Source organism: Durio zibethinus, chromosome 7, assembly GCF_047325235.1.
Source record: "Durio zibethinus cultivar Kanyao isolate XHJ-2024 chromosome 7, ASM4732523v1, whole genome shotgun sequence".
In the NCBI taxonomy this organism is placed as follows: Eukaryota; Viridiplantae; Streptophyta; class Magnoliopsida; order Malvales; family Malvaceae; genus Durio; species Durio zibethinus.
In genome coordinates, this window is record NC_143168.1 from 13,931,853 (window position 1) to 13,984,932 (window position 53,080).

The 53,080-nt window shown below is 30.5% G+C and overlaps 5 protein-coding genes across 14 annotated transcripts; 2 read left to right on the forward strand and 3 right to left on the reverse strand.

Annotated features, from left to right (window-relative positions):
- The first annotated feature begins 9,254 nt into the window (after nt 1-9,254).
- On the forward strand, nt 9,255-11,835 carry LOC111276784 (YCF20-like protein (DUF565)). 2 transcript variants are annotated; one of them, XR_016343487.1, is made up of 4 exons: nt 9,302-9,468; nt 9,608-9,818; nt 9,948-11,514; nt 11,611-11,835. XR_016343487.1 is itself a non-coding variant. In XM_022862609.2 (3 exons), exons 1-3 carry the CDS (start codon nt 9,447-9,449, stop codon nt 10,411-10,413), a joined length of 699 nt encoding a protein of 232 aa, XP_022718344.1. In that variant the 5' UTR covers nt 9,255-9,446; the 3' UTR covers nt 10,414-11,568. The 2 variants fall into 2 exon arrangements, 1 of the variants encoding a protein (XP_022718344.1); XM_022862609.2 differs by lacking the exon at nt 11,611-11,835 and having other exon boundaries at nt 9,255-9,468; nt 9,948-11,568.
- Nucleotides 11,836-11,900: 65 nt separating this feature from the next.
- LOC111276785 (nitroreductase family protein) lies at nt 11,901-15,054 on the reverse strand. 2 transcript variants are annotated; one of them, XM_022862611.2, is made up of 4 exons: nt 13,990-15,002; nt 13,310-13,884; nt 12,800-12,989; nt 11,901-12,396 (listed from the first exon to the last, which is right to left on the reverse strand). In XM_022862611.2, exons 1-4 carry the CDS (start codon nt 14,903-14,905, stop codon nt 12,269-12,271), a joined length of 1,809 nt encoding a protein of 602 aa, XP_022718346.2. In that variant the 5' UTR covers nt 14,906-15,002; the 3' UTR covers nt 11,901-12,268. The 2 variants fall into 2 exon arrangements, with proteins under 2 accessions (XP_022718346.2, XP_022718345.2); XM_022862610.2 differs by having other exon boundaries at nt 13,310-15,054.
- Nucleotides 15,055-15,934: 880 nt separating this feature from the next.
- LOC111276787 (arginase 1, mitochondrial) lies at nt 15,935-18,818 on the forward strand. Its single transcript, XM_022862612.2, has 6 exons — nt 15,935-16,289; nt 16,398-16,557; nt 16,637-16,770; nt 17,368-17,577; nt 18,041-18,151; nt 18,355-18,818. The coding sequence occupies exons 1-6, from the start codon at nt 16,137-16,139 to the stop codon at nt 18,613-18,615; spliced, it is 1,029 nt and encodes a 342-aa protein (XP_022718347.2). The 5' UTR covers nt 15,935-16,136; the 3' UTR covers nt 18,616-18,818.
- A 661-nt stretch (nt 18,819-19,479) lies between these two features.
- On the reverse strand, nt 19,480-27,849 carry LOC111276788 (S-adenosyl-L-methionine-dependent methyltransferases superfamily protein). Of its 3 annotated transcripts, none has more exons than XM_022862613.2 (12): nt 27,651-27,849; nt 27,263-27,474; nt 27,104-27,184; nt 26,692-26,770; nt 25,053-25,194; nt 24,901-24,970; nt 24,078-24,142; nt 23,896-23,974; nt 22,716-22,803; nt 21,987-22,051; nt 21,773-21,862; nt 19,480-19,921 (listed from the first exon to the last, which is right to left on the reverse strand). In XM_022862613.2, exons 2-12 carry the CDS (start codon nt 27,443-27,445, stop codon nt 19,808-19,810), a joined length of 1,056 nt encoding a protein of 351 aa, XP_022718348.2. In that variant the 5' UTR covers nt 27,446-27,474; nt 27,651-27,849; the 3' UTR covers nt 19,480-19,807. The 3 variants fall into 3 exon arrangements, with proteins under 3 accessions (XP_022718348.2, XP_089619692.1, XP_089619691.1); XM_089763566.1 differs by having other exon boundaries at nt 27,263-27,536; nt 27,618-27,812; XM_089763565.1 differs by having other exon boundaries at nt 27,263-27,769.
- A 2,658-nt stretch (nt 27,850-30,507) lies between these two features.
- AMK2 (adenosine monophosphate kinase) lies at nt 30,508-35,677 on the reverse strand. Of its 6 annotated transcripts, none has more exons than XM_089763568.1 (7): nt 35,344-35,676; nt 35,159-35,254; nt 33,988-34,116; nt 33,783-33,917; nt 33,453-33,603; nt 33,202-33,276; nt 30,508-30,810 (listed from the first exon to the last, which is right to left on the reverse strand). In XM_089763568.1, exons 1-6 carry the CDS (start codon nt 35,575-35,577, stop codon nt 33,218-33,220), a joined length of 804 nt encoding a protein of 267 aa, XP_089619694.1. In that variant the 5' UTR covers nt 35,578-35,676; the 3' UTR covers nt 30,508-30,810; nt 33,202-33,217. The 6 variants fall into 6 exon arrangements, with proteins under 6 accessions (XP_089619694.1, XP_022719810.2, XP_089619696.1 ...); XM_022864075.2 differs by having other exon boundaries at nt 33,457-33,603; nt 35,344-35,675; XM_089763570.1 differs by having other exon boundaries at nt 30,723-30,843; nt 35,344-35,677.
- Between the last annotated feature and the right edge of the window lie 17,403 nt (nt 35,678-53,080).

Sequence of the window (53,080 nt, forward strand, 5' to 3'; positions counted from 1 at the left end):
ATGACATTTAGACTTGAAATAAAGAATAGAAAATAAGAACTTATATCTTGGCCAGCACTCAAAGAAACTGCTTATTAGCACTTGCATATTGGATTTTCCTTTCCCTCTCAGTTGTGAATGCCTCACTTTGATTTAGCTTTGTCATATGATGTTCATTGAATACTTAAATGACATAATTGTGAAACAATAGTATCTGAGACCAACATCGGTAAAAGACACTAAACCATCAAAGTTTAATATCAAATGAGAGATAAAAAATGTTAAGTTAGTTGCATTTTGTAGCTTAATGTCCAACATACAATTAAGTTGCAATACATGCTATTGGGAGGTTAGCACCTTAAAATTGATGATTATTAAAATGTGTTCAGCTTGATCATATATAATGTAAACATTAACAGGGAGAGGGTTAAAAGAAAGCATAATACCTTATCATCCAAGTCATCTTCTTCTATTTTAGATTTATTTCATACCATATCATCAAGTCATCATCTTTTATTTTAGATCTATTTCATTTAGATTCATCTTTAGATCAATTCCATCCTAACCTTACAACAGAAGTGAATAATCTAGTTAGATTAAAAACATGTACAAAAATGCTTTATAAGAGTGCAAAATAGAAGAATAAATGCAATTAATTTGAAATTGAATTTATTTGATTATTTAGGGTTTAGCATGTGAAACTGTAACCCAATATGGTATAATGTTGTATTATCTAATAGATAGTTTCTTTTTTGTATCTTTTTTTGCTGTTTAAGTAGCTTGAAACAAGTTGATTCTTTCTCTTAGAGTTTCATTAAAAGGTTTGGCAAGTGAACACTGTAAAGAAAGGTAAAAACATGAATATTTGTTATTGAAATATCTTTTTGACAAGGTGAAAGTATATTCATTTCATTTCTACAACATTTAAATGAGAAAAGAAAAAGCAATGAAGGTTGGAAATTCTAAGAAATAGGCAACTATCATTATAGCAATTATTGATTAATGCCATAAAAATGGTAATTATATAGTGTGAGACTACTATAATAAGTATGCATTACAACCTTCCTTCAACAAGCAATTCGATTGTTACAAAATTATGCTACACAAACCTTGTCTGGTTAGTTTCTAATTCAAAGTGGATGCTAAAAAGTTCATATAATTCATTGAATTAGTACCAATATCTTATTGTCACAGTTATGACCTGCTTTATAGGTGAACAAATAGCTTCTTATGGGTAAGTTTTTTCTTTTTTTTTTTTGGTAAATTATAACTAGTTTCACACTATTATATTTCATGAATAAAAGATAATAAATGCTATAACCAATAATAAACAACCACACATGAATAATGTTATATTTGATTTTTGCTAAGATCTTGGGAAGTAAATTTTTATCTTATATTGGCATACACTTAGTTCAACTTTTTTAGTGCTACCTCTAAGAAAAAATGTCTATTCTCTTTCCTTCTTATTTTTTAGTTTAGTATGTAGCGGTATTACCACATCAACCATGCTTACTCTATTAAACATATGCATAAATAAACATTTAAATAGTTATGCACTCAATAGAAAAAAAAAACACAAAAATAAGATAACAAATTGAATAAATTATATCATTTAAAAGTTTTAGAACTCTCTTCATTTTTATTCCTGATAAAGACAGCACAGAAACATGTAGAAGAGCCCATTACTAATTCATCAAATAGCTAGTAAACTGAACTGAATCAAACTATCAAAAAAGAAAATTATTTTAAGGCAATATAAATAGACACAAAAACTATAACAACATTCAAGTAAATTTCAATAAGCACCTCAATATGGTCTATTGGCAATTCTAGTTTCATAAAAAAAAATTAAAATTGAAAAAGATATGTCTACCTTCACAACCGACCATCATCACTCTGCCTGTAATATAAGCATGAAAATCAACTTAGAAAACCAATAACCATAAGAAAATTGAAAGATAAAGGTGGCATATGTCCAAGTTAAAGAAACTTATTCTTATTAAATCATATGAAAACATAACCTTCATGTAGAAAATAAACAAAAGATAATGATCTTTGCAACCATAAATGCATATTAATTAGTTTTTTCTTTTCATTCTTGCATTAAAAAATCTAATTTTTTTTAAAAAATCAAATAAAAAAGTTAATGAAAAAAAACCCATATGAAAATTCAAAGCATTTGGCTAGTCTACAAATTAAAAGAAATTACATTGTTGCTTTAATGAAAATTTATTACATCTTAAAACTCTAAAATGTAAAATAAGATAAAGTAGTTACTAACTAAAGCCATAAATAATAGAATGATTGAATTTGTTCCTTACTATATAATCCACATCTACATATCACACTATCTAGCTTTCTTTATTAATTTTTGTGGGGTTGTTAACAAAAAAAAATTAAATATCAATAGAATCAAACAACAAAGGTTTTGAGAATTAGGACTAAGTAATGTGTCAATAAAAGATAGTGATATGAAAGATTACTTGAGAGGATGAAAATATATGGTGACACTTTCTTAATGATGGACAATAATAATAACAACAAACTTTGGTAGATGAAGGTTATGAGAAATTTGGCTACAAGGAGGATACCCAAAAATAAATCTCTTGCCTATGTAAGAATGGGCTACAGGAGGTAAATATGATAAAAGTATTAGGGCTTTTTCATATGCCAAAAAGAAAGAAAAAGAATGAAAGCAATCGTAGTCTTTGTAAGAGGGTTGTCAGAGAATGATTAATAATTGTTTTACCAAATATCAATAGATTACCATTTTTTTCCACATAAGCTTTTATATCTCTCACTTTTTTTTCAATTTTAAATTGCCTCCACTTTCTTAATTAATGAGATAAAAAATTTTAAAACTCAATCAAGAGTTGAAAAATGAGATGAAATTGGTTGCCTTGATAAATAGTAATTGAACAATACAAAATTGAGAAACTACTATTATATACAAAGTGTAGAAAGCACTCGCATCAATCCAGTAAGTAAACTGAGACACGTGTTGAGCAACAATAATTTTTGTAGGCTTTGTCTCGGGTTCTACTAGAGTTCTGCTTTCTAGAAGCAAAATTACATTAGGTTGGATTTGCCTTTCACAATAACTTTTTGCACCTTCAAATCTACTTCATATGATTTCACACCTGACAAGTATTTTATGACAAAATATAGATATTAGTTATTAAATCAAAGTATAAAAAAAAATTGAATATGGATGATGGCATGTTTAGTAAAAAGCGAGAACATAGACTTCAAGTATATTTTCTTACTTAAATGTAAAAAAGAAGCTTTAACCTTAACTAATTTACTAAAAAAAAAGGGAAAATATCTAAAATTATTATTCTAAAGAAAATAAAGATGATGAATGCAAAGTTTTAGCTAATATTGAGTACTAAAAGTTAATCATAAGAAAAGAACAGAGGTTAAAAAGTAAGGGTTATAACACACCTTCCATTTTTCTTAAAACTCTATTCATAGTTAAAACACTACCATAGCATGATATACCAACCTTGAGAACGACAGTCTACAAGCAACTAAAATGAATCCATGGCTAATGCCATCAAAGAAAATTTGTAAAACTATGTTTAACAACCAAGAACTACAATAAAGCTAGGAGAAAACAAAGGATTGGATATTCTTCAAAATTTGAAATAGTTTATTCAAACCATTCATAGAAAGCCTATCATGCCAAAAAACTGTTAACTTGAATGCATGAATATAAAAAGCTTGGGCAAACATCTATCCATTCAGTAGTTTAAGATTTCAAATACATAAACACAAGATTATGTGATTAGAATTGAAAAATGTGTTTGTATGGCTTCCATGAAAAAATAAAAAATGAGGAAATATGACCTATAAATAATAGAATCAACATTACTACTATCAAATAACATGATTTGTACAGGCTATCAATAACAAACTATAAAAGAATTAAATTTTAGAATAGCTTATAAACAATTGATATTACTATTAAACAACAAAAGATTATTATGATATTATTATGATTTAAATTTTATGTATTTTTTTGTGCTAAAAAACATCAATTTGAATAAAGAAACATAAAAAGCTAGGACAAGCATCTATCCACACAATGGTTCAAAAGCTCAAATAGATAAACACAAGGTTAGGTGGTTGTAATTGAAGAATGCATTTCTATAGCTTCTATGAGAAAACAAAAGTGGGAAAATTTTGCCAACAAATAATAAAAACATTACTACTATCAAGCAACACAATTTGCACAGGTCATCAATAATAAACTATAAAATAATTAAATTTTAGGATAGCTTACAAACAATTGAAAATTCAACTAAATATGTATAATTCTACAAGGTACTATACTTTTTCATTCTTGAGAACAGAATTAAAAAAGTTATTCTCGTATGTACCCATACTACAGGGAATAGGTAAAATCAACTAAGAATAGCAACAACTACTTGGGTATTGTAAGTTATGGTTTTCTTAAGTCACCAACCTAGACAGCTTCTTAATGCAGTTAATAGAATTGTTTTACCACAGCTTGATGGATCGAGTATCACTAACATTTTCTTAGGTTGAACCATTCTAGTGATCTTATTTAAGATCACTTTCTCTCTTAAACTTAAATTCTTTTCAAAGAAATTACATATTTTTTCAAACTTAATTGTATAGACAACATCAACAAATTGTAAACCAATCAAGAGCTCATTAAAATGCCTATTATTTCCTTGTTAACATAGATATTTAATGGATTTTCCTTTGTTTTTCTATCCTATTTTAGTAATTAAAATAATCCATAATCAAAATCAAATAGCAAAATAAAAATAATGCATATATATAAAGTCTCCAATTTTTAATATTTTATTCAATGAAACACTTGTAAAATAATATGCACACCTTTAAAATAACAATGTGATTTGTACTCTTAAAGATAACAATGGCTTTTGACTAATCTGTAGCCTTCGATTGAGCTTCAATGTCCAGTTTTTCTATCATTATTACCAATTCAATGAATACAACCAAAGCCTGTCACTCTATAAAAGAGCAAAAGATTAAAAAAGAAAAAAAAAACTTTATATTTTTTTCTCTCTTTCTTAATTCCCAATTACAAATTAATCAACTACTATCATGAAAGTTAAAAAAAAAAAAAAGAAAAAGAAAAGAGAAGAAATTATAGACCTTGACCTTTGGTAGGAAGAAAAGCAATAGCATTTGCATCGATTATAATACATCCTATTATCTGTAAGTCCTTTTCGAGCTATTTTGAATCAAATTTTCAATTTTTTTTATTTGTTTGTTTGTTAAGATTTCATTAAATAAAAAATAATTAAAGAGAAATTAAAAAAAGAAAAAGAGTATTATCATATATTAATGTAATTAAAAGTTTGAAACTTACACTTCTGGCTATTATTAAAAGTTGTTTTCCATCAAGTTACAAACACAAATCTTGAAACTTAACTAAATCTAACTCTTAATAATTTTTACAAACTCAAACAGATTATAGTGACTAGTTTAAAGTTTGCACTCTAAGGCAATTATAAAACTTTGTTTTCCATCAAGTCATAAAAGCCAGTGCATCAATGCTTGGAACTTATATTTACATTGATTGCAAAACCAAGTTGAAAAAAAAAAAAAAGGAAGTTGAAATTAAAGAATTAGAGAAAAAATTCAAAGCACAAAACAATAGCAATTAATAGAAAAACATAAATAAGGTAAAAATAAAAAATAAAAATCTGATCACTTAAGAATAACATAATTGAATCAAACATAAACCACTGTCATGAAACTCAGTAACAAAATTAAGAACAAAGATACAAAAATAAAATAACAACTCTATCAATTCAAACACTATACCTACAAAACAAAGATAAAATTAAAAACTAAACACCAATTCTGTCAATTCGCAACCCACTCTCCAAAACTTCACCCAACAAACAAAGAGCATTCCCGACCATAAAAAAAAATAGCATTGAGCACTCTCGAAAAAAGAAGCACCATGCATAAAAAATAAACTAGCCCAAAGATAAAAGCAAAGACTTAGAAAAACAACCTTTAACGTATCTAAATGAAAAACTACATTAATGCATGCAAAGAAACCAATGCATAAAATCAAAAATCATAAATGAAAATAATACATCTAGAATACGGCATATCCTACATGCCCATAAGATCCAAATTCTCCAACTTAAAAAAAATTAAAGTTACTGAAAAACCCAAAAAAAAAAAAAACATCATCCATAATCTCAAATAGGAACAAAAAAGAAATTGAATAACTCACCTAAACCAAGAATAGAAAAGATACAGTAATAAATAACTACAAAAAAGATGAAAAACCAAAAGTTGTAATCAGCATTGGTCTAACAATGCAGCATAAAAAAAAAAAAGATAACACACATGGAGTTTCGAGAAAGAAAAGAAAGAAGGCAAAAAAAAAAAAAATTAAAGCAAAAGAAACCAAAAACAAGAAATATGTTTGCAAAAAAATACTCTGATCTTCATAAATAAATTTGTCTTAACACTTTTCACGTCATTTTTTTTTTACATTGATGAGGTGTGTAATCAATAAATGAAATGGGATAGTTTTAATTATAAGTTATAAATTTTTTTCAAAATTATCTCTTAATATATATATATATATATATATTGCGTTGCTTACCTATCCCTACAACACATATTAAGGATAACTTTTATAGTAAGTTATAGATGTAACATAATTCTATATTAACAAATGAATTTTAACTCACTTATTTTACTCTTTTTTAAAATTTATATAATTAATTACTTTTTCAAGTGATTTATTTTATGTAATTGAAAGTCAAAATTGAATGTATGTAACGTTGTAATCTTAAATAATTTCATTGCAAATGATAAATTTAGAAATTAACAAATTGAATCTAAATGACCTAAATGTTAAATTTGAAATGATCCAAACTTAAATGATCTAAAGGTCAAAACCCAAATAACTTGAAAACCAAAATGGTTTGAGACCAAAATTATATAAATTCAAATTGACCCAAATTCAAATTGATCTTAATCTCAAATGACCAAAATGAATTGACTCGAATTTCCCTTAACACAAAATTATCCAACCCAAACCTAATTAGATCCACATATTTGCCACCTCTAGATGCAACTATTAGATAAATTTAGAGTGAATTTGAATCAAGGTAAAAATGGTTAAAATTATTAACTCAAATTTTAATTATGGTTGTTTAGAATTATCTTGTTAAAAATTTACTTGGTAAATAATTTTTAGATTTTTTTTTGAATGTTTATGTGAATATATTTAGGATTAAGGATGTGCATTCTTTTAAAAGTTGCAAGACACCCTAAGAGAGTATGAGAGAAAGTTTTTAGCTATAATGGATTTTGGGTATATGAGATTGTAAAAGTGATTGAAAAAAATTGATAATTGTAATACTGAAATTTGTTGTCCAAAATTGCATAATCTTTCTCAGAAGAAAAATTTATGTACTCTTAATTTTTTTTTTTGTTGTTTGCTTTTACATGATTAGCTATTTGGCATAACAATTTTAGCTCAACTTAATTAAAAGAAAAAATCATCTCATATACTAATAGTGAAAGTTTTAGACTTCATAAACAAAATCAAATGATTGTTACATATATATATATAATATTAATATAAGAAAAAAATATTCATAATAATTTTTTAACATTATGAAATTTTAAAAAGTCTAAAAAATATAGAAAATAAAACTATAGATTAAAAATGATTAAATATTCATTTGACCCCTGTATTATAGTGTTTTTGTTAGATTAATACCTAAAGAATAAAAATTCACAATTAAGTATTTTAACTTGCATTCCATTGAGCACTTTCGTCTTTGGGACTAACACCATTAATCACCTAGTTGATATTGCTAAAATATCCAATAAAATTATAACATGTGTAAAAAATGTCAAGTCATTATTATATCATTCATTGCTTTTTCAGCATAAAAAATAAGGTAATTAAAAAATAATTTTTTTATAAAAAATTTCTAAAAAATAAAAAGTTTTAAAAAATATATGAAAACATTTATAAAATTCCAAAAAATTCAAAACAAAAAAAATTAAAATTATAAGTAATTAAACAAAGTTCAAATTTGAAAAAAAAAATACAAAAAATAAAAAAATGAATTGGGAAAGAATAAAAAATACCAATTTAAATTTTGATTTTTGAAAAAGATAAAAAAATGAAATAGAGAAAGGAAATAATGAAGAGAGAGACTAGAAAATAAGAAAAGAAAAAGGAAGAGAGAGAAAGAATGGAAAGGCAAAAAGGTAAGGGAGGGAAAAAAAGATTTGGATTGACATCAGTGTCTAATTAGTTGGCTCAAGGCAAATCAACGATTATTTGTCCATTTCAAAGCTAGATGAGCTCTATTTGCATATGAGCGATCTCAATGCTAGCACCATTTACCACCTTTTCCTTATCTCATTGCTTTCATTTTATTTTCTTTCTCTAGTTCTTTTCCACTTTTTTTTTTTTTTAATTTTGAATTAAAAATATGATTTTAATTTTTAAAAAAGTTATCAAAATTTTAGATATTTTAGAAAATTTTCAAATTTTATAAGATCAATTTTGAATTTTTATAAAAATCATGTTTTCAATTTTTTTTTGTATTTTTAACTTTCAATAAAATACTTCTAGATTTTAAATTTTTTAAAAGTTTTTATATTTTTATTTTTTAAAAAACCCACAATTTTCATATTTTAATTTTGAATTTTCTAGTAAATTTTTTTACATTTCTCAATTTTTTAATATATTGAAATTTTAAAAATTTTCATTTTTTTGTATGAACACACTAATGATGTGACATTTATTACTACATAAAATAATTTTGTTAGGTATTTATTTTACATCAATAATTTAACCAACCATGTTCATTCAAAATATCAATATGTATGATAAAATGAAAATTCAAATACTTAAATATAAAATTTTTATATCAAATTGACAAAAAAAAAATACTCCCTTTGTCTAAAATTTTTATCAATTTTTTTTGAAATGTCTCAAAATTATTTTTTTAAACATTTAAAATTATTTTTTAATATTTTAAAATTATTTTTATGACTTTTTTATTTTTTAAAATTTAAATTAAGAAATTTTAATTTTATAAAAAAAATTTAATTTTAATATTTAATATATTAAAATCAAAATTTTATTTTTTAAGTTTCGTAAAAACCAATGCAATTCAAATATTTTGGTATGGAGTATGCTACGATACCATTAAGAAAATTATTGAATTGACTTGGATTTGGTACTTAAATTATCAATCTCCCGTATTTCCATTGGTAAAAGGCAAAGACAAGAAAAAGGAGAACCCTTTGGTCATTTATTGACCTTCAGATTACCAACGACAAGCCCAAATCTCTGGCTAACACTTATACGGCATCGCACATCCCTTGAATAGCGCAGCGCCGTCGTTATTCCCATCTCCTATCTCTCCCCTCTGCAATTTCTTCAGTACGGCACTCAGTCTCCCTCAATGGAATTGGAAGCTGTTGTTTGTATGTTCTCTGTCTGTCTGTCTCCGCATCTTGATTTCTAGAAGCTTTGTTGTATTCTTCTTTTAATTTATTGTTTAAGAATTCGAACATCTTCTTTTTGTCTGATGCTGTTGGCTAATGAATGAATTTTGTTTTGCAGGTTCCTGGGCAGCAATGGCGACAACATCGAAATTGCCTAACCGACCAAGGAGTTCCAATTTTCCCATTTCTAAGCTTCCCAATTCAGGTGATGCGGTGTTGGACCTTGGAGCGTGCTCTCGAAAACATGTTTGCTCCTTCGGACGGAAACGCCATTCTCAGCCCCGTTTCATTCATGTAGCTCAACCGCTTTTCATCGATTATAATTTCAGGTGTGTAACTCTGACCTTTTTTTTTTTTTACTTTAGCTTAAATGTGTTGGCACAGTTTTTTTCAGCATATATGTTGAAAGCACTGGAAGCAGTACCCATGGTGTAATTAAACAGGGGGTTTTTCTGCAGGAGAATGGCATGGTCTATTAGAAGCAATGTGGATGCCAGTGGATTTGATCCTTCTTCCAGCAATAATGGCAGGCCCAGATTGATTAGGGCTATCCAAGCTATTCGAAGTAAACTAGGTGTGAGAATTCAGGAGCTGAGGAAAAATCTTCCTATGAAGATATTCTTTTTCTTGGTTGGATTTTATTGTGCAACTGCATTTGCAACTGTTATTGGGCAGACAGGTGACTGGGATATTCTATCTGCAGCCTTGGCAGTCGTTGTTGTGGAGGGGATAGGTGCCCTGATGTATAGGGCCTCTCTTCCTGTACTCAACAATGTTAGGAGTCTGATCACCATGTTTAACTATTGGAAAGCTGGGCTTTCCCTCGGCCTCTTCTTGGATTCATTTAAGTACGAATTGGATAAGGTTACTGGCTTTAGCAATCCTTTGAGTTTCGAAATAGATGTGTTCCCTTTATTCTTGTAGCATGCTGCTGTTCCTGTATGCTTTTATGGTATGTATCATGCATTCATCATGAGAAAGGTATTGGCACAAGTGAGTCAGGACTTGAATGCATGGGTGGATCCGAAAGCTCTGGTTGCCAATGATGGCCTTTGATGGACAATAATGGTGGCACTAAGAAGAAAGCAATCTAGTTGTAAAGTTCTTAAAGAGAAAAGATGTTCAGTTCATGTGGAAAAATTTTATTCTTAGCTGGGAATTACAGGTACATTTTCCTGGCCATAGTTTTTCCAATACTGCGGGGGCATCATTGATCATTTGGATACAAGGTAGGCGAGAAGATTTTTCATGCTTCAGGTTTGCTCAAATGTTATATCTGACTGCCTGCCTGGAACGATAGAGACTTTCTTCAGATAAAAAGAAGTACAGCCTGACTTTTGGTATAAAACTCGGGCTGAAGGTGTCTGGTTTGTCATTTAGAAGCACTTCCCATGGTTTCTAAATAAGAAAAGTTCACTTTTCTTCTCAATTGTATATATCAGGTTATTTGTTATGGTCTACGATATTGGCCCTGCACGTTAGTTTGAACCCTTTCTGAAGTAATTGTTGAGTCTACCAACTCTTCAAAATTTTTCCATTTTCTGGAATGCAAAGTGCTATGCCATGGATCATTCTTTGTATGTCACAGCCCAAACAGTTTTATTCTGATGTTTTATGGAATAAGGTTTGCCATCTGGTTTTGGACATTATGATAACTGATATGATTGGTTTTTCTCGTTTGGGTGGAAATGATAACTGATAGAATTGCCCAAGCAATGAATCTTTTGCTCAACACAAATTGAGAGGCAAGGCTCAGAACCTGCCGAAGTGCACATATCTACAGGATTTGGACTGAGAGAAATGGTAGAATATAGGGGAAGAGACAAAAGAACAATGGATGAGCTTGTCAACTACATTAGAGCGACTATCAGGCTGATACTTGCAGGTGTCACGAGGATCTCTTGAGACTCAGTCAATAGGGACCTTTGCTTTGGTGAAAGGATATTTGGAATGTAATATTTTCTCCTTTTTGTTCCTTTGATTGCTGCAACAGTTGATCTGCCTCCCTGACCCTGTCTTCTTCGGGTAATACAAAATTTTCGATTATAAATAATAACTGGTTTGCTTTGATTGTTTTCACTTATGGAGTCTGCTCGGATTGTTTTCATTTATGGAATCCAGATGGATAGAAATAAGAAGCAAACTGGTAGTATTGCAATTATCTTGCAATCAAGGATGGCTTCACAAAATTCAGCATTTAGTTGGTAATTCTCTTAAGCGATCTTTTTGTAATAATTGCAATCTTGATGAATAATTACAGTCTTGATGAGTCAATGTTTAATTAACTTATCTCATTATTATTATTATTATTATTATTATGACTGTATAATCTAAATGCATTTAACCACAAGATTACTGTAGTCATCGGCACAAGCTTAAACTGTCTTAATTGCATTCCTCTGAATAACGAATAAACAATAAAACATAATTTGCATTAAAAAAACCTTCCAATGTTCAATGTTCAATATTCAATTCTAGAACAGCAGAACGCAATAGTTTAAAGATGGTTGTCAAATGATAATGATCATTTACCCTATACAAAATTATCGCACCATAAAACCTCAATGCCTTGATTTTAATTTACATTGGTTGGAGGAAAAAAAAAACTTTATTTACCGTATATTGCAGATTGAAGCCAGTTAATTATCGCCACAAACTTCTATTAACCTACCAAATTACAAACATACCGGGGACTATTAGATATATAGACTGTTTGATAAGCCTTTAATAGTGTAGGCTCCAATGCTGATGACTCGTGCTAAACAATAGCTTCCTGTAATCATGCATCAATGCTAGGGCCCGGATATGCTGGCAGGCTCATAATCCGCTTGTCCAACACAGGGCCTCCGACAGTGAAATGATATAGACTCTGAAACTTTGATCCTCTAAACCCAAGAAGTTCATGCACTGCAAAAGTACAGCAAAATGAAAATCAGACATCATTCATGTTTAATCTTTGGGCAATGATGGGTCCCACCTTGTACTTATAAGGGTGAGCTGGGGCAAGGGCAAGGGCAAGCTTTGGATTCTTAGGTTATGAAAATGGAAGGGGTATGTTCTTTGAGGGTAGTATTACCTCATTTCACTACAATATCTCAATTGAAAGTGCAAATTGTAATGGCACAGGCTTAAACACCCTGACCAAGGATGAGACCACCTAATGCAACTACTGACAAGAATGCAGTATAATTTAGATGAGATGTGTAACCTATCTTTGATGTAGAACTTCATAACAAGACTAGGTACCATATATAATCACTGTCGATTTGGAATACTAGGTCCGGATAAAGGTGAAAATGAGTAGACATACCAGGATCATCAAAGAAGCAACCAATTCCAGTTGCAGATACGCCGACAGCATGTGCTTCGAGGTATAACACTTGGCCAAGAACTCCAGTTTCCCAAAACAATCGAGGATACATCCATGCGCCCATCTCACTTAAGGTAGGTTCAAAATGAGCCACCATTCCAAGGCTGAAGCAGCCATCGCTAGCAATGTCCTGTGTGTAAGTTGAGCATTTCAGTTATATTTAAAAACTATGCTTTGCAGGTTTGCACTCTGCAACAAAACAGCCTTCTGCAGGAAACATGGTCATTCAAAACATAGTATTCTCAAACATTTTGCCAAAAACTTTTTCTCCACCTCTAGAATTCATATTTAACTAATAGTATTTACACTTTTAAACTTCATGCATTGATGAACTAGGGATATTGTTAATGAACCTGTTTCCATTTCCCAAATCAAGCACTTCTCTGATGATTTGTTTTGCCAGTGAATATAAAATCACAAAGAACAAATAATATGAAAAATGTTACACACCTGATGGCAAGAAAGCCGTTTCGCGAGCTCTTGATAGTCACCAGTGACAAGTTCATATAAAGGTAGACCATCGGGGCATCCCTCTGGTTTCTCCCACTTAAACTCGGACCTGGTAGCTGTCTTAAGCTCCTCTAAATGACCCTCATTTCTAACCAAGAAATACAATCCCTTGGGCAAACCTACCACTCTATGAACAAACATAGCAGCATGAACCTCGGCATCCCAAGAGAGAGCCCGAAATGGCAATGCTAATTGTCTTCTATGCTTCTCTCCTTTCCCTGAAGGAAGGCAATGCAACAAAATCTGATAAAATGTTTGTCTTTCCATTACAGTTACTCCATCCATATCAACCGCGCTCCTTCTTTTCTTAACAACTTCCCTGATTGTAAAACCTTTATAAGAGTTTTCACTACAAATTCCACTGCTTTGAAATTGATCAACTGAAAATTTTCCCTTTTGAACCGTTAATGGCTTTTTAACTGCCTCAGCTGTCCTATAAATTATGCCCCAACAAACATGTTCCTTGCTAAGCGAATTTGGCCTCCCTTTCCACTCCAAATTCGAAAATTCATTTACTGCAGAACTCAATTCCTTATAATTCACATCGAATTGATTACTCCCATTAGGAAAAACAAGAATCAAACAATCTGGGTGCTCAAATTCAATGTCAGGAAACTTGCCTTTGATTGGTCTTGATGGGATTTTGAAGTCCGGGAAAATCTGAAGCCCCATTAGCTTCTCCAAATCCTTATATCCAAACCCATCCAGAAGCTTGACGTCCCAGCCAAGCGTTGCCGCAGCCATTGCAATAGCTCCGATTGCATGGCCCACATCGTGGTTGCAGTACCGAAACGCCCGTTCTCCATATTTCCATGCTTCCCGCCAGAAAATAGAAGAAATCCCAATGAGAAATGAATTATCCGGAAAGAATTTGGGGAAAAACCCAGATGGGATTGCGGCTCGTAGCTCGAGCGAGTGTTGTTTCGGGGCATAATGAGCAATAAAAGGTGAATCAGAGAGAGATTGAATAGGCGGAGCAATAAGGTAAGCCTCAGTGGGGTGCAAATTGCCGCTGCTGGGGTTAACCCGAAGGGACCAAGTGGAAAACCCAGTTGTTTTCCAAGCTGAAAGAGCCAGAGAATCGTACAAGAGTTGGGAGATTGTGGAATGGGAGATGGGTTTAGGAGGAGGAAGAGAATGGAATAGGGAAGAATACAAAGGAGCATCAGCAACTGGACTTGTTTGTTTTTCAGTGGGAAAGTGCTGGAGAGGAATTAGAGGAGCAGAGATGTAACGGCGAAAAGGGTTGGGTTGATTGGCCCAATCAAGGCCACGTGGTCCTCTTGCGTAGTTGGTGAAACTGTGTTTGGTTTGATGATGGTATTTGAGGGCCTGAGCTACCTTTTCTTGTTCTTCATCTTCTTCTTTTTGGGAGTTTTTTACAGATGACGACGCTGAAGAAGAAGAGGAGGACATGGTTGGGATCATTCTTTCCTTTGGGAGTAGTAACAAAGACAAAGAGGTTGAAGGAAGCGTATGGAAATGTGAAGGGTTGAGCGGCAAAGAAATTCTTGAAGGAAGGTAATGCAATAACATTTCTATTTGCCGCTTGTGCTTTGCTTTTCTTCTTTAGGATTCATCTTCAACTTCAAAATCAAGATTTTTCTATATTCAATGGGCTTTCCTGTAAGGATTTTGATTGTTCCAGGACTAATCCAGGATCCCTGGTGTTGCTCCTGGAGAATAATTACTCTAATCGATTTAGATTATTTTAAAAGCGAAAGTGGCCTAAACTCGGCCCAATTAGTTTCCAAGGAAAGCCCAATTTTTAGTATGGAATATGGGCTGGGGGGCTATATCTTGAAGTGCATATTTTGGGGTGTGCATGCAGGGGTCAGGAGTCAGGACTCATGGGTGCATGCAGGGAGGTGCGTCAGTGATGCGCCACTGTCTGTCTGGGCACCACACTGCACATTGGACGGCGTGACGTTGGCATTGCACTCCTCACTCTACTACAGCCCCGGGATTTGACAATTTATGAGTTGGGGTTGTGGCTCTGCCGTCTGTTAGATGTGATGTGACTCGGCAAATCACAAAAACTCTATTTTTTACTTGACATTGAAATCGAAATCAAAAGTGGACAGCAATCCTAAACGAGGGCTGTACCCTTTCTTGGACATTGGGCTGGGCAATATACCCTTCGGCTTCGCAATTTTCAAATTTTTTTTAATGCGCAGGAAGTAACCAAATCAATCGAGTTAATATAATTAAAATTTTAAATTTGAGTTAAATTTAAAATTTAATTTGAATTTAAATTTTTAAATTTCAGTTTAATTTAAAATAAAAATTGTGGTTCAATTAAATTCATTTAATAAAATTAATTTAATTTTTATATTTAATTTTAATTTTAATTATATATTCAAATTTAACTTTAACCAAAAATTAATATATATAAATAATATAATAATTTAAAATAATAAAATATATTAAAATTTAAAATTTTAATTAAATTTACGAAATTACTCTAATTAAATATTAAAATATATTTAATAATTAACCTCTCATTTACAGCCGTTACAGGGAGTGAGGGTGCCCATTTAAAAGCAAGTAAGAGAGCAATCAAGCAAGGGTTTAAATAAATAGGTATTACACCTCATCATCTTTAATCAAATTGGCAGTAGGAAAAGCTAAAGCAAAGCGCCATTAATGACAATAAAAAATCATATTTTGAGTTGAGTGGAGAGAGCCCTCTGAATTGCATCATCATCTGTGTTAAGTTTATTCTTCATTTAATCTCTTCCTCTTCAAGGTACATGTTTTTGCAGACATGTCAGGCTCAGGCACAGCGATAGGGCGGAGAGGACTTCATTACTTGCAGAAACTAAAAGCCGCAAATATACCTTCTGATTTGTTGGAGAAGGGCCAAAATCGTGTAATAGATGCTTCTCTTACCCTTATTCGCGAGAGGGCAAAGCTCAAGGTAGGTTTATAATATACATGATATGATGCTACTTTCATTGCTTCTTTGAGTCCTTTGAGCATCAAAGCTCAGGCTGACAAGCATGCATGTGAAATTTATGATCACTAGGGACAACTTTTGCGTGCTTTAGGGGGTGCTGTGGCATCCACATCTCTGCTTGGAGTTCCTTTAGGACATAACTCATCATTTCTTCAAGGACCAGCATTTGCTCCTCCTCGAATTAGGGAGGCAATCTGGTGTGGCAGCACTAACTCAACCACTGAACAAGGTAGCTAATCCTTCAACATGATGCTATATCCATGGGATAAGGAATAGTGTTTTTGATTGTTGCCTTGTTGGTCCTGCAGGGAAGCAACTAAACGATCCACGGGTGCTAACTGACGTTGGTGATGTCCCTGTGCAAGAAATCCGTGATTGTGGCGTGGATGATGATAGATTGATGAATGTCATCAGTGAGTCTGTCAAGCTAGTAATGGAGGAGGTGAGTGTTGTTTGGCTTCTTTCTTCAGAATCACTATGACTACTTTTGATGATTATTTTGGTGTTTGGACGACTTAGATAAATAGATTTTGAATTTATACATAATTTGAACTACTGAACTTTGTCCCTGGAAGCAAACCTGTGATCATCTATGTGGTTTAAATTTAGGGGGGGATCTATGCTTTGGGACACCCAAAAAATTAAAAAATAAGAAAATTTGAAAGGAAATATTTCCTTGGACACTCGCAAAATTTTCCTTTGTAGATCCTTTCTATCAACAAAATTGGTAAATCTGTTGATAATTTTTTATATATACTATAAGTTGACATGCCCAAAAAAATGGTGGATCCGCTTATGTTTAAATTTGGTTGAAATCAGTTCAACTTATTTGTTTTCTTCCTTCTTTTGGTCTTCCTTTTGGAAGTGTTTGATTTATTGTTAAATATTTCTCACCAAAGCCTTTTGTCTAGAGGGAAGATCAGAAGTGTTCAGGGAGCCTCTATATAGATGCTGGTTGCAATCGATGCAAGATTATCTTCCTGGTACCTCCTGGTTCAAATAGATGACTCTCAACTCTTTCAATGTCTGTGTTTTTCAGGATCCATTACGCCCATTAGTTTTAGGTGGTGACCACTCAATATCTTTTCCTGTTGTTAGAGCTGTCTCTGAGAAGCTTGCTGGACCTGTGGATATACTTCATTTAGATGCCCATCCTGATATTTATGATGCCTTTGAGGGAAATAAGTATTCACATGCATCTTCTTTTGCTCGAATTATGGAAGGTGGTTATGCTAGGCGCCTTTTGCAGGTAACTTTTTCTTCAATATACTGTATCGGTGGCTTTTATAATTTCCAATTCAACATATGGTTCTTGGATCAATAATGACTCCAACTGGGAATATAACAAATTTCAGTTTTCTGGTAGTGACTTTGCAATTTGCTATATTTTTTTGGTCATCTGCGTATTTTCTTAACCTTTGTCAAAAGTTATGTTTATAGTTGGTTCAGTTGGTTCATGTAGCCACCCTTAAGAGGTGGCACTCAGTAGGTCTAGGTTCAAATCTTAGCACTTGTAACCCTTTTCCTATCCGTAGATAGGGAACGACAAGTTTTCTTTTAAGTTGTTTTAGTTGTTTCATCATTGTGTTTATAGTCCCTCTCTCCACTATTGTTTTAACCATGAGAGTGGTCAAATACACCTCATCACCAAATGCACGAGGGGGATGTATATCTTGTTTTAGAGCCAATCGACTGAAGTGCTGTTATTTTAGGTTGGTATCAGATCAATAACAACTGAAGGGCGCGAACAAGGCAAAAGATTTGGAGTGGAGCAATATGAAATGCGAACATTTTCAAGAGACCGCCATTTCTTGGAAAACCTGGTCTCTCTCTTTCTCATATTTTCCATAGCATTTTCTTGTCCTTTTGTATCTTTCTGCACAGACATGACTAATGTGCTTTTGCTCATCAACTTCATAGCGCGATATGTTTTACAAATGTTAAAATAGATTATTATAGAGTTGAATTGTTTGGAGGAAACTGAAAGAAAATTAGAATTTGAGACTAATAGCAGATGCATTGACAGAAACTGGGGGAAGGAGTAGAGGGGGTGTATATTTCAGTGGATGTGGACTGTCTTGATCCAGCCTTTGCTCCAGGGGTATCTCACATCGAACCAGGAGGCCTTTCCTTTCGTGATGTTCTCAACATCCTACACAACCTCCAAGGCAATCTGGTTGGTGCAGATGTGGTGGAGTTCAACCCACAACGTGACACTGTTGATGGAATGACTGCAATGGTTGCTGCTAAGCTTGTAAGAGAACTGGCGGCCAAGATGTCAAAATGATAAGTTTTGTCTCTCTTTGTCAATGTCTTTGGACTTTAGAACAAAAGCTGCCCTGCCTTCCAAGGAATCAAAATATGCCTTCATGCCAGCAACAGGAAAGATCATCTTCTACTTATATTTCATTTCTGTTTAGCTAAACGTATGACAATGCTACTCCATCTTATCTGAATAAGATAGGCCATTATTATCAAGTTTTTAATCATAATCCTCGTTGGTCCCTGGTTGTCTACTTATTATGTTCATGCATATTCTTATTTAAAATCAAATATCTCAATTATCTCTAAAATCATATTTTATACCACATCTTAATTGCCATAATATTATGCTTCAAATCTCAAATAAATTCATTATATTAAGTTGGTATAACTCAATTGCATCAAAGTTGGACTCATTAAAAAGATAAAATAGCCTAATTAACCCAAAAACATATATCAGATGTCAAAACTATGCTTTTAAGTTATATAATCAAATACCTCAATCATCCTTCAAATCATATTTTATATCAAATTTTTGTTTGCATTGTATAGATGAGTGAGATCATTTTAACATATTGAATAGATTTTCCCAGGTTGGAACTGAGCAAAATTTTTCAAGCCGCCCTAAGTCAATTCAAGCTAATCTTGTGAGAATATTTTAATAAAAAATACTTATTTTTATTTAATTTTAATTTTTTTACTAGAGAATATTAAGATAAAATTTAATATTAAATTTAAAATTAAATGATACTACATAGAGCTGGATCTGTTTGGCAAGGTTTTATTCTTTTAAAGGTTTTAACCACGTCCAACTCGACTCAAGGACATATTATATAATATGACGTACGATGTACAGATAAAGAGGATTTTGAGTTTGAATTGCAACATTTATATCAAATAACGGCCCCTTTTATTAAAAAAAAAATTACCCAAAAGTCTATTAAGAATAATAAAAGTGACACCTACAAGTATTCACCCAACATTTTGCTACTAAAAGTATCGGATGATATCCAAAAAAAATGAATGTTAATGTAGTTTTCAAATTCACTGGGATGCATGCGCGAGAATTACAAGGTAAAGAATTTATTCACATCATCTCTAATGTTTTTCTTTTTCTTTACCTGCAATCACTGTATGCTGCTCGGCACTGGAGTTTACTTATTCTTTTGCGTAAATAGATGAACAACACTGCCACACACACAAAAGAAAGAGATCGATCAACTTCCGCTTCCAAATTGCTTCTGTATGTCCTTGAAGGATACTGTGGCGGAACCCCTCCTTTTGGCCTTCTGTTGAGAAGGATGTTCTTTCCACCCTGTCATGTAGATCACCTACAAGAGAAATGATGATGTCAAAACTCAAAACATATCGTCTTGTAAAACATGATTTCATGATTTTTAATCATTCATTCCAAGAGTCATGTCAGACCTTCAATTTGATAGAGCTTATGAAATCCTAATTACAGTGACAAGTAATGAAAATCTCACCTTCCCCGAGTGTTGATTACAAAAAGCAAGGCTATTATCTTTCACTGAATGAGTTTCGAGTGTGTTTACAAAGGCTGAGGCTATCAACTCATGCCCATAGAGAAGAGAGTGGGGTTAATAGTTTTTAGCACACTAGTGCATATAACTTTGGTTGACACTGCAATGCTCCGCTTAAACATCCTCAAAAGAAATTTGGTAAATATAAATTTGGTTACATAATCACAGGTAGTCTGTTCCAAGCCCATAAACCGCTCCTATCTCATGATTATAACTCAAGACATTCAAGTTACACTTATGTTCTAACTGTTGGAGTGTCTCTTTGAGACCTGAATATCCTCAATGTATGCTCCAAAATGCTGCTACTTACTAAACAACATATAATTTAATCTCCTTAAAACTACGATGAAAATTTTACTTCTCATCGTAGTATCTTCTGGTCAAACTGGATTTCTTCTCATGATGGTTACCTAATCTTCAGGTGAATCCTTTGATGGTAATGGCTTTAGAAGGTATAGACTACAGAGAAAGGCACGGCAGAGAAGAGGTCAAATCTTTTGAAATCCATGTGACTGAATTGAACATCAGCAAACAATGTAAACCAGCTATTTAAATCGTTCAACATAGATTATATGCCCATTTGTTACATCCAGGCTTTGCACTTATCTAAGAAGGTGAAGAGCTCCAAGTATGAAGGAATTTTGTAATATACAGAAGCTTAAGTCTCATTAAAAATATATACATAACAGTAGACTTGCCCCTAAAATATAAATAAGGATATATTTGAGCAAAAATAAAATTCAGTACATTACAAAAACCCCTATAAAACCCCATTTCCTACTTTCACCTAAGTCATTCCAAAATCTCCCCTTTCTTTCTTTGACTAATATATCTTCTGTCTGTCAATAGTCACAATAAAGCTGACTTCTTAAACAAAAGTGGCCACCCCTTGACGTTTGGCTTTTTCCTCTCTTTTTGACTTTTCTATACATCCAAACCTTCAAAGTTTAGAACCAACATCCCCAATAAACACCCGTAGAGTTACCTTTCTCACTTGCCCCCTCTATTCTGTACTCTACCAGCTTACATTTTTTTACTTGTTAAGTGGTGGTAGTGATGTTTTGTTTGCTTTCATTTAAGGAAGAAACAGTTACAGAGATGGAGCGACAGAAAGGAGAAAAAAGGCAAAAAAGATCTGTTGTTGCCAATGAGGATTACAAGCCATGTCAACAAGACAGAATTTCAGAACCAAAAGTAATGGTGACGGATAGAAAACAGATCATATTCCAAGAAAAAAAAATTCATAGCTATTCATTTTCTAACAATAGGTTATTGCAACCAAATGAAGTCCTTGTCCTGCATAATGCCCCAAAGAGTTGCAAACTTAGGGCTGCATAGTGCTCTTAGGGCCCTCAGCCCTCGTTTCTTCTACCAAAAAGGGAGAGAGGGAGTATTATAATTTTTTTTAAGCTTTTCATAAAATTAGACTGCTGAGTTAGCTTTTTAAATTCAAAATCTTTTACTTTCAGTCAACTAACAGAAATAATAATTTATAAAAAAAGTGTAAAATGGGGAATAAATAGGGCAAAGTTAGATCACAGATATCAATTACAGATATTAGAAAACAAAAGATTTGATGGTATGCATAGTGTCTTTCTTTCAAATTTCTGCCCTTTGAATGGTTATTAATGCACTGACCTGGAAAGTTGCAGGGATGGTGCCATCTTCAGCTGAAAACAATGAATCATAGATGGCTGCAGTTGCTAGAGCTGTTTCCCTCTTCAGGATCTGGTTTCAAGGTAGTTTACATGAAAATTTAGCAAGGTTTAAGGTTAGCTTATCTCGTGCTTTGTTTGGAAAAGTATCACTTAGATTAAATTGGACAGACATCAATGTCCAAAAGATGTCTTACATTGCTCCTTTGCAGCAAAGCATTAGTTTCACCCATTGCTCGTAGATGTTCAATTAGATCCAAGGCTGCACAAAAGAGACATGGTTTATTGATACTGAAAAATAGTTAACAAATTACGCAATGTAAAGAATAGGAGGCCAATTAATCATATCATCATCAAAGAGTAAAAATATATGGAGGGTAAAATATACATTAGAGTTCAAACCAATATGAAATACTCTCAACTGCATTTCAAATCATGTTGATACACATTTCCTATGACTTTATCCTGATAATGGGGTATTGCTACAGCTAGAAGCATTTTCGCTGCAAGAAATATAGCATGTCACTAATCGGAAACTCTGAATGTTGCTTCAGCACCAAATCTCATTTTTTTCTTGTTTCTTAATTCATTCTGTTACCAAAGCCCACAAATAAATGTGGAAGTATTTTCATAAAAACTTTTGGGTAAACATTTTAGAGAACCTCCAACCATGCAACGAATGGAGGATTTCATTAGAATTTAGTGTTCCAATTTGCAAATTGTTCAACAATTTGTGCTAGCTCTATATACATGTCAGGAAAATAAGTTTTACAATTCTTAATAAACATGAAATTTCACCAAGACATTTTATAAGCCCATAGTTGAAAACTGAAAATTTTAAATTTGATATAGATCACCTTTAGCCAGCTATTACACTGGCACAAGTCAGAATTCAAAACTGAAAAACGTTAAGAGGATATTCTTACCACTCTCATACCTAACCACATATTCATCAACATCAACACCAGGAAGTGCAAACCCTGCTCTAGTCAAAAGGTTGCCAGCGTCCCTGACCTGAATAAGAGAAGCTAAAATGCTGCTTAACACCAGGATGATCGAAAATGTTTACTCTTTCTTAAAAAAAATTGTTTTTGTTGTGAGGACTTTAGTTTTATTATTAAACAGACATAGTCACAACATTAAGCAATTGAAACATGATAATTTAACTCAAAACAAGCTTAATCACTTATGGCCCGTGTTGAATTTAAATCTGCATGGAAAAACCAAATTAAAATTTGCAGATTGGGAAGTAGCTTTCCCTCACACTTGATATACTATAACAGGATGCTGCTACTGTCAGTTGCCCACCATTACTAGAAATACTTTTTCACACTGACTTTTTCTTACCCCCCCCCCCCCCCACCTCCAAAAAAAAAAAAGCTATGAAGAGCTTGTTTTGCTTTTCTTTCTTCATGTTTGAAATATCAACATCACCATCAACTTCAGTTTTTCAATATCATGATCAACAACCCAAATATGAGATTCAACCTAGCTACTTATGTGGGTTAACAATACAACAGTTTTAATTGGAGATAGAAGAAACTCTATGAACTGTAAAAGTAATAAAGCAAAAAAAATTAGCATCCTCTAGTGCCTAGTCAGATTGGTTCATACAATTCAATTAGAACCTAATTAAATTGGAATGCATGCTTTCAAATATCAAATTTCACAACATTCGTTCTATTGCCAACTTTATTTGCCATATAGTATTGCCAATCAACAATTTAGCATGCACATTGAAACTACGAAAAGAATTCCAGAGATGAACTATATATGCACGTATATGTCTTCCATGTACATTGCAACATGAAGAAAAATTATGTGTTCGTGACTCTGTGTGTGTGTGTAATATCTCCTCAAAAGTTTACATCTTTTAAGCCGCTTTTATACATAGCACAGATATAGATATATAGTATGTCAAATAAAAGCACGAGCATTATAACTCAATAGTGGAATTGCAATTGGTAAAGTAAATAATAATGAATGATAAAAAAACATAAATAAATAAGCCACTAATTGAATTATAGTATAAAAGATTGGGAGACTAAGGAAACTATCACCATTCAAGCAACTGAATTGAAAGAAAACATGTAGCAAGTTACATGCCTGTGCCAGAGGTGATACCCGTGGACTAATGCCTCCTTCACGCTCCATTTGAGCCACGGTGCAAGCTATTCGCAGCTCCCTATTCAAAAGTATAAACTATAAAGGTGAGACAGAAAGGCAACATGTGCATCAATGTATAAACTACTAATCATCATAGGAAAAAAGAAAAGGGTATAGACAACTTCAAGGTTTCTCCTCCAAGTATAGCTGCTAAGAATAGGCCATCGGGCTTCAATGCCAGCTTACACTGTCATAAATACAATGAACATGACTCTGTCATTGACACGGACATAGAAGCAACCTGAATATTTTGCATTTGATTGTATAGTTTTATTAGAAACTCAATGAAAAGCAATACAACAAAGAGAGGCAATGGGAGCAGGGAGCTGTTCTTCAGTCTAAGCAGAACTAAAATAGATTATAAACAAGAGAAAACATTGTTTATAAATTTCCTGAGGCCTTTATATATTAAATTTATCACTCCTCTCCCATAGCACAACAAATCTCTACCTGCAATTGTAGTGAATTTAACACCTATCAATCAAACATTGATGATCTTATTCTACTACTAGCTTACACAAAAGATACACAAATGGTCATAACTCATAACATGTGTGTAAAAATATTTACACTTCTCTTTAAACCTGGATGCAAATTTACTACTTGCAGCCATACAAATAATTTGAGAAAATGATATTTTATTATTGCTTGATGTATTTTAGGAGTATGGAAGTGAAAACTTGTCCAAAGGAGATGAGTTAAGAAAAACAAGTATTTCCTAAAAACATGGACCAAACATATGTGTGTGTGTGTGTGCATGCACTCAATAATTAAGCTTGTTATTAATTCCCACAAGCATCCCATTACTCGCTTATAGTATAACATGCATCTTCCTTCCAGCCAATGCTAAGCCATATTGCACCAAGATTTTTTTTTTCTTTTTGAATCCTATTGCACCAAGATTGACATGGATGCTTAATACACTGAAAAATACAAAGCACATACCTGTATCATGGCTCCTGGAAGATCATTTGTCCAATGGAGCCCTAGGCAACTGATTACCAAATCTACTGAACTTTATGTCAACAAATACAAGCAATTAGAATATGAAAGAAATTTTCCAACAATAACATAAAAAGTAAAATTTTCATGCATACCTTTCTTCGATGGGCAGAAACTCCTCATCGCCAACCACATATGATGTTTCAATATTTTCATTACAGGAATCTGGTTGAGAACTTTTGCACAGCTTTAACATATCATATGAGGTATCCATCATAATAAACTTTTGAATCGCACCTGGATACCAAACAATTTTCGGTATTATTATAATTTATAAAGGTTACTAACCACAAAGGCTATCTTTGACTCAATCATTCAAATAAATCACACTTTACTAAATATTTACTAACATCAGTAACATATCTGCAAAAGTGCAGAAACAAAGGAAGATAATTTTTAAAATGAGTTATAAATAAATCATTAAAACTTGCAAGCATCAAGAGCAAGTTTGATCAGCTATTAAAGACACACTAAAGGAGTAAAAAATGGTACATTCTTTTTTTTTTTTTGGTACAAAAATGATACATTCTAGATATTAAATGAAATACATAGCTTAATGTGGTGTAAAATCGAAAATTCAGGGTCCAAGAGAAAAGAAATTTTCTTGATCGATTAGAACTAAGGGGGAGAAAAATAAGGGAAAATAAATGCAAAAGATACTCAAGAAATGGTTGTGGTAGTAGGAAATAAATACATAAAAAGAAGCAGTGGCAGCATAAGTTAAATATGAAGAACAAATTGATCATTATAAGAAAGTGGCTAAAGTGCAAATTTTATAAAAGTAGGATGGCTTTTTTGGTGTTTTGGCCTTTACTTAGAATGGCTCAATTTATTTGTTGCTTGTTCTACTAGCTATTTGCATCCTCAAATTTTGCAATAGCGTAAATAGTGAAAAGCAAAAAACATATTTCACTAAAAATTAGCAAATGTCCAAACGTTAACTCCATAGTTCAATATACAAGTAAAATCAAACTTTTTTATGGCCTTTAAAATAAAGTTTTTAATTTACAATCTTCTGAAATATTGTATCCAAATCCAGTTTTTATCTTTTTTTTTTTTTCTTGCAAAAGCCTAAAGGAAGTAGCAAAATCAACAATCAAATGGAGGATAAAATAGACTCCAAGAAATAAACATACACATGTATAACTATAAGCACCTAAAACAAATTAAAAGATTATAAGAATCATTCTAGGATGGGAATCTATAGAAGTTATAATCCTCTGCCTTAACATAGCAACAACCACCTCATACAATAAAACCTAAATCAGTAAACCTATGATTACATGCACGTACAATTTTGTACTCTTTATTAGCAATTGGCTTTTTCTCTGCTCAAAATCCTTGAGATTTTCCTTGATTTGAAATGGGTGTTGTAAAACATTTATCTAATTGAGAAGCTAGCCTTATCCATGAAGAAACAGATAACAAAAGGAATCATATTAAGTATTTATTTCTAAAAAAAAATGTAATTAAAACAGGAGCAGAAACCATATATGATAATTTGAAAAGAAAAGCATCAATCACTTCAAGCACTACTTCTAACTAATTTAACCACTGCCACATATAAAGCTTTCAATCAAATTTATCTTCCAACTTTCCATCAATTGAAAAGGATCCCATCATTGAAATTGTTTTTCTTCTAAACGTTAAAAAGGGCACCAACTAATTGCCGTGCTAAACAACATAAATAGCAAAATAAATGGTAGGAGAGGAACTTTCTAAACTAACACTCACCACGTCCCTGCAGCAATCGCCTTACAGCTTGCAATGAACCTCCCAAACATAATGCCGTAGGAAATGTTTTCTTGCAGTCCTACAAAAAGCAAATACATAAATGATTTTCACAAATACAATATTCCAAGGAACCTCCTATTACTTGCTGCTTTTGCTACTTGCTTTTTGTTTATTCTTTTTATTACTTCTTTAAAAGTTGCTAAAAGGAAAAGGCAAATGATAGAAAATAAAATCATAATTAATTAAAAGGAACAGCAAAAATAAATTGAACACCAATTCTAATATGATTTTTCTATATAAAGGTAAAATTATGCATTTTCAATAGAAAAACTTATGCCACTAAATTTATATCACTAACAATAGAAGAAACTCTAGGAAATAAAATGGTAACTAAAGCAAAGCGGATAACAACCTCCAAACGATCTAATAGATTCTCAGCTACAGCATGTACGAAGGAATCATTGGGACGCAGCAACCACGCAGCTCGATCACGCTGCCACCCAAAATATCAATCATCACTTATTGATTAATTAACAATTACTAGACTCATATAATATAAAAATGCTACTACTTGTTTGCGTTTGAGGTGGCGGTCGAATATCTTGACTTTTGAAGGGTTGCTTTGAAAGGCGTCGCCATTTTCATAGTCCGCAGTAGAGAAGGAAGCGGATGATAGGAAGTAGGGTTTGGTTGTTGGTCTTGTTTTCCTTCTCCACAAGGAACAACTCGTTTCATAGAAAAGGGAGCTCTTCATTCTTCTTCTTTCGTATCAATGTGTTGTGACTAAGAAAAGGAAACCAAAATTGATTAATTTACGTTTTACATCCTTATGTTTCCTTCTGCTTCTAGAATCCTTAATTAAAATGATGACTTAATTAATCCTACTCTATTTATCTCTCTCAGACATTTTGTCGAACAATGAGTACGCAATATTAATGTAAAAGGGTAAGAACCCCTACTTGAAAAATGACGGCAGACAAGTGCTTGAAGGAGGAGCGCCCAAGCCTTGAAAAATGAGTCGGTGGGCGGCTCTGCGTTAACTAACTGACGAATCCGAGGGAGACCAAATTGGAGAAGTGAAAGTGAAACTACAGTCTACATAGCTCTATTAATCTGCCTTCAGAAATTAGCGTCGTTTCGGACACATTTGAGTAGGGTATAATTTGGTTTGGTTTTCAAATAAAAATAATTTTATTTTTGGATAAAGAGGAAAAAAAGTACTTAAATTATAATTAAAAAATTATTTAAATTTTGACGGTGACTAAATATACCCCACTTTTTTTTTTTTTCACATCTCAATTTTTTAAATATTTTTTAAGTATAATTATTTAATCATTCTTTCTCTTTCACATGAGTTTCTAAAAAAAAAAATTTCAAAAAATCAAACTTTTTCAAAAAAATTTTTAGAAAGTCACCCAAAAAGTTTATTATTTTATGAAAATCTATTTTTAGAATGTGAGATAGTGAAAATTTAAGAAAATTAAAAAAATTTATTAAAATTCTTTATTAATTAATGTAATAAAAGATTATTAAAAATTTTGATTCTAAAAAAATTATTAAAAATTTTATGAAATTTTAATTAAATATTTTGTTTTTTAATATTATAAGATATAATGAAAAAATTATTAAATCTGATCAATATCTAAAAATTAAAATTCTTAAAAGTTGTACAAATAATATTATTTCATACTACTTAATTTTGTCAAAATTTAATATATTAATCAAAAAAATCAATTGTGATAAGTAAATGGAGAGATTTTTTAAAAAAATTCAGTTTAGTTAAAACTATTATAAAATTTTAATAACTGATACCAAGAAAAAATATTGATTAAAAAATATGCATTTTAAATTTATAAAAAAATTAAAATAATAAAATTAATTTTTTATTAATTTTAAAATTTATGATTTTTTAATAATTATTTTTTTATTACATCAACTAATAAAAATTTCTAAAAAAATCTTAAATTTTCACTATCACATTTTTTAAAATGGATTTTCAGAAAATCTTATAACTTTCCGAAAATCTATTTTCAATAAAATTTATGATTTTCTAGAAATTTATTTTCAGAAAATTACATGAATTTTCAAAATTTCATTTCCAAAGTTATAAAATTTTAAAAAATTGTAAGAAAAATAATTAAATAATTTCACTTATAAAAAATTTAAAATAAAAAAATCTTAAATTTTCACTATCACATTTTTAAAAATGGATTTTTAGAAAATCATATAACTTTCCGAAAATCTATTTTCAATAAAATTTATGATTTTCTAGAAATTTATTTTCAGAAAATTACATGAATTTTCAAAAATTCATTTCCAAAGTTATAAAATTTTTAAAAATTCTAAGAAAAATAATTAAATAATTTCACTTATAAAAAATTTAAAATAAAAATTGGAGTGAGAAAAGAAAAGATTAGGTACATTTAATCCCTCTCTAAACTTTTAATATTTTATTATAATCAATCAAAATTTTAATTTTTTATTTCGATTCAATTAATTTTTAAATGGATGAAATTTAATCAAACGACAAAATTTAATCAATTAATTAATATATATATATATATATTAATTGCCACATATGATACTTTCATTTATTTTGATGTCACATGAAATTTTATTTTAATTAATAAAAAAAATCCATGGTGTTATTTTTTTTTATCTAAAGAAAATCTTAATTAGATGTAAATAATAAATATTTGAAAGATTGATTTATTGCAATAAAAAAATAAAAATTTAAATGATTTTTTAAAAATATAATTGACCTACTTTTTACATCTTTTAACTCTTTTTTTATGAAATAAACATTAAAATACTATGTAGAATATATTAAAATAATATAATACTCTGGGCTAGAGATCCAAAATTGTTAAAAACAATTTCTTCAGTTAGTATTAAATTCTTTTTAATTTTAGAAATGGGATATTTTTTATAGAAAAATAAAAATTATCAAGTGAAAAAAGTAAATAAAAATATTTATAAATACATAATGCATTTTTTTTGGTTTGTACTAGTTTCATATGTAAAAGATAAAACAAAAAAAAATTTCAAAAATAGTAGTGTTAAGTTCAAATTTAATTCAATTATTTTAGTTAATAAATAATATTATAAATTTATAAAATTATTTAAATTTAAATTTAAATTTTTTTAAATCAATTAATTCAAACTAAATTTTATTGACTTAATTTATCAAATTTTAAGATAATTTGTTATATTTTTAATATATTAAATATATTTAAATATAAAAATTTTATTTTTATTTTATAAAAATTTAAAATACATATAAAAACTAATAAATTGATAAATTGATTTAGTTTAAGTATTTTCTTATCTATTTACTTTTCAATTCAAATTTAATAAAAATATTTAATATCCAAATTTAAATAGAATAAAATAAAAAATAATCCCAATCAAGTAAAAATTATAATTTCAAATGGGATTTTTTGTTTGTTTAGTTTTTTTTTTTCTCACCCTCCTTTAAGCACAGGTCTTACAAACTTTGACTAAATGACGTAACTAGCGCGCTCGTCTCATATTTCATGATTTCATCCAATTTCAGGAGTTTTTTTTTTTTTTTTTTTATAATGTAAAGCAGCGATGATGTTTAATGAAATTCCAGACTCAAATTTGCTGGACCTAAATGGAGAGAGCGGCCTGGCTAACGCCTGACATTGATAGAGGCCGTCATTTTTTTCAAATATTAAAAATTTTTTGAATTATTTTATTTTTAAATAAATTTTTATATTTTTATTATGTTTAAATAAGTTTCTATTCTTTGATTTGCATTCAAATAAATCTTTATTTTAAATAAAGAAATGATTTAGAGTAAAACTTATTTAAATATAAATTAACTCCATCAACCTCAAACTGAGTAAGGAACTCTTAAATCTTACCTAAAAATAAAGGGCCATTGATACTCTATTACACGAGTCCAAGAAATACAATTGGGTATAAGGGTGTTATTTTAATATGCTAGCTCATGGAAATCACCAACAACCTTTTAATCTTACTCTTGGTTTACGCAGTTAGAGATCCAGAATTCACCTCTCTTTGCTCAAGTAGTTCTGTAAGAGCAGCATCAATTTGTGCAAACACATTTTCCTTGGCCACATTTCCATTAACCTGAAATGAGCCACCCCGAAAAGTTTGTCATACCTGCCTAATATATGTGCCTGTGAAGTCAGTTTGAATATTCTCTTCAAAAAAATAATTAGAGATAATTAAACTTAATCCACCTGCATGATAATACCTTTACTAATTCCCTTTTGTGTTTTCATTTTTAATTCTCACACATAATTATCCGCAAACATTAATCTTGAAAATGAATTATACATCAAACATGATATTTCATTACAAATATGGATACTGGGTTTGAAACTTCAACATCAACGTAATATAAGCAATCGGATCATCCAAGATTTATGCACGCCACTATAAGTTGATGACTTACAACCACATATTGATGAGATTCAAACTAAAGGCATCATGACTTATGTGTATCGTCAAGCTTGGACAAAGTCTGAATTCTAGTTGCTTTGTGTAGCGAGGAGGTTTTAGATGTTGACTCTTTGCCATCAGAAAGAACAACAGTACCTTCATGAAACTTTTCTGGCAATCCATTGTTATTTAAACTCATATTATCATTGAATTAAAACATCTACTTTCACTAACCATGCCAGTATTCTCACCACCCTAACTCATTCTAGTGCTTTAAAGAAGAAACAAGATACAAAAATTCCTAACCTCTTTAATTGTTTGTGTCACAGTATTCCTATAATCACATTACCAGAATATGTGCATGTATGATCGATCTTTGAGTTGAATTTGATTAGGAAGATAAGGAAGGTGGGGTTGATGCTGGCGCAAGGCCATGACAGGTCAAGAAAAGGAAAAGAGAGAGAGAACTCAAATGATAGAGATCAGAAACAAAAGGCAATAATGGTAGTAGACGTCAATTTTGAGTATCTTAATTAGAAAATTTCAGCAAAGTTTAGTAAAATTTTGAAAAATTTAGAGTTCTAAACCTCCAGAATATAACCAACCAAAAGCACTTTTCTCAATACTCCATAACCGCATCTATGTTAGCAGACTTAAAATGGCTCGGGATTCGCAAATATAATACCCAAGGTGAAGTCAGACAAGTAACTAACCGGTAAGCACATTCAGTTTTTCATTTCTTGCTAACCTAATCTAAACCTGGCAATTCAAAACATGATATGTTGACACGACACAAACGATAAAAAAAAAAAACACAAAGGGGACATTGTTTAATATTTTAACAAAAACCATGTATGGGTTTAACAAAAACCAAAACTGATATTTCATGTTTTCTGTGCTGACACAAATTACAACATATAATTTTCGTGTAAAATAAGACATGAATACACCAATTGCCAGTGTTTTACTCGACACAAATATGCGAATAAACAAGTCTGGCTTAAACCAAATAAAATAAAGGGAAACCAAACAAGACTTAACTATATTTTGCTTCAGATTTAGTATGGCGTCAATGTTAGAACTATTGAGATATGCCAAACTTCCTTGTTCAGATTTTTCAAAGAAAAGAAAAACAATGAAAACAAATATTCTATAATTCTAACAAAAACATAAAAGAGAACACCCAAAAATTCAAATAAATAGTTTTTAGAATTCATAAAATTGAAAGCTTGTCTCGAAGTCTAACTTGATCTTAATAGACGGGTTCCAACAAAAATAAATAAAACAAACCAAAAATCTGGTCAGATTTTCATCCAAATATGGCTGGGGATCTCTGGTTAAATTTGGCAAGATCAAAAAGAAATTCTAGCCTCAAATAAGACAAGAAGAGAAAAAAAAAATGAAAAGAGGAACTAGATTTGCAAACATAAGCTAAAAGTGAGATATTTCAAGGAAGAAGTAGTTATTAAGTGGTTTGATGAGCCTAAGAAGCAAAGATGTCTACCTCTAGCTTTTGGACAAAGGAGTTCAGTTGGGACTTGACAGAAATGAGAATGCTTTTATTAATGATTTGATATTACATATAATTTAATTTTAAAAATTACTTTCAACATTTTATTTTACTGCATGAAGCTTTTCCCTCTTTGATTTTTTGTATCAAAACATTAAAATTTTATCTAAAATTCTTACGTTGAAAATAGGAACTTTCCGTTTAATGTCACCGAGCCAATACTCCCCTTTATTTTCCTTCTTTGCCCAGAAAATTTCTCTTACATTAAATATCATCATGTTCACCAGTGTTTCATGTTAGTAAGTTATATTAAAATGTATGAATTCAGCGTGTTTGGACATTAATGGGTTAGTATTAAACCTGAAACCGAAAAGAGTATGGTTTTCAAGTTACAAATACTAAAATTTGAACCTTTTAATTATAAAGTCAAACCAAACTGCATAAATGATTCAGTTTTTCTTGTTTTATCATCTTTTTCTGCATGACCTAGGCAAGCCTTGATTTAAATCTATTAATGTAACACACAGGGGTATGTGAGCCAGTCATAGAGGGAGAATTTAACATGCCTTGACTGTGATATCTTTATACGTAGACAGTACAGCTTCCACATTTTGATGATGTGTGTGTAGCCGCAACTTCACCTACAAGATACAAATAAGATAATTCAACTTGACAATTTAATAATACTAACAAAATGCTGGGGAGAATTACAAAATGAAGAAGAATCTAAAAAAATTAAAGAAAAAAACATGAGTCTCAAGAATCCAAAAACATATAAATCCCCCAATCAAAGCAATCAAACTAGAAAGAATCAGACATGCCCTTTCTTCAGTATCATCAAAACGTTGAGTAAGCCTGGAAGCAATTTCTTCGCTCTCCGGAGGTGAATATTTCAAGTGGTATATCTTCCCTGTAAGAGGATCTAACCTTCGTCCAACCACTCTCTCAACAAGGTTGTCCTCAGGAACCTGCAAACAAGTTGGGCTTGTTAAACTAGAATGGCAGTGATATGAGCTAAAGGCAGAAAACCCACTCCTTTAGATGCTCATAGTTGAAACTTAAAACTATAAACTAATTTACACATGGCTGAATAGCAGCATGCACTTCAAGTTATTAACCAATTAAAACAGCAATAATACATTCTTACTTCCAACAAAATGAAAATATCAGGATGGATCCCAAAATCCTCAAGAGCAGCAGCTTGTGATGAGCTCCTAGGATATCCATCTAAGAGCCATCCCTTTTCTTGAGAATCTGGTTGCAATAGACGCTCCTTGACCATCTAAGATCAAAACTATAGAATTCATCAATAGGAAAAGCATTCTGTATAAACTGAACAATATCTTCCCTACCATAACAACTATTTCATCAGGAACTAACTCTCCTTTCTCCATGTATTCCTTTGCTCGCTTTCCATTTTCACTAGCTGCAGCAACTTCTACTCTCAGTAAATCTCCAGCAGCAATATGCACCAAACCATACTGAATAAACAAAAATAAAAACTTCAGTCCGCCCGTTTTTAATTTTAGTTTTAAAAGAGAGAATCAAGCAGAAATAAAAATTAACATGACATAAAGCCATCATGATTGAAAGAAAGCAACATCTTAAGAAGGTACAAGTGCCATTTGGCCAAGTATTGACAAATAATAACTATGGTAATGCAAACCACTATCCTGGCTTGATCCTCTACCACCATGGCTCCAGAGGATTCAGGATGGTAATTGTATTTAGGACCAAGATGATTTAGCAAAGCAAACAATTCCTACATATAGCTAAAGATTAACACAAAGACAAATTAGCACTCATTAACTAACACAGTGAACAAATATGTCAAGAAGAGTTAAGATAAATATCAAGATAATCTAAAATTACGTCTTTTTTATAATTGAAATTTTTTATTTCATCAGCCAACGAAAATAGAATGAATCTGCTGTATCAAGACCAAGCAAACATATAAGTGCTGTATAAAGACCAAGCAAACTTATAAGTACAAAACAAAACATATGAATGTACAAAGAACTAAAAAGTTTCTAGTCCCAGATTTTCCAATAATTTTCTGTTCAAAGGCTTAGTTGCATTGATTGGAGAATAATCTGAAATTATGATCTTGATCAAACAAGAATAGCTGTATCTTTAATATACACATCAATAGTCACATGCAACTCCACTCCTTCATTTCACAGCTGGTTTAGGTTTACCATGAAAAAAAATGCCATTCACCTCGTTCTTACACAATTTCAGCAAATCTAACCTCAAATTATAATGCATGCTTCATCTGCTCACACAAAATACTCTAAAAGACCTTTTTTCTCATGCAAGTCCAGATTAAGTAGCCATTGAAAGGCTAACCCCAAAATCGAAATATTGTTTGCAATATTGGGCACAACACCCGGAGAGCATCCAACTAACTTTTTCAACCCATGATTTCTCCACCCAACAGCAACAACATTCCAAGCCAATGTATGAAATCTAACCGTTCCCATGGTTTTGAATCTGCTTTACAAAGAGAGAGAGAGAGCTTACTTTTTGGGTGATGAGCTCACATTGTGTACCTTTACCAGAAGCAGGAGCCCCTGATATCATCACCTTCAACGGCTCTGCCTTAGCCGATGCCGCAACCTGCAACGTCATTGACACATTAAAAAATATTACTATTAATAAGCAAAAAAAAGATTCCAAAGGAAAAATATGTATTGAAAGGAAATTACGTAGAAATTGGGGGCGTTGCGTAATGGGAGCTTCTTAGAACGGGGGTGAGATAGGGTATGATTAGAATGGAGAGCGAAGGAAGAGGTAGCAATGGGTATAAAAGAAGAGCGAGAGAGGAGAAATTGGTTATGGTTAGGGTTAGGGTTATGGAGTTTTGAATTTGGTGAAAAGGACGGAGAGAGGTAAACGCAGTGGTGAGTAATGGCAAAATTTAGGCACGAATTGCTACCCATTTCTCTGCCTCTTTCACTTTTCTGTTTGTAACAACTATGAAGGAGGGTTGGTAGCGGCTATTTTCTCTATCACATGTCTTCAAACAACTGCCACTCGCTCCTCAAATTTTAAATAAATAAATAAATAAATAAACTCTCAACAATTGTTACCACATAATTTGATATTAGAGTGTTCTAAATGCGTTACAATAAAAATTTTATTTTCCTCATAAATTTTATTCTAAAAATATTTACATATCAAATATCAAATTTAGATTTTAGAAAAAGATAAAAATACCTTTAATATCATAATACCCATTCTTTCTTCTTCTTGTCCATTTCTTCTTTCTTCTCCTTATTTTTTCTTTTTTTCTTTTTGATGCTCATACAATAAACCTTAAATTTTTAAAACAAAAACTCAAAATTTGAAACCTTAGATAAACATTACAAATAGTGTAAGAATAGATTGAAAAATAAGAAATAACAATGAGAGAGAAGAGCCTGACGAGGTATGGAATTGAGCTTAAAATTTTGTAATTCTTGGAAATTCTTTTCCAAGAATTATAGTGTATTCTCGAAAATATATTTTCAATAATTATGATGCATTTTTAAAATAGATTTTTGAGAATAGACTGTAATTCTTGGAAATGGACTTTTGAGAATACAATGTAATTTTTGAAAATATGTTTTCAAGAAAACATTATACTTCTCGATAACAAATTTTCAAGTATACAATGTAATTGTCGAAAATCCATTTTCGAGTATACAATGTAATTGTCGAAAATCCATTTTCGAGAATTATTTTGCATTCTAAGAATTCCATTTCTAGAAATATATCATAATTTTTAAAAATTCATTTTTGAGAATACATTGTAATTCTCGAAAATCTATTTTTAAGATTTATGTTGTATTCTTGAGAATGGGATTACTCGAATACAAAATAATTCTAGGAAATCTTTATATTTCTTTTAATAATACTTTTTTAACATATTATGTGATATGTAGATTAATTTGAAAAATGTACTGATAGAGTAGGATCAATCATCACACAATTTAGATACTAGATATAATTACAACAATTCATTTACTCCAGATGAGGTAAGATTATATTTTTGAGATTTAGTGTTATTGGAAGGCATAGAAGTATAGAATATTAGTTTGAATATACGTAATAAATTAAAAATGTTTTACAAGTATTTTATACTAGAGAAGCTTTAATTTCATAAGCTGAACATGTTGGAAAATATTAAAGTTTCGTCATAGTGATTAAACACTATAAGGTGGAGGCTCGAGGAAATCGAGAATAAAATTGGCATGTGAACGAAGTAGAAAATGTTGACAGTTTAAAAATAAAAGCAATATAAAAGAAATGAAACATTAGAGAACAAAAACAAAAAACTATTGTTGCATATTTGAGTTACATGAGATTAAGTTAGTAATGGATGATGAATGAGACATGAAAGTAGTACGTGAAATTCACAATCATTTACCAACACAACAATTAAAGGGACATTCATATGCGGGTTAATTAACTAAAAAAGAAAAAATATTAGTTGTTAATATGTTAAACAGTATGGTCAAACCCAGAAACATACTATTCACTATAAAACAACACGATGAGAAAAATGTCAGCATTATAAATATAATTTAAAATGAATGTAAAAAACACAAATATGTTAAAAAAAATTGGTAGATTACAAATACAACAACTGATGAAAAAATTGACAGATTGTAAATACCTAGAGTGGCATAGATATGATAAGTCAAACTATTATGTGAAAAACCTGTTTTGGGCTCGTCCTACTAGTGTAGAGTTATTGCAAGCATTCCTATCGGTCTTGATTATGGATTGTACTTATAAAACATTAAGTATTGTATGCCACTGCTTGAAATATATATGACTTTCATTGATATAACATTTTTTGTTGTATTTGTGTACATAGAGGTCGAGTATTTTAAGAATTACATTTAAGCATTGGATAAATTAAAAGTTTAATGCATGCTGGTAAATTTTCTACTATCATTATTATTGATAAAGAGTTAGCATTGATAAATGTCATATATGTAGTGTTTTCAAGTACGATCAATCTTCTTTATAGATTGCATATCAACAAAAATGTGCTTACTTCTTTGTAGATTGCATATCAACAAAAATGTGCTTACGAATTGTAAGAAATTTTTTTGGCGAAATGAGAAATGAGAGACATTTATGTCAGGTCTAAGTGTATTGATATTTCCATCTACCTATTATGAGTACAAAAGATATCTGAGCTCATTAGAAATTAATTACCAAACTTATCTAGGTATATTAAAGTATGTGAAAGAGCAATTGTGGCAAAGTATAAAGATAGATTTATTGTGGCTTAGACTAATAAAATAATATACTTTGGCAATGATACAACAAATATGTATGATTTATGTTCGTAATATTATTTATGGATTTTAATGTTTCATAGTAAATCATTAATATAACATTATTATTTCTTTTAGAGCCAATAGTGCACATTCGAAATTAAAGAGGCATCTTGGATCATCATAGGGAAATTTTAAATCATCATGGAAGATAATGAACACATTTATTGAGCTTAAATATACAAAGATCAAGGCTTCATTTGAGCAAAGTGTTACCATTATGGAGTATAATTTCAAGCCTTCATTGTTCAAAAAGTTGCGAGGTTTGATATCTACGAGCACATTGAAATAATATTGATGGAGGTCAAATGAGCTAATCATGTAAGGATTATACACATGCTTGTGGTTGTGTGATCAAAGCATGCATAGATTACCTTGTACTCATGAAGTTGTGAAGCATATAAGAATAGAATGTTCAATTTCCTTATCTAAAGTGCATCTGCATTAGTAGAAATTAGATTTAACGAAAAACAAAGATAATTTAATATCTCATGAATTAATCATCCAGTCCGAGGTTGACAAATCATCAAACATTTCAATGAATGTGATAAGTTTAGTAAGTTGGCCATGAAAAGAAAGCTACAAAACTTGGTGATTAGTCCGTAATTGTCTTTATGCCACTATTAGACATGGCTAAGCCAAAAGGTTGTAGAGCATTAAAAACATATACCTCTACATGATGCAACCCATCACACTGGAAGATTGTGTTATTAGCTTAGTATAGTACAACATCATTAAGCACGACAAACCCAAAGAAACCAACATAACATATCGCTAAAATTCATGTTCACTAACATTATAGTAAACATAAAATGCAATATTTGGATAGTTTACTAGTGGAGTTACATTTGTATATGCAAAGCATCATTGATGTTGAGGCAGATGGACATTGTGGGTTTTGTGCTATTGTTGGGTTGGTCGAATTGGGATTAGATGTTTGGGTATAGATGCGACAGGATTTAATTAAAGAGCTTAATCAATATTGTGGTGATTATTTGACTTTGTATGGATCCATGGAACGTGTTGAGAAGTTGTTACAAAATTTATTATGTTTCAAAACTTCTACATCATATGATAAATGGATGACATTGCTTAATATAGGTCATTTGATTGCCTCTCGATATAACGTCGTGCTAGTCCACATTAGTCTTAGACAATGCCTGACATATCTTCTATTAAATCTGTACCATTTGCACCATTGGAGCACATATTAATTATGATTTGATTTATTAATGATTGTCATTTTATGCAGGTACTGTTAATTATGTTGTTAATTACTATTTATATTTATCTTTTTTTTTTAAATTTTATGCAGGTGTTACTGGTATTATATAAATAATGTTCCTATATTATGCAAGTATTTTTATAGCCATTTTCATCAATACCTCCTATTGCATGCAACTAGCATAAGATTTAGCATAATTGTGCCAGAGGGTAAGAGATTCCATATGTATCTCGTTTTGAGGATTTTAAGTTATTATTTAGTTCAAATTTTGATATGGCCACTCAAAAAATAATAGACATTGATTGATTTTTGTAATGATCCTAAACATTTTGTATTAATGTTTATTATCTATATTTGTTTATGATTTATATTATGTTTTGAACTTGTTATCCAATGAATGATTATTAAATTTAAGGGTTTAGGTTTATGAACATGCTATTGAATTAACATTGAACAGATAACAAGCTAATGAGTATTCTATAAATATAAGCTAAACATAAACATAACTACATATAAAATAAGTATGTAAGCATAAAATCAGTATCAATAAAAAATCAATTTTTATATCTAAACACCAATCCCTCTCTTTCGACCTTTTGCCTCGAGATATACAAGTGCTACAAGAAGAGTGAGCTTTACTATCGTCTCAACATAGGGAATAACCAAGCAAGGATAATGATGTGGCTAATACTACTAGTAGTGGGGATGGCACATATGCGAATAGGATAGAAGATGCTGATGGACCATACATGAACAGGCTAGGAATAGGCTTTGTTATCGTCTCCAAAGGTGTAGATGTTGATAAAATTATGGATGAAGCGGGTACAAACAACTTCGATGGTCTAGGCAATTTAAATCCATGAACTGATGATGTAGGAGTCAATGCCAATATAGATTGACTATTGTTGCTAACAACAATATGGCTTGACCCGTCTAATATGGCTTGTACTTAGATAAAGGCATCTCTCTAATAGTCAAAGCTCTGACCAAATCTGCCATCCAAGATATGATCAACAAAAGATAAAGTCACCGAGCTTTGCTACAAAAGTATTAATAATATTATTAGTATTGATATAATATAATTTAAATTAACCAATTAATAAAAAACCTGAAATGATAAAATTTATAACTTACTTAATCATTCATATATGTAGTATGAATCAGTTGAGGTTGGAATCCTGATCGATGTTTTGAATTTTAAATTTAAAACTGTGAAATAGTTACAAACCAAGCATCGTAATTTGATGAACACTCTCTAAACCTTTAACATTTTCAACTTTGACGCTTAACCAACTCCACTTGCCTATCCCATCATTTCTAATACTAATCCAAAAAGCTATATATAACATCATACTGGTTGAACAATGGTCTTTGTCAAGCATGAGATGGGGCCAATGATTTTCGTAAAATGGTTTGTACAAAGTTGAACTGGTGTAGAATTTTCTCATGGTGATATGACTCTACAATTGCCTCATACTCGATACGTCCAGTAAAAAAGGCAATATCATTCAATGGATGTACCTCTTATGTATCAACGTATGAGGCCCAAAACACATCCAATACTGTTAACCTGTCTAAGCTCTCACGTAAAACAAGCAATGTATTAGTAAAAGTATGAGCCTTTCATCGTTGAGTATACGATATATCATCTGAGTATGTTAAATCGACGACTGGGCCTAACAATAAAAAATGCTAGTAAATTCATGCCTACATGAAATATATAAGTAATATTTAGTTAGATAATCATATATATGACAAACACAAAATATATCAAATCATTATAACATGTTTTAAATAATTATAAATACATACTTTGACAAGTGTTAAATATCTGATGATCTTATGCATGTGTACCCTGCTCGTAATCCCAAGCTACCTATACAAGTAAATGAGGCTAGCCATTCCCCAAGCATACCTCATAGTGACAATGAGGTTATTCAGTAGAGGTAAGTACACTAGTGACACTCTCATCGTGATTTTATTACAAAATAACATATTCTCTATCAAATATAGTAGAAAAACACGAGATACATATGCAATTGCCTCATCATTTGATGCATTAATGACATGCCTGAAATTTCCATGCAACCAAGATAGTCAAACAGTAGATCCCTTACCTGATTTGGTCTTCCTTCTAGCATTATCATAAGAAACTCTAAGCAATCTTGACAATAATGTGTTCCTCTCTTGCATCGTCGACAAATGAGGCATTCTAATCGAGGTCCCCCGGATTGGTATATGAAGAAAGGCAAACACATCATCCAACATGATAGTGATCTCACTGAACGATATATAAAATGTGTTCATCTTTGGTTGCCATCTCTCGACAAAAATGGATACTAATGTTGCACTAGTGGTATGATAGGTGCAGTTGAAACCCATTCTGAGAATGCCATATGTTTTTCACAAATGAATTTTCGAAAGGCCTCAAATTTTCTTAAAAATGGATTTTCAAGCTTAAGTCTTCTCGAAAACACATTTTTGAGAAGTTCAAATTCAACCTAATTCTACCATAAATCCTACAACCTATCCCTACATGAATTTCAACCACATTTCAACCAAATTAATCTAACAGAAAGCTAGAAATGTTACCTTTAATAAGTGAAAAACTAAAAAACAAAGCTGATTTAGGGTTAGTTTGATAAATTTAGGGCTTTGATTGGAGAGAAGAAATGAATAGAGAATGAAAATGAAAAAGTAGGAAAGGAAAATATAAAAATGGGTTGTGGGGTATATTTAGTAGAAATAGAAAATTTAAGTTTGAATTTGAGATGTATTTAGTAGTAAGGTATAAAGTGAAAATAAAAGTGTAAAAGAATTTCCCTTTAATATTAATTTTTTTTGTTAATATAAAATTTGACACTTATATTATATTACTTTTGAAGATTTGATATTTACAAAAAAAAATTTACAATTAGGTATCAAAATTTTATTTTCATTAATCATTTTTATTATTAATTAATGTTAACTAAATTATTAACATGATAAATATTGATTTATAAAATGTATTACATTTCACGATATTATTGGTTTTTATCATATTAGTTTATCAATAATAAAATTAGTGTTTGCAATAAAACATTTAACGAAATAAAATTTTAATATTTTAAAATTTTTTAAGTATTAAATTATGAAAATAATATAATTCAAGAGCTAACTTATACATTAACCCTTTTTTTTTTTTTGAGGAGTGATCAATGTGCTTTGATCAATTGTGATATTATTTGAGATTTTGATAATGTGTGCCACACTTTTATCATTTATGCACTATCTTTATTGGTCTCTTAAAAATGATTAAAAGATTTACCAATTACTATATTTAATACAATAATATTATTATAAATAGTTATTATCAATAATCAATAACTATATAGTAAAATTATTCTCCTTTAAAATGTTAAATATTTGACACCTATTTAATATTTAAAATTATTATTTTATCCTTAAATATTACATAAATGCCACAATACATAAAAAAAATTCAAATGCAATTATTACACAAATTTTCATAATTTACAAGAAAAAATAAACCCAGAACAAAGGGTGAAAGCTAACATAGCAATATAATAAAAAAAAAAAAACACTTGCAAAGTTAATCATGTTAATCATAAGAAAAACACCTAATAGAAAAGCAACACAAGGGAAACAAAAAATATAAAACATCAAGGAAAAATGAGAGAAAAAATCCTAAGGTTTCTATTTAGGGTGTTCTATAGGGTTTTAGGGCACCAACTTTTGTGAGGTAGAAGGCTTGGACTAAGGGAAAAACATGCTAAAAGATAAAAGTGTTTTAACCAACAAAAATATGGTATTTTAGGTGTTAAAGCCGATGGGTTTAGGATTAAATATGGGCTTTTAGGCATTATTTTTCATAAATCTATTATAATAAAAGGACAGAGGATAAAAAAGAAATTTTTATGTGAATTTTGGAGTATTTTTTGCTTTAGTGATTGATGGCCGACAATGACAAATGATGACCCAATGCGATCGACATTGAAATCTCGAAAATGATGAAAGTCAAAATCTAAAAAATCTAAAATTATGAACTTAGAGGGAAAGACTCTTAAAACTAGAAAGAGAGATGATAAAAGAAAAATGAAGGAAAATGCTTAAAAAAGATAATCTATAGTAATGTTAAAATGGTGTAGTTTTGAAATAGGTTTGAAAATGATCCGCTCTTGACCTGCATCCCAATTCGCGGTTAACCTAACCCAATAGGTTCTCTTTCTTTTTTTTTAATTTTTTATATTTTTATTTTCCTTTTTATTATTTATTTTTTTTACTTACCTATTTGTTTCCTTTTGTACTTATTTAATTTTTAAATTATGAATGAAATTGAAAATAATTTTGAAAATGTTTAGGAAAAAATAAAATATCAATTTTTTCTAAAAAAAATTTGAAAACCTTTAAGAAAAACTTAAATATAAATTTTTTCTTAACATAAATTTAAAAATATTTAGAAAAATGTTATAAAAAATTTAATAAAAATATAATTGTAATTGAATAATAAAAAAAATCCCATAAAATTAAAATTTTAAAAACAATATTTTAAAAAAAATTCATAGATGAAAATAATTTTGTATCCCTACAAAAAAATATTGGGATAATTCCAAAAATCATTTTCACAAGATGGATAATTATAAATAATTATGAAAGCATAAAATTAAAAGAAAAATTAATAATCAAAGTTTTGAAGTAAAAAACCTCTAAAAATATAAGTTACCATACATTAATAACAAAAGAATAAACAAAATATATTTTTAAAGATAAATTCTTAGGAGATGATAAAATATTCATATTGCATTATATTAATATTCTTTTAAGAAATACTTAAATTCATATTTTTAAGGGGAGAAATATAAACTTTCTTTCAAATAAAAATTCAATTGATTTATAATTTTGAAAAAAAAAATCTAAACATAGTCTATAAACACTATTGTAGTGGTCTCCGATCATAGGAAGAGACTTAGTAAAAGAGACTTAGTAAAAGAAACTATGAAATAATTATATTTTCACTAAATTATAGTATAAGATAGCAGAATGCAACTGACCTTAAATATTATCTATTATGACATGCAACTGATCAAATATAATAACTAATAATTAAAAAACTCAATAGTTAACATGATAATTTTTTAAAAAAATTATTTCTTATAAAGTCTAAAGTCAGTCTTTTTAATATAAGGAATTAAAAATAAGTTAAAATATGTATGCATTAAAAATATGTTTAATACCTAAATATACCATCAATTTAGATATACTCATGAATTGGATGATCCATCCGAACCCAAAAACCTGTCAAAAAATGTAAAGAGCTTGAATATGAATATTAAACACGTTAAAAGAACTTAGATAAATAAATGAGGTCCGATCAAAAAATAAAATCAAGCTTGTGTTTCATCATTTAAGCTCAAAAATAAAAAAAATACTTTTATTATAATTGGATAAAACTCACTTACTTTATCTTTTATAATAGACAATACCCATTTGCTTTATTACTTATAATAAGATAAAATCTAATTTTTTTCTTTATGCAATACATTAAAACAATGATTCAATTTTAAATTACATTCAACAAAATTAAAATTAGATCTAAACACAAATGACTTATAAATTTAATTAAAATTAATTAAATTAGTTAAATTAATAATTTACAAAACAATTTTTTTTTTCATTTTAAATACTAGTGCTTTAGGCAAACTTAAACTTTATTATTACATGTAAGAACAGGCTTGGATAAAAAATAAGACTCGAAAAATTGAACCAAATCAGGTCTGGACTTGTTTAAAATGATACTTGTTTAAAATGTTGAAATATCATTTTAAACCCGACTGGACTCGACCTATGAACAGCTCTACCTCAATCTTTTTGCATAAAATGAATATAAATTCTCAACCTTTTATCATATACAAATAAATCTACAATATTTTATTTTGTTGTACATAAAATCACAAAATTTTAAATTACATAATTAAATCTAATTCCGTTCAATGAGACTAATACCTTTGTTATTTACAACTAAAATCCTACATGAAAAATGACATGTTAAATGATGTTCATGTGGATTAATGACATGCCATTTTTGGCTAGAAATCTTAATATGCAAATACACCCTCAACCTTTTTGTACAAAATGGATATAAACCCTCTTTCTTTTATTACGTTTTTATTTTTTTTTTTTGTAATTTTTTACTTTTGAAAAAAAAAATCAAAAAGTTTAAAAGTTTAAAAAATTAGATAAAAAAGAAAAAAAAAAGTGAAGAAAGCCATTAAAAATTTTCATAAATTTAAAACAATATAAATTTCATGTTAAATTTTTTGTTTTTGAAAAAAATCAACAAATACATTTTTCTTAAAAATTTTTATTTTTAAAAATAAAAAATTACAAATTTATAAAATAAAAACCTAAAAAGAGTTGTATTAAAAGGTTGATAACATATTTGGGTCTTAAATTTTAAAAAAAGTTTGAAATAAGTATGCATTAAAAATTAGTAATGATATATATATATATATATATGATAAATTTAGATATTATAACATTAAGATTAAAATTAGTAATGATATATATGATAGATAACAAAACAGCTATTGTGATGATAAGGTGAAATTTTTATTCACTCAAAATATTTGCACATATTATTTCATATTAAAAATATCCCTGTTTTTGCTCTTATCATCAACCATGGAAATTTGATTCAACCCAACAGGGTGTTGTACACTGCTGTGTCCTGTAAAGTGAGATGAAACATGAGATGCTGGCGGTCAAGACTTTTTCATGACCTGATGAACGTTATCCTCTTGAAGAGGTCGGTTGGTCATCAAAAGATATCAAGGATTACATTGCAAATATGCAATCTACAGTATATGAAGGCAAAATCTAGGCTTCAAAACCAATTTGTTCAAACCATCAAATTGAATCATTGCAGACAAACAGACGCATGAAAATGAAATTTTTTTCTCAAATATAATAGAAAATAAAAGTACTTATATTTTTAATATAAAACATATAGTTAAAACATGAAAATGTACAGTTTTTCCATAAACATCCATGGTATCTGAGCAAGAAGAATTGCAAGTCTAATTTGATAGGTAGAAAAAATAGTAGCATGAAGCAACTTTAAATGGGAGAAAAAAGCTATGAAGTTTTCATGTAATTCAGACATTAAATAATAGATTACCAGTATTCCCATGTCAATTCCTTTAATCGACCTTCAAGTTTCTGAAAAAGGAAGTTCTCTCAAAATCTTGTTTGTTATGAGTCGGCTCAACAAAATTAGCTTCCAAAACACCTAAAAGAGAAATAAATCATTTGGTGTGTACTAAGATTATACACATAATTAACCTATGATAGAGAAAAAAGAATAAATATCAATGAGTTAACATATTTGTAGGCTTTTTACCAACCACACCTCTACCTCGACTGTCTGAATACTTAACAACCTGCCAAAATGGCTGCAAAAGAAGGGGGAAATGCAAATACTTCAAGAATCACACAATAGTCTCCTTGAAAGCAAAACATGTAATACAAATAACATGTAGGAAAACAAATATCCACATTAAAGACATCCAGCCATGTAATATGAATCACAAGTACGAGAAAACTTTCCTCAAAGATATCTAAGCCTGGACACATGCATATAGAAATCCAAAATGTAAATATTAATATAATATTCCTGAACTTAGTAAACTCTCAATTTTTTCATTCAAACAAAATGTGCATGAGCATCATTAAGACATAAATGACATTTTGTTTAGGAAAAAAAAAAGGATAATTGATTAAGAGTTGGGGTTGTGGTAATATATATTAAAATCATGTAAAATCTCACCCACAGAAACATATGTCAATAAATACAAACTACATACAGTAAAAGATAAACAAAAGCAATCCAAGGATATAGCTAGTTTTGGAAAAAAACTATAGACGTGTTTACTCTACTCAGATTACATTGAGAACTTGGTTCAATAAATCTGCAGTATTAACAACTTGTTTTAAAATTTAAATTTTGACAAAACATTGCAGCTCTTATTAGTATATGCTACTCTTAATTATTTGGGACATCCAAGGATATAGGTTATACTTGAGAATACAAGTTTTCCTAATAGTTTGCCTAGCTAGTAAAATACAAATGGAATTAGTCAAGAAATCCAAAAATATAAAGAAAAAAAAAATTAAATCCCACAACTAACAATACAAAAACAACAACACACTAAGCTTATATTCCATATTTTAGGGTCGATTGGATATAAAACCAAATAAGAGAGTCAAGTTAAGTTGTAGTTTGAATCTTCTTGCACCACTCGTTTCTATCAACAATCACTTTTTTATCTAATTCCTTAACCAGCATATCGTTGTTTATTACTTGCATCCATATCTTTCGTGATCTACCTCTAGATGTTTTGATCTTTCCTAAATCTAAAGACTCAATTCTCCTAACTAGTGCATAGCTAAGCCTACATTTCACATGTCCAAACCATTGCAAACGGCCTTCTCTCATCATCTCTTTAATTTCGACTACCTCTAATTTAATTAAAATCTCTTCATTTATGATTTTGTCTCTATTAGTCTTACCACACATCCATTTAAGCATTCTCATCTCCGCTGCATTCATTTTCTTATGTTGTTTTTTAATAGCCTAACACTCAGTTTCATAAAGTAATGCAAGTCTTACAATTGTTTTATACAACTTCACTTTTAACTTTAAAGGCATGTTGCGATCACACCACATACCCAATGCACTTCGCCACCTCGCATATCCTACTTGAATCTTATGTTTGACATTTGCTTTTATCTCAGTATCACTCTAGATAATTGATCCCAAATATTAAAATTGGCTACTCTTTGGTACTCCATCCCCATCCAACTTAATCACACTAATACCCACTTCATTGTGATTACTAAACTTACATTCCTATATTCAGTTTTAAATCTATGTAATTTAAAATCTCGAGACTCCAATGTACATCTTCATAATTCTAATTTCGTATTAAAGGCATCGTAAGTTTTTACAACTAAGACTATATCATTGGCAAATAACATACACTATGACAGCTTATCTTGGATACGTTTAGTGAGCTCGTCCGTAACTAATGCGAAAAGAAAAAGACATAGTGCCGAGCCTTAATGTAATCTTGAGTTAATAGGGAAGCTATCTGTAATGCCTCCAATTGTTATCATATTCGTTACCAATCTTTCATACATAACTTTAACTATGATTATGTACTTTAAAGGGACTCTTTTTTTCATTAAGGCCCACAAAAACACCTTTTGAAGAACTTTATTGTATAATTTCTCTAAGTCAATAAATGCCATATATGGATATTTTTTCTCACCCAAAAACCCTCCAATTAAAGCCTTAAAAGCTGGATCGTCTCTGTTACGAAGTGTCCTAACATTTCGAAATAATGACCTCATGTTGCAACCTACATTTAATTACTCTCTTCCAAAGTTTCATAGTATGACTCATAAGTTTTATTTCTCGATAGTTCGAACAATCTTGTATATCACCATTATTCTTATATAAAGGCACAAGAGTGCTCTTCTTCCATTCTTTTGACATCTTTCGGGTACATCAAATTTTGTTAAAAAGATCTACCAACCTTCTTTATCCCTATTTCACTAATGCATTTTCAAACTTCAATTAGGATTCCATTCAGTCCTGTAACTTTCTTTAACCTCATCCTTCTTAAAGCCTTTTTAACTTTGTAGCTTTTAATATTATGCTTAAACACCCGATATACATCCTGAGAAGGTACGTTTAACCCACCTATATCATGCTCAAAACTGCTATTAAAGAGATTATTAAAATAATCTCTCCATCTCTTTTTAATGTCCTCATCATTCACTAAAACTCTTTCATCGTTGCTTTTGATGCATCTAATGCCATTAAGATCTCTACTCTTCTTATTCCTCATCTTAGCAATTTTGAATAGTTTTTTTTCTCAAACTCATCTCTAGTTTTCTATATAACTCCTCTTAGATCATACTCTTTGAGTCTTGAATAGCCTTCTTGGTTTACTTTTTTGCTATCTTATACTTTCAATAACTCTTTCCATCCTTATTAGTCCATAAATTTTTATAATACTTTTGCTTACCTTTAATTGCCTTTTTCACATCCTCATTCCACCACCAAGATTTTTTTTCTAATAGGGCCTTACCCCTTGATTCCCTAAGTATCTCTTTAGCAACCCTTTTGGTTGTAATATTTTTTCACACTACTTCTACATGCTCATCAGGCTTCCAATTAACTTCTTTTACTAGTCTACCCTTAAACGCTGCCAATTTGTCCCCTTTCAAGTTTCACCACTTAATATGTGATTCATGACTCTGATATCTCTTTTTTGACCCCTGAGGTGGAATATATTGAGTACTAACAATTTATGTTGTATGGCCACACTCTTACACGGTATAACTATGCAATCCTTACAACTATTCTATCCTCTTTCCTCGTAAAAAAGAAACCAATCTGACTAGCATTTAATCTACTCCTAAATTAAGTGTGATTCCATTTTTCTAAAACACGTGTTTAATATCGTTAGGTCAAATACAGTAGCAAACTCTAGGATAGTCTTTAATTTTGTTTTTTTCTCCAATGCCATATCCACATGTATCCTCTCAAAGTCATTACCATCCTTGCCTATATGACCATTCATGTCTCCTCTAATAAATAATTTTTCTCTGTATGGTATGGCTTGCATTGTCTTGTCTAAATTTGCCCAAAATTTTTACGTACTTTACTAATCCAAACCTATTAAATCCCAACAACTAACAATAAAAAGAAAAGAAAAAAAATAGCCATTCTGGAAAAAAAATTACAATTTTGACATATTAAAACAAATTCTAATCAATTGTTGTAATCCCCCCTGATGATAGTACCCTATAAAATCCAACAATTCATGACCAAAATAGAACGCAAGTCAACAAATAACAGTTTAAAAATGAATAGAAAACAACCTAAACAAATACATAGACATAAACCCAGTAAATCAAACCCTTAAATAACTAAAATTTATCGAATCATAGGCAATGAGGTAGAAACGTTACAAAAAAAATAAATACCATTTCCTTGTCATAATAGGGAAAACCCTGCATTCACCTAAGAGCATTGGCAACCGAGTTAACATCCTCGAAAATAACCCAAGCTCGACCTTTGTGTTTCAGCATCTTAAATGCTAAAACATCTAGTATCTTCCCAAATTGTCATAGACTTGAGCCATTTCTTTAACTGATTCAAAGGTCCCTAGCTAGGCAAACAAGAAGCATTCTATTGACCTTAAAAGCATGGTGTAAAGGATTATGTTCCTTTACTTCTGCTGTTATTGATACTCGACCCTCACTGTTACCATTCGAAGCTGGTAATACATCAAATTCAATTATATATAAAGGTTTGGTATCAAAAGGATCTCCCAGTAAGGCCAAAAATCCAAGTTTCAGTATAACCTACACCTGTAAATAATCATTCAACATGATAATAGAAAAACATGAGTAAATCAAATAAGCTAAAATGTGAAAATACCCAAAATGATAGCAAAATAGTAATTTTATGGTCCAAACAAAGAGTTATTGTCCAAATGGCAAATTAAGGTATAAAAAATCTGAACATTTTTTAGCAAGGTAAGATAAAATGATGCCATTGTTCTCAAGCATAAGAATCAATATATGGGAACCATACTTCATCTTCAAAACCCTCTTTCCAAATCATATTATCTTATTTAATTTAACCTATCTCACCCATTAAGCAGCACTGAGAGATTCCTATATATATTCTACATCACTAAGCATAGCTGACCAAGTGATACCTCTTGCTAAGGTACAAAAGATGCACAATGACATGCCAATTTCCCTCCAACCTAAGAATATTTAAATAGAAAAGAAAAGTTATACAGTTAAAATCGAAACCCATATATGTTTTCATCGAAGAAAATAAACAGATCAAATCTAACAACTAAAAGCATTGACAAAAAACTTAACCTCAGTTTAAAGTAAAATGTAAAACCCAAAATATCAGAGGAAAAAAATAATCTATCTTTTCCATTCATAAAGAGAAATAAAGAAATAAAAAAAACCCTTCTTTAACCATGTGATTAAGCTCAAACATCATGACCACAAACACTGTCACCAACACCAACAAAAAAACCCCTTTACCATTCACACAGGTCCAATCATCCCATATACCACATTATTACAGAGATTTTGAGGAAAAAAGTCAACAATTAAAATTCACACTAAAGACATCAGCTCATTCATATCAAACACGCACAACATATAACATTATAAGCTAAAACCAAATTCAATCAAACATAACAGTGTTATTAAATATCATAAGATCATTCAAATTAATTCCACCATTTCTTTTCAAGCATTAACCTTAAGCTGTGCAAGCCACTTTGACAAAATCATCCTCATCAACCTTCTCCTATGTCTTGGTTGACACAGCATGAACAGCTGGCTATGGCAACCCAAAAGAGACCTCCAACCCATAATCATCAGCCGTTTGCTGCATCATACTATTGACCTCACTTTTTGGTGTGGATAATGAAGTACAGCCAGCCATAGCACTCTCCATAAAACTTTGCCTGGACTTTCATATTCACAAACTACTTCTCGAATTGATCTATTGTCTTTGACACTTTTTGCAAATTGCTTGCAACACAAAAAAAAAAAAATCCCTCAAAATTGACTATATTCACATCAAAAATAATTTATAGAGAAAAAACCAAAATAAGAAAAATTATATAAAATAATTAAAATAATTTTATTTTAGGTTAATATCTCTACAATATTTTTGCTTTCGATTAATTTATCCAAAAATGTAATTTTTTGGAAAAAATAAACAAATGTTCTAGATTTCAAAAAACTCAAACATCTCAAACATTACCAACCCCCCAATGGTATTGTAATTAGAAACAAAAAAGAAAAGAACAAAAAAAATTTTTTTTTTTGAAATCTAAGCTAAAATCTAATGTACTAGTATCATCAAAATCGAAAAACTAATAAAGAAAAAGAATACAATGAAGAATTAAACAAACCCACAATGAATGATAAATTTTATTATTTTAGCAAATCAAAATCCAAATTTTATAAAAGAAAATAAAGAAAAATACCCAAAAGTAGTAATGTTAGTGAATGGGTTGGGTATCCTTCCATTCACACCACCAACCACTAAGGCAATGAAAATATCAAGTTGGGAAAAAGTGATGCAACAAACGAAAAACCTTTGCTAAACAGAGCAAAACTTGAGAAATCAACAAATTAAGTAAAACAAAGATAACAGTAAAAAATAAACAAAAAAGGAACACATGCAAGAAAATTTTCAAACCAAAATTACCCAACTAATCTAAAAATCATTAAAAAAGTAAATTTTCTTAAATTCAGATACAGTTTTACCTAATAAAATTGTTATTCCGAATGATAATTCTGAACAAAAAAGAAAAAATAAGAAAGTGGATCCTGCAAATATAATAATCGTCACCAAAAAAAGCCTTAAACCCTTTTACAAGCTTCACCTTGGGGCGCCAATACACCACACTTATGTTGACCAAAGCCTTGACTCTACCAGGCCAGAACTAGCAATACCAAGCAATCTCCGCACCACAATCACGTTCCACCAAAAACACTCGGTCAACGTCAAATGCATTGAAGAGGCCCACGAGAGCCCCCACGATGTGGAATACAGTGTATGAATCCACTAAATGAAGGGAATCAATGTCACCAAACCCAAGAAGATCGAGAGTCATGTAATGATACCCGAGGGATGATAGGAAAAGAAGCTGGTAGCACCGGGAGTATGGGTGTAAATGATACATTAGTACTCGCAAATTACTCGGGTTCAATTCGAATAAAATTCGAATTCGACTCAATTATTATTGAGTCGAGCTTGAGCTCAAGTAG

Coding starts and splice junctions, on each gene's coding strand:
- LOC111276788 (XM_022862613.2), bottom strand. CDS start 27,445: ATGAAGAGCTCCCTTTTCTATGAAACGAGTTGTTCCTTGTGGAGAAGG. Junction 27,185..27,262: donor GCCACCTCAAACGCAAACAA/GTAGTAGCATTT, acceptor TTTGGGTGGCAG/CGTGATCGAGCTGCGTGGTT. Junction 23,975..24,077: donor CTTGGAGGAGAAACCTTGAA/GTTGTCTATACC, acceptor ACTTTTGAATAG/GGAGCTGCGAATAGCTTGCA.
- LOC111276785 (XM_022862610.2), bottom strand. CDS start 14,905: ATGTTATTGCATTACCTTCCTTCAAGAATTTCTTTGCCGCTCAACCCT. Junction 12,990..13,309: donor AACGGCTTTCTTGCCATCAG/GTGTGTAACATT, acceptor ACTTACACACAG/GACATTGCTAGCGATGGCTG. Junction 12,397..12,799: donor TTGCTTCTTTGATGATCCTG/GTATGTCTACTC, acceptor GTACTTTTGCAG/TGCATGAACTTCTTGGGTTT.
- LOC111276784 (XM_022862609.2), top strand. CDS start 9,447: ATGGAATTGGAAGCTGTTGTTT. Junction 9,469..9,607: donor GGAATTGGAAGCTGTTGTTT/GTATGTTCTCTG, acceptor TTTGTTTTGCAG/GTTCCTGGGCAGCAATGGCG. Junction 9,819..9,947: donor TTCATCGATTATAATTTCAG/GTGTGTAACTCT, acceptor GTTTTTCTGCAG/GAGAATGGCATGGTCTATTA.
- AMK2 (XM_022864075.2), bottom strand. CDS start 35,577: ATGGGTAGCAATTCGTGCCTAAATTTTGCCATTACTCACCACTGCGTT. Junction 35,255..35,343: donor GCAACGCCCCCAATTTCTAC/GTAATTTCCTTT, acceptor ATGACGTTGCAG/GTTGCGGCATCGGCTAAGGC. Junction 33,918..33,987: donor CTGATGAAATAGTTGTTATG/GTAGGGAAGATA, acceptor TTTTGATCTTAG/ATGGTCAAGGAGCGTCTATT.
- LOC111276787 (XM_022862612.2), top strand. CDS start 16,137: ATGTCAGGCTCAGGCACAGCGATAGGGCGGAGAGGACTTCATTACTTG. Junction 16,558..16,636: donor TAACTCAACCACTGAACAAG/GTAGCTAATCCT, acceptor TTGGTCCTGCAG/GGAAGCAACTAAACGATCCA. Junction 18,152..18,354: donor GCCATTTCTTGGAAAACCTG/GTCTCTCTCTTT, acceptor ATGCATTGACAG/AAACTGGGGGAAGGAGTAGA.